General features: G+C 39.4%; 1 protein-coding gene across 1 annotated transcript; it reads left to right on the plus strand.

The window, feature by feature from the left end:
- The first annotated feature begins 19,193 nt into the window (after positions 1 to 19,193).
- Positions 19,194 to 49,508, plus strand: ETNK1 (ethanolamine kinase 1). Its single transcript, XM_068401216.1, has 8 exons — positions 19,194 to 19,451; positions 31,430 to 31,689; positions 32,528 to 32,668; positions 34,265 to 34,407; positions 41,022 to 41,105; positions 42,847 to 43,007; positions 45,530 to 45,603; positions 48,124 to 49,508. The coding sequence occupies exons 1-8, from the start codon at positions 19,296 to 19,298 to the stop codon at positions 48,194 to 48,196; spliced, it is 1,092 nt and encodes a 363-aa protein (XP_068257317.1). The 5' UTR covers positions 19,194 to 19,295; the 3' UTR covers positions 48,197 to 49,508.
- The last annotated feature ends 22,581 nt before the right edge of the window (positions 49,509 to 72,089 follow it).

A 72,089-nucleotide genomic window follows, 5' to 3' on the forward strand; every position in this document is an offset into this window, starting at 1 on the left:
ACAAGTGTGACGTGTTTAAAGAACAGCGTTATCTTGTGGAGCAGGTATTGTTATGTATTAAATGGCATTGTAACCCAACCAAGAATATTGCTAATGACAATATTAAAGACATCTTGTGTGGAACAATGAGTGTCATGAAAATAGGAGCATTTTGTGTGAGGAAGGTGGGAGATTTTACCATCTAAATGCAAAGATCCATGTATCCCTTCTTTTCCAGTTGTTGTGTTATAGGATTTGGGTTTGTGTTTTGTTTTCTGCTTAACTGCTAGCTCAGTGTATGCTTGGATTTCCAACAAAGAGAGACTTCCTTTGTGATAGACATGTGTGTTGAACCCTTAGTTCAGAAATTGATACTCCAAAGAAAAGGTTTTCCCCATAACATCAATCTGCTGACCCATCACTTTAGGGTAGGTTTCAATTATTTTAGTTTACTAGCTGCCTTTGAGATACAGATTAGAAAGTGATGGCCTAGGCTTTCCTCGGGTTGCAACATGACCTGAGCTGTTGTGGGCTTTGTCTTAACCATGGGGAAAAGTGCTTTTTGATTATATTGCATTGAGCTGATTTGAACAAAAATGAATGAAAAAGTTTGGGTTTTTTTAGTTTGTTGAAACACAGCAAAGAGACTTTATATCTGCTTTCGCTTATTAGGATTCACAGAAGATACTGGCTCCATTTCTACTGCAGTTACTGGGGTAAGTAGTCTTGGAAACAGGAGTCTTAGTCAACTTATCAACAAAGAAAACTCTGCAGTGCCAGTTTTTGGTTTCTGGAAAAATCATGGTATTTCTTTGTAAAACTACACATTTCAAAGCAATCTGGCTGAAATCTACAGGACACCAATCCAAAAATATTTTTAATAATGCTCGGAGGGGTCCTATATCCAGAGTGATCTCTCCTCCCCCCTGTAAAGGACCCCTGTATCCTGGGGAGGGAGGGGGGGAAACAACTAACTTCCACTCTGACTATGTGTGGTATGCTGTGTGCCCACTACAAGGATTTAGACGGGGCAAAATCCTGATCACGACCATTTATTATTGCCTGTATGTATTTGATGTGGCCTTGCAGTCCCTAATCTCCCTCATTAGATTAAAAGATACGGAATGAAATTCTGTCTCAGTAAAATCAGTAAAGTGAAACACTCTTGCTGAAGTGATGCGTTTTATTATGGACTCCTGGGGGCAACAAGGCTTCATTACTGAGGTTTCTGATTTACAGTGGAGGAGCTCACTGTAGTTAGCCTGTTTAAACAGAAGATTAAGAGCAGTATTAATGTCTATTACTATTTACATGAACAAATTCCTGGTACCATAAGGGGTCTCTAATATAGCAAGCATGATAAGGAAGGGATGGAAGTCTGAGCAGGACAAATTAAAACTGAAAATATGTTGACGTGACTAATGGAAAAGTGAGTTATCATTGAGCAAGTTATCAAAAATAGGCATTTTTTAATTGCCTGTAATCATAAATCATTGGGAGCACTTAGAATCTGTAGGTCTGTCACCGAGACTGTATTTTTTTCTGACCTATGAGCGAGAACAAAAAAAGACAAGACCCATGGCCTTGCAAAGATGAGCACTGCATGCAGCAAGAAGGTGACTGTGGGCAGGCTCCAGTCTTCCCTGATTGTCACCTCGCTGCTAGGGCAGCTCCCTCCTTCCCTCCCTCCCTGGTCAGACATGCAGAACAGATGGAGAATGAGCCTAAAGACAGCTGCAGAAAGAGGCTGGGAAGGCAGTCAATAAATGGTGGCTAGCTGCTACCTGAGCCAAAAAGTTCATTTTGACTCTCAGTTACTTGGGGAGGATGTTATGGGCTCAGTTTTGCTGACTTGGTATCCTACTTTCCCTAAAGCTGCATTTCTCAATAATGCTTTTTAATCTTGGTGCTGTAACTATTAGGTAAAAATCAGATGATCATAATAAGTGATCTCCCTGATGGCATTAAAGTATGTGATATGAGTAATGGTATACATGGGTGATTTACTTTTGTCCTGAATCTGTTCGAAGTTGTTCCCAGGCTAACAGAACTAAGATGAGCTGACATTGGTGATAGATGATAATATAGTTCATTCTTTTATATGATACAGGAACTGAATACAGAACTTATTTGGACACAGTATCTTGGAATTAATTTTTGAAGTTAAACATTTTCAGGGAATTCAAATACTATACTGGTAATACACCAGATAGTCAGATCCAGATGAATGTGCTAATATCCTACAATATGTGGAAAAAAAAAAAGCTTATCCAATGAAAACTCTTTAATTCTAATGATATTCTAAAATATTATTCCCATGGTGATATAGTGAATTGAAGAAAACCTGGTTGTCCTTTGAGGCAAACAGAAGCCAAGAATTATTCTCAAGGCTTACGTAGAGAGGGTAAAAATAAGGCCCAGTACTCTTAGTCCTAAAATTATATTTCTGAATTGTTTATGTAAACTTGTTTCCCGGATATCAAATGAAAGTATTTCCTTTGAAAATGAAATCTCAACTGTTGATGTTCTTTTGAATGTGACATCTTTCCAACAATCTACTCACGTCAATCTTCTGTTGACTTAAGCAGTTTGGGATTTAGTCCATATCAAACAGTTCATAAGAACAGAGCACCATCAAAATATTCCATTTCTTGCTATTATTGCTGTATGAAGGTCTCAATTTCCATACAGACTTAAAAGAAATTGGATAAAGTAAATATTCACTAACACAGGAATGTACGCAATTACCTACTAAGGGAATCAAACAACTGGATCTGATGTCATGTTCTCAGCTAGTAATTGGATATCATTTATCTTTCTTACAGTTCTGTGAGGGAAGTAACATTGTGTGTGACTTTGTGCGTTTTATGAGCAATGAGTGGCAATGGCATAATTGGGATATCAGTTCACAGAGATTGCAGCAGAATCCTGTGTGCACACACGCTAGCAAAGATATTTAGTTACAAGCAGCACAATAATAGCTATTCAGAGTGCTTCATGTTTACAAACCCCTAGTTAATTAGTCAACACCTAGTTAATAATTTAATTAAATGTAATTGTCAGCAGCAGTATTTATATCATTAGAAGATAATTAGTCCTTCAGTGACACTTTCAGCATTTCTGCCCTTCCTTCTTTTAAGGGTTGAGACAAAGAAATAAATATTTAACTGTGATTGTAATATGTATTAGATTTACGCAGTTATTAAAACAGTTGAATTTTCTGTTGGTGGGTTTGTTTTTTTTTTTCTGTTTAACATTGGTATTTTCTCTTCCTTTTTCCTCTATAAATGTGGTAAATAGATCATTTATTCAGGTCCCATTCCAAAACATGGAAATATTAATGAATGTTTGTATATCAAAACTGCTGTCAGGATCAAAGATGATGATCCTGAAATTTTGAAGCAGGTTAATGCTTATTAAAGCTATGGTCCTTGCAGTTTGTCTCGTCAACAGCTGTGGCACAGGCAGCAAGAGTACATACATAACTGCTCAGCAAGTCAGTCTGTGTCTTGAAGGAGACTATTTTAAGTGTAGTAACTCTGCATAAACTATCTCTAGAGTAGTCTTCAAGATTGTTCACAAGATATGTAAGTTATTTCCTGGTGCATTAAAGAAATTAAATTGGATTACAATCAAAACAATAAATCTTTGTATTCTAAAACGTGAAGTGAATGCAGTTCTTAATAACCATGTGCTGCTTTTGCTTCTTGTGCTCCATTTGGAATAGACATGATGATGCAAGTTAGTAAAGCTATTATGTATAAACAACAAAAACAACTCGCTGAGTTTTGTTTTCAGCAGCGTGTAAAGCCTTACGTTCAGCTTCTTAAAAAAGTGTCTACACTATGATACTCATTTGCTGTCAAAACATCTGACACGGAAGGGTTCATGTTGTTTATTTAGAGTTTAACTCTCATGCATAAGCCAGAGAAGACAGAAGAGGCTCGTGATCTGAATTCTGTCTCATCCCTCTGTATGTGCAAAGCAGAAAAACTAGATTCCCGACTCAGGCTGGCAAGGTTAGAAGCTTAAACTATAAACCAAAAAGTAATATCCTTAGAATTCACTTTCCATCACTATTCAATTTGTTGTGAAAAGTATGTTCTACTGCTGCAGAAAATATCAGTCAGGCTCAGCTTAGCAAAGTGGTCATTACACATCATGTGAATGGGGGAACTCTGATTGCTACGAGATGAAGCACTTCACAAGCTAGATAAAAAAACTCTCCCTCCAGGTGCACAGTGATGGGGAAAAAGATGATCAAATAGAAGAAACTGTTCCCTTCTCATCCAGAGCTCTCAGGGAAGGGGGGTGGGCAGGAAGCCACAACTAGAAGTCCCAAGTTCATTTTATGTTTTCTACTAAGAGTGTGCACTGTGTCTTTCATGGTGTGGCATGGCGAGAGAACGGTGCTGCTGCTGTTACAGGGTTTGGGTCTCTGCGCTAGGGAGCAGCTCTAGGTGGTCTTAATGATAAAATCTTACACTATATATGAAGGCACACTGAAGTCCAAAGTAGAAAAGATCTTCTTATCCATAGCTGATGGGTTATTGAAGCAATCAAGATGATTACTTCTAACAAAGCAAATTTTTTTTTTTTGTTTGTAACAGTTGTATCGTGGTTCCTGTACAGTCCTAAGTCCTCCTGAGGGTCAGAGGGAAGTCTCTGTTCACAGAGAAAGCATAAAAGTTCAAGACCTGCAGGATAAGTGAAGCCCCACAAAGCACACTTTTCAAAAAAATCCATATTTCTATATAGCCCTGGATGCATATAACTACATTATGTAGAGTGAAAAGGAGAGAAGGTGGACGGTCTCAGGACTGACCCATTCCTTATTATTGTGAATTAATCCAGTTCACTCTTGATTACTAGCCATTGAGCAAACACTTTACCACCTTACTTCTTAAATAAAAACTTGCAGAGTAAAAACTCTTGCAGACTAAAACTTGGCTAACTAAAGTAGGATCCTGTCATCTGTGCTTGTTCTCTGAGTACTATCTTAATTCATTCCTGACAGAGTTGTGTTCAATGCTGCGTTTGACCCTGTTAACGGCAATTTATAGAGCTTTTGAAATATGAGGACAGTGTCTTCAAACTGACTTCAAAGTACAAAAATTCTCATTCATCAGGCATATTCTGCCTTTCTCTGCTTTTATGTACAGGAGAATTATGATCATCACCTTGGACTGTCTTGATAGCAGCTGAGGGAGGTACTGCTTTGATTTTATTAGCAATGATGATTATGAACAGCACACCTTGAGAAATATATGCTAAATACATTGCTTGATTATACGTTATAACTCTGTAAAACGACTGAGCATCTTCCAATGCATGAAAGTTAAATCCAGACCTTAATTAGGCAAGCCAGGAGATGGGGTGACAGCAAGGCAGGCAAAGACAATGGCATCACCCACCCAGGTGCAGTCCCACAGCACCCCAACAAGAAGAGCTGAGTGGGTCCAGTGATGGTAACAAGAGTTCAGTTAACAGCCAGGTAATTAGCAGTCAAGTCTATAGTAATGAGGCAGGTTGAAATTCAAGACAAGGCAGCAAGGCGAGGCCGTGATCTACAAGGCTGGATGCAGCCAACCCACCAGAGCTCTCGGGCAAGGATTAAGGAATGCGCAAGGGCAGGACCTGAGCTTACACCCAGCTCCCTGCCCAATGGCAGAAGCTGCAGAGGGCCCAGGTGAGAATTTTCTCACCACGTACCTGTTTTCACAAAAGCTCTACAGCTGTGGCACAGAAGAGCTCATCTTGGACACTGGCAGCTAAAGCCTGGGGAGGGAGGTGGAAGGGTTTGTAGAGGAGGATTATGGAGGAAGGTGGGTACAGACTGGTGAGGATAACTGAACCTGGTGTAATTGTGTTGGCGCCTTCAGTGCCCTGATAAGGGTACACTATAGAAGTTAAGGTAAGTGGGCTGCTAGCTAGCACCAAAGCATTAGGCAGCTAGGAAAATTCTGCTAAAATTAAAAAAAAAATTACGTTTAACACAAAATAAGGAGACACACTGCTGTATTTTTAAGGAGTAACAAAAAATTGCTCTCTACAGTAGTCCAGAGGAGTTTTCATGTACACAAGTATGTGATTGCCATCCCATAAGAGCTGTATCCTACAGCTTGGGCTCTTCGAGTAAGAAAGATCTCTGCTGTCTTACCATTACCAAATGTAAGGACTAAGAACGGACCTGCCTTGGGTAATTTTAACAGTCTGAAAGAGGCAAGGAGAAATAAGAATATTCCAGTACATCCATCCTCATTTTTAGACACGTTCACTAATTTTGTGTCTTAATTTCACACTACTAGTCTTGCAATGTCTCACAATTTACTTTCAATAGTATGAAAACCTACTGGTTTTCCTGATTTTATTGCTGACACTTCTGAACCCTCCACTGAACAAAGGAAAGAAAGATAGATATAATCGGTTTTCAAAAACAAGCCTCCGTGTAATCTTTGCAAAGGTTAACCGATTTAAGAATTTGTTGCAAAGCGTAGCTGTGATCCGTGTGAAGAAAAGGCTTTCAATTTTTGAAGGCCTAATTCTTGCACAGCTTCTGAATCCAAAGGGTTAACTGCTATCACCTGTAGTATCATATTGTATCTCTGTCCTTCCTTTCCAGTGATTTTCCATTTATGCCAGGGATTCTCTAAATGCGTTATGTAAGTTTTAGTGCTTGAAGTCAACAGATTAATCACTTCATCAGCCTTCACTTCATTTTGGAGGATTGTTTTGAAATTAAGACAGATCTAATATTATTTTAACCTTGTTATTGTTTTCATGTGTGGGGCAACAGCTTGCTAGCATTGACCTTCAAGTTTAAAAAAGCATGAACTGTCTCAGATAACATATGAAACATTCTTTGTGATATCTGCTGTGTAAGATCTTGCGTTATAAGAACGCGCACATAGTGCTTGGTTTTGTTTTTTAGGTGTCACTGAGATAAGACAAGGTATGAACTATCAGATGAGTTATACTGCAGATGACCTATTCGAACTAACCTATAGCCACTGATATGGGGTTGGTAGTTGGTGTGGTCAGAGTACTCATAGTGTAAAAGCAGAGTTGGTAGCCTAGGGGGAAACACTGCTGGAAGCGTACTGCTTATTCTCCAGGGGCAGTAAGTCTAATGCATGTGTTATGAAGTGTTTGAGATGCCCACGTATTAGCTGTTTGATCATCATGTACTCTGCTATTCCTCTGAGCCAGGAATTCTTAGCTTAGTGACTTAGACCAGAGCGTGGGTGAGAACTAAAAGGCTGAGGTAAAATCTATTTGGGATTGACACTACCAAGCTAGGGGAACTAATAGAAAAGTGTGAAAAGGATAATGACTCCCCCTGTAATTTTAGACATTTGCCTGTCCTTTCTAATGCACATCTTGCAAGTTTGATTGTTAGATAAGCGTACAAAATTGTGTCCATGGACACTTTTTGTTATCTGCATGCAGCAAAGAAGTAACAGCTCGCTCTTTCAGGTGCAACCTTTGTAGCTGTGATCTTTTCTGGTCTCAAACTGAGGGTTCATTATCAGAGCGTGCTGTTACAGCAGTTACATTTCAAATCTATCTGTGATATTGAATGGCTCCCAGAGGAAAGGGAACCTTCAGCTCATAAACCAGATATGCGTCACAGTTTCATTTTCTGTTCTTGGTGGCTGTATACATTTTTTTTCATGCAGGAACTGAAAAGTACTTTGGTGTGTGGCAAAGTGCAGTCCTCACTCAGAGCTTTGTTAAATGGCGGTACCTAAACTGTGATGAATGAAATCAGGTAGTTGAAGTTGATGCAGATGAGAAGTAATCTGGAAAAAGAATAATTCTGGTTTAGCCACATCAGATAACCACATGGTCAGATACGGAGAAGTACCAAAACTTTTAATTAGGAGTGGGCTGGATGTAAACTGGGTTATGCTTCTGTGCCTAACCCCTTTCATTCCAAATGGCCACAACTGAAAACAGTAGGAGGCTGAATTGAAAGTACAGCGAACTAGCTCTTCTTCTCCACTTCCCTCTCTGATGAGAATAAACACAGGGGAATGTCTGGTATTTCTTAGAGATAATATCCTACCCTCTATTAAGAAGCCCATTACTTTTGATTCAGTATCAAAGAGGAGAGAGTGATCTAGTTTCTTGTGATTTAACTATGCTTGTTGTTTTTTTAAAAATTAAAAGACATTTCTTGTCCTTGTTACTCACATTTGAAGGCTGTTGCAGAACCTTCATGCATGATTAGAAATTTCCAGCTAGAACTCCAGTAGCAGTTTATGCCTATTTTGTGCACACCGATATTGTTTTTCAGCTTAGATGGATCTCTCCCCTTTAGCATACATCTGTCCAGAAACTTCTGTGGTGGGTGGTTCTGTCCACACACAGCGTTTCTTACACTAGATGGACCTAGCCAAGATCCAGACTCCTCTTACAAGATAATGAGGGTCTCCATTTACCTAATCATGTTATTAGCCTTTATCCATACCTCTTTCGTTTTTTAATATACGGGACAAGAATTGTACATGGTACTTCAGATGAGACCTCAACAGTGCTCTGTACTGTAATCCCCCTACTTCTGTACCCCATGTACTGCTGTATTTGTAGGTAGTCCCTGCTGGGACTGTCTTGCCTGATACATCCTAAGATTCCTTTTGCCTTTTGGTCAAGCATATCGTATTTGTGCGACAGGCAAGTTTATAAAAACAGAATAATGCTCTATCAGGGTGCAATTATAAAAAGAGGTATAGAAACTAAAACCTAATCTATGTGTGTTCTACACATGCAGCACCAGTTGATACGCAGCTGAGCTTGTGTACAAAAAAAAACACTGAGAATTATGCAGAGCCCTCTGAGGGCCTGGATTTCCTCAGCAGTCCGTGAAGGGCTGGGGAGCTCATTAAGGGAGCAGAAAGGCTCGGTGGTGGCAGAACTCCCTTTCTCTCAGATCTCGATGCTAAAATACTAACGTGCAGCAGAATCTGTTCTGAATACTCAGTGTAGAAATAGGTTCTAATTCTTATGGAGCACCAAGTTAAGAAATTAAAAATGTACTAAATATGGCTACATTAATGTTTTAACATACTTTTGAATATATATACAATGCAATACATTGTTCTCAGTATGAATTTTTGCTTGTGTGTCTGCGGGCCTTGTGCATTTCCATGGAGGACACCAAAAATAATCTCATGGCAGATTATATCGGTGATCCACTCTTATCAACACTATCCAAGAACCAGAGGCTTTCAAAAATAGGTGAACATACTCTTAATATTCCCTAAAAATATACACAGTGCAATAATAAATAGTTTGGAAGAAAAAAATTCCCTCCTGACTTTTGCCAATTTAATTTATACTCTACAAGAATAAGATTTAATTACTCTTATCTTAATTGTCCTTAGCTTGGTACGTGCAGTAACTACAGGTATTATTATCAGCCATAAAATTATTCAGCCACAGAATTTACCTGAACTGCCCAAAGCACTATTTTCCATATGCCTATCTCAGTTAAAAATGCTTTTCTTTAATTTATTCTAAATTCATTGGACATAAGTTTTATTGGAGTGAATTCCATGTTTTGCTGATAAGGGACATAAAAGTACTGATTAGTTCATGGAAAAGGTTTCCATAGGCTATGTCTATGGAAACAGCTTTTCTTTTTAAATGCCTGTACTGCTTTCCTTCACCTTGTGTCCACATGGAAACACCTTTTGCTCACGTAAAACTGAATTGACTTTGGGTTTTGTAAAATTGGGTCAAAGACATAAGAAGTGCATCTCCACAGCTACTTCTGGGACTGTTTCAGCTGCTTCTTGAACTTTGAGCCTAAGCTTCTCTACCATGCAGTTTTTCTGTAATTTCCTTTTTTCCCCCCCTAAAATTAAGATTCTGTTTCCTGATACAGTATTCAAACAAAACAAACCCTGTACTAATTACATTTCATTTTCTAACCTTTTTCTGATCTTGTTTATGCTTTCAGCAACTGCATCAAAAGTGTGCTTTGTTCTTGTGTTTGTGTTCTGCTCTGTGATCTTTCCCATATGAAATTCAGATTTTGCCAGACTCTTTTGGCCAGGTAAAACCTCTTGTTTGTGAGCTTTTCTTTCTAAGAGAAGCCTTACTCTTTTTATGAAAACATCTAGTGAATTACGAGGATCAGGTTTTAACAGCTAGCTGAGGAAAGAATGCTGAAAAACAGCACAAAGATAAAAAACAGTAAGTTGAAATACACCAGAGAAAAGCAGAAACCCAGAATACTTCTGGAAACAATAAGAGTTTGATTTATAAAGGAGTAAGCAAGGGAGATGTTATTGCAGGAAAAAATATTTTCTGCCAGAGGTTTGGTTTTTGGCATCAACTTTCATGTACACACAGGATGAAGGAGAACTTCTTGGTGTAAGTGTTCCTCCTTGATGGAGGAAAAGTAAATCCCTGCCTGGCAGAAAGTGAACTACAAATAAGCTGTGACCTTAAGTTCATCAAAGGAGTTTTAATGGTGATTTTTTTTTTAAGGGTTCTGGAGTCTCAGACATCTGGGTTTATTCTACTTTCTTCGTCACAGGTCCATGCTTTGTACTGGCTTGTAAGACAGGATCTGGTTGAGGCTGTGGCAGAGCTGGTTTGGGGACACTTGAGGGATCACATAGAAGTTGACCTTGAGCCAATGACTTTGTGCAACTTAGCAAGGCAAAGTAAGACAATGATTTATTGAACTAGCACTGACCGTCACAGAAGAACTATCTCATTAATTCCACTTGTCCACTGCTAAGGATCCTGCAATGGTATTGCAGGTGTTTTTATAAATACATAAATCTGAGCAATTAATCCATGCAATTGTAGGATTGGTTGCTTTACCTTTCAAACATTCCTTCAGTATTTCTGCTTTTATATACTTGTGTTTTTCTGCCAATTAAAGCTTCCTGTTCCCAAAGACAGTGGGAAACAAATACTTTTAAAGATAAGTAAGGAGTTCAATGTTTGTGGTAGAATAAGGTTTTAGAAATGTTTTTGTCATTTACTCATCGTAAAAGGACCAAAGGATGGCTTTTGGCATGGCTCTTAGTGCTACACTTGATTACATGATCAATAACTGTATAGTAATGGCTTCTCACTTCCCACTGTTTCTTTGCAATGTAGGTAGTTGCTGGTGGTGCCAGAAAGATTATTTCTGGTAAAAAAGAGGAGGAAAGATGATTATCAGGAAAACCTGTTTAGAGTGTAAACCACTTCAAGAGAGACTCAAAAAATTTCTGTAGTCCCTTACTTTTTTGCATTACAATATTACTTGTAACAGACATTTAGAAAAGCTGCTGACTGGCTGCTTTGCTTACTCTAAGCATTCCTTTAATTCTGTAGATTAAATAAATACATTGTTGCAAAGCATGAGAAAGTTTTTTTTTTATTATTATTATTTTTACAGAAGAGGGAGTTGGATTAGAAAAAATAATTCCCCTGAGAAGTAACACCTCCAAAATAATCTTGCAATGAAAAAAAAAAAAAAAAAAAAAAAAAAAGACAAAATGAGTGATAATTAACAGAGCTAGCTGACATGCTGTTTTTTAAAAGTTAAAGATGTACGTCAGTTGGAGACAGGATATCAAATATCAGTGAGGAGAGCAGCAGGAAACTTTTTCCACTGAATGAAAGGGATAAAAAGAAGAAAAACAAGTTGCGCCGCTAACAGCTGAGAAGCTCCTGACATACTCGAAGCACAGCCAGTCGTAATGAATACCAGGGAAAACAGTATCTTCTAAACAAAAATGCTGTTCACTTAGAAACTTAAAGTCAACAGAAAAATGTAAATCTTAAAATAACATTGAGGCATCACAGAAATGAAACAAAATGCTGCAGTTGCAACCTGCTTGCAAAAGGTTTTCTGCTGTGGTCTCGGTGAACCTCAGCCCTTAGGGATTGCAGGCAGGGAGGCCCAGCTGACATAGAAATGCAAAATTCCAGTGTGTGAGAAAGGACCAGAGGCATTACCCCCCACCTCTGGTGCTTTGGAGAGAGGGGGTGAAGTCAGAATGAATATTCTTTCCATTTGACAAGTTAGAAGCTTGGGGATTCCAACAAACCAGAAAGTTGTCACATCTTCAAGTGTAAAGACTGCACAGTTGAATATATTATATGAACCAAAATATTTTAAGGGAACGTGGGAAAGAAACAGAATTTAGGAAAGCCGGTAATGATTAAGAATGTGTTTGCTTACACTGCAGTGAGGCTTCTAGTTCTCTTTCAAGGTGTTTTGATAAAACTTAAACTCTGAATTCCACTTGCACTGGGAGCTCCTAGTAAGACATGATGCTCTTGTATTAGCAGCTCTTGTTGCCTTTTTCCCTGATTACCCTCCTGCTTGCTTACTGTTTGTTGTCCAAGCTGGCAGGAGCCAGGGAAGCAATTCTCCCCATCAGTCCTCTCTGCTTCTATGGTTGTTGAGCTCTACAACCCTATGGAGGGGAAGACAGAGACTTTGGCAAAGTTTGGCCCTTTGCTCTTGGTATATTTGCTATCGTTTTATTGTATAGTATTTATTTTTTATCGTGTTATTGTTTCACTTTTCCAATGGGAATAGTTTTATTAACCCTAAACTTGAAATGTAATTTAATTAACGTGCCAAACTCTCCCTTAACAAAAATACAGATGAAGCTGACTAATTCAGTAATTTCCCATGCTTAGCAACAGTTGCAAACAGAGAATTCTGTAAAAGATATTTACAGCCTATGATTAAATATCAGGCTGTTCTGAGCTGTTCTTCTCTTATGCCCACTGTACTTCTCTGGCAAGCCCCCCTAAGATTTCCAGCCTCAGGAGTAAATAAAATCTGTGTGACAAATAATGAAATAAACAATACTGAAAAAAAAAATCTACAGGACTACAAAAGCAGCCTAAGATGGTGACCTACAGCTTGTAGGTTCAAAATGAAAATATGAATCTGCCCCTCTGAAAGTCAGATTTGCCTCTCCCCTACCCCCTTGAGACTGGGTTGTTTTGCTCCAGGCTGGAACCAGGGGGGTGCTGCCAGGCCCTAGGGCGCTCATGGGCTTTAATGGCCCTGCCCAGTCTCCCCAGGACCCCACTTCAGCCCAGCCTGCCCTGCTCCTTGGCTGGGGTGGTGGGATGAGCCCTGCCCTGCCACCCCGGGGGGAGCCCCATAGCCCCCAGTCCCCAGGGCACCTCTGGTCATGCTGCACCCCGAGGGGTGGGTGGAATGTGCACCGTCATGGGGTGAGGGCTGGCAGCAGGGAGGGAGCAGCACTCCACGCTGAACTTTAATCCAAGTTCATGTGACTGTACAGATGTACGTAGCCTGTTTCACTTCATTTGGCTCCTAAAGTAAATGGTGGTTTTCCGGGTGACGGCAATGGAAACTGAATGGACTGCTCAAAGGTCTTCTCCTCTGGCATAACTGACTTTAACCAGGCTGGTATACAACAAAAGAAGACGACCACAAGAAATCAGCTAAAAACAAACAAAAAAACCCCACCCAAAAAACAGTGGAAAAAAAAAACCCAAGCAAAAAGAAGCATGTCTATTATGGAACAAAAAGAAGAGCTCCAGAAAAGGAAAATGACTGCAGAGCCATAGACTAATTTGGGGTGCTGTTGCTTGTTCCTTCGATGCAGTGCAAGTCATTCATTAGGGAGCTACATACTTCCACTCTACTGGCAGGAAAGGACCCAAAGCTTGAGAGCACTACATGAAAAACCAGGGAGGGGGATCAAAAAAGAGGCAAAGTCTGAGCAGGGGATGCTGAACTAGGTTATGATAGTCAATTTTAATCCAGAGAAACTGGGATTATACACCTTTCAGAAGTGAAGGGACCTCTCCCTTCTACCCAGCTGAGAAGTGGCAAATATAGAGGCAAAAACCAAACTAGTTACTTCATCGGCAGCAAGAGAATGGATAAAAGCTTAGCTCAACTATCCCTTCTTTCAGTGAGAAATAATAGTGATTCTTTCCACTCATTCAGTAATTTTCAGTTTCAGGATTCTTTGGGATCAAAAGTCCCAGTGAAATTCTGGAGTCACTCCTTCTCAAGTTATTAAGGGAGGACAGACACAAAGTCTGGTCACATTAACCTTAGTTCTGTAGGATATATACTATAAACAAGGATGGAAGTAAGGCTTAGAGAAAAGATGCACACAGGGGCACCAAAAGAAAGCATCCAGCTTGGAGTCTACTGGGCACGCAGGCCTTGGTACGCAAGCTTGAAGACTTACGGAAAGGATGCGAGGACCAGAGTCATCCTGATTATCTGTCAACTTGATGTAAAGGAATTAGATATAAGCATGAGAAAGCAGCATAATTTCTGCATAATTTCTATGATTTTTTTCAGTCCTTGACTTCTTGAAACTACCGAGAAAGTTGCTGGGAATAGTGTTTTTGTGAGGAAGATACTTATGCCAGTTGAGTAATTTCTTCTCTCATTGACATAGAATCACGACAACTTCCTGCTCTTTCCTTCCCCTTCTCCCTCTCATCTCCCCTCTTTGTCACCCTTCTTTGCCTTTCCTTCTTCTTTATTGTTGATTCAGGTTGAATGTGAATTGGCTGTCATTTATATGTGATAACCATACTCTTCAGTCTCTCAAGATAATTCTGTACACTTTTTTTAATTGTTTTAATTTAGTTCAGCTAACTCACCCCGTGCTTTTTATGCTATAAAATTGATTAGAGATGTCACTGGAGAATACAGAATGGCATTCTGATAGTACCTTAAAAATAGGAAAAAAGTATTCTAGGCTTCTTTTACAAGCTTACATAACATTTAAGTGCACATTTGATATTGTCTTTGTTCACAGAGAATGTTTCAAATTGCTGAGATTTATAACTTTTCTTCATAGGAGGATGTTTGATTAGTCAATAAAATGTTAGAAAAGCTTAAATTTCTAGAAGATATAAAAGCCATTCAACTCCTTCTCTTATATTGCTGCAGGTGAGTGTATTCTTCCATGCAAGGCATCCTAAATCTGCCTAAGTAGACTCTTTCTGCATACTTACACAATATGTGTATTTGTTGCCTTTGAGAAAAACACCAGGATATAGTAAATCATTGGACGCGTATATAGTTCAAGTTTAGTCAAGGATCAGTCAACTTGTAGTTATTCTTCATATTTTAAAATACAGATGTGTCTGTTAAAATAAATGCAGACACTGGCTTTAATTATGATTTTGTACTGCTTTATTTAACCTGTATTTTGGAGTAGTGTAATTAGTACGAAGATTTTATCTTCTTTCCTTATACCCAGTGGCTGTAATGTTTTATAAATAGCCCTAAACAGATGTACAGTTTAGCCCCACCTGCATGGAGACATCGCAGGATTCCTTGCTAAGTTGCTCATTTTGCTTTAGCACCTGCTTAAGCGTAAGCCTGACTTAAGCAGGTTTTGTCAGGTTTTGTCTCTTCACTGAACCGAGATTAATTATCAATGAACTGAGATTAATTAACATGCATGTTTAAGTGTTTTGCTTAGTTTGCTTAGATTTCTGGCAGGACATGTGACCAGGTAACTACTTGCGGCAGTTCAGCCTACAGTTCATGGACTCTGAGCCAGGGACAGCGCAGAGGGAAGATATGTGTGCTTTCATCTGAAGGGGCCTTGGAGGTAGCCAAGCCTATTGGCACAGCTGTCCAGACTTTCACTGGAAACTTCTGAGGTTTCCAGGTGAGACCCTGAAAAGCTGAAAGAGCTGGAAACCACTAAGCTATTTCACATGTAATCACATCTGTTACCACATTACATCATGCACCACTCCCATGTTGGAAAAAATAGGGGTTAGATAGTCAGGAACTAGGTTGTCATATGGAATTTGTCAAATGGGTGTCACTAATTGGTAGCCTAATAGATAAAGAAGCCATGAAACTGCAATGAGCATTGAGGCTTTTACTCTGCTATTGTTACGTAGCTTTCAAAATATACTTGAAAAAGCTATAACCTACTATTCTGCGAAGCAACTTGCACAAGAGAAGGGTTTTTACCATTTCAACAACATACCAAGCAGCATCCATCTTAGAGAAATTTGTAAGCTGTCAAGATTTTTATAAAATAATCTATTTCAAGCTAGTCTTCACCAAGATTAAAATGAAATCTGTTTATAGAGTACAATAAACATGACAGAACTATCAACTTTGTGTGTCGAGAGTTGTTGCAGGTAAATCAATACGGATGCTAGGGCACCAGGCACTTTAAAAATCGAGACAATAAATAAATAAATATAAGAGTTGAATTACAGTTCAACACTGTACAGAGATGTGATTCATCTTGACACAAATAATACATGCTGGATAGTCAACAGAGATGACATTCTTTAAGGCACTGAAGAAAGCCTGCGATCAAAGGACTGCACTGGAAGTCAAAAATTATTTCCAGGCCTGCTGACTGACTGGTCTAATGGCAGGTTTAACTTTCTGATGGCTCTATTTTTGTATTTGTGAGATTAGGACAATAGAAAGTATTTTGAGACTCTCTGCTATGCAAAATGTTATTAAAATTAATTATGGCTAGAAGGGGTACATTTCCCATTTATAGTCACTGAGTTCTTCTGAAGCTATTACTGAATTAGTGGGTTTGGAAAGCAGCCAGGAAAACTGCACCTGGGAAGTTAAAACTGGTTCTGAGCCTCCTGATGCTGCTCTTTCCTTTGTGCCTTTTTTTTTTTTTAAAGAGCTTATAAAGCATCCAGCACTGACCTAAAAGCAAGGTGAAAAATGTAGGAATAAATGAAGTGGCACAACCTGGTTTCTGATTAGCAGAAGAAGGAAAAGAGAATGGCAGAACAGGGAGGATAAGCAGGTCAGACAGGCTGTATGTAGTCAGTACCCACACTGCCTGGTAGAGCACAGGCCTGCGGGACAACTAAAGCACCCTGTTTTCTTCAGTTCCATGTTGTGTACATGTATGGTCAGCCTTAGAATGACTTTAATTTAGTATGGTGTACCTAGAAAAATATCAAGCATTAAGAGAAAACACATTCTCTTTATTCCTGAGCCCTTACTTTGTGTAACATCAGGTCTTCCTAACAACAAATCTACAGCTGACCTGAACACTTTGTAGCCTGTAAGGAGCCCACTAGAGTTCTAATGAGTTTCACAGTTTGTAGGGTACACGTGTCAGGAGGGGGGAAAGAAAAAGGAAAATAAATTTTTCAAAAAGGAGAAAAATACTATTCTTGGAAACTTCAGAAAGAGTCTCAGTCTGCAGAAGATGTTTTCTGGGGTTTGATTTAGACACAGCAAATATTTGCAGGAAACAAAAGGTAAAAAGGAAAGGAAAGGAAACAGGGTGAGTAGCTAGCTATAATTTTTATTGAACTGTTTTAAAACAGGAATTAAGAATTCCCAAGCAAAAAGCATGTGTCTTTATACCATGTCCAAAAGATGAAGGTGCTACTGCCTAAGTGTTCTTGGTTCTTTCATCTATTTGATAAACATTTAGTAGGCAGAAGTTCAGTTCCCTTAATTCCCAAACAATCTAAGCATGATGACTGCTCCAACTTCCCCCCCTTTATGTTTAAAATATACTCACAGCCAACTTCTGGAAATTTAGTCAGACTTTGGTAAATTAGCAAGGCTTCTCAGAGTTAGTAACTGAAAGCTTCTGGTAGGAGTATTATGTTCGGCATTAGCAAGATTGAATCTCTGTTTAGACCAGTTCTTGTTGAAATTAACATACACATGCTGGAGCATTCAACCTTTGATATTTTATTTAAAAAAAAAGTCACTTTGCCCTGAATCAATAAATAAGTCTTAGTTTATCATCTACCAAACTGACTGAGCAGAGGCAGAGGCACCATGTATCACATGTTTGATCAGATAGAGTGACACCATAGAATCATAGAATCGTTTTGGTTGGAAAGGACCTTTAAGATCATCAAGTCTAACCATTAACATAGCACTGCCAGGTCCACCACCAAACCATGTCCCTAAGCACCACGGCTACATGTCTTTTAAATACCTCCAGGGATGGTGACTCCACCACTTCCCTGGGCAGCCTGTTCCAATGCTTGATAACCCTTTCAGCGACGACATTTTTCCTGATATCCAACCTAAACCTCCCCTGGTGCAACTTGAGGCTGTTTCCTCTTGTCCTATTGCCAACACCCACCTCACTACACCCTCCTTTCAGGTAGTTGTAGAGAGCGATAAGGTCTCTCCTGAGCCTCCTTTTCTCCAGACTAAACCACCCCAGTTCTCTCAGCCACTCCTCATAAGACTTGTGCTCTAGACCCTTCACGAGCTTCATTACCCTTCTTTGGACTCGTTCCAGCACCTCAATATCATGCTACTATGGTAATACTAACTTAATAAACTTGCTTTATAACAGAGGAACTTCTTGAGTCTTCAGTGTTTCCTATGTGGGAAGATCACAGAATGTGGCAGGAGGCAGGTATTTGTAGGAATATTAGGGGTAGGATCACAGTATTTCTAAAAAAAGACAGGATCTTTTTTTTTTTTTTCTTGATTGGTAAAATGCTGTGGTATAGTCTGGGCTCTTTTTTTTTTTTTTGGCTGAAAATAACTTCAAGGCAGCAAGGTTTTCAGCATAAATCAGGGAAAAAAAAAAAAAAAGAACATAACTGTTCTGTACTGCTCATGAAAAGGACGATCTTTATGAAGGTGTTTAAATCAGGGCGGGCGCGTAGCATGATCCTGTCTCAGCGCCCCAAGGGATCACAAACGGCATCAGACCACAACTGGCTGAAACTGGAACGCGGAGCAAGGTGGTGAGCGGGTATACACCCTGCAGGGGAGCGGGGGGGACAAAGGCGGGGCGTTACACAGGCTGGCGCAGAAATTAAAGGCAAAAATTAACCGCAGCAGATAACTCAGAGCCTGATTACAATCAGCCATTCGCCCGGTGATTGACTGGGCGGCGCCGCGGCAGCTGCCGGCCGCATTCCTTCACGCACCGCCCGCCCGGCGAGCGGGCGGCGGCTGGCGGGGGCCGCTCTCCCGCACCGGCCGCCTTCACGGCTCCCCCTCCACAGCCGCGAGGAGATTTCATTAATTCCCTGACTGCCTCACGGCCACGGCTGCCTCCGCCGGCGGGCAGGGGGAGGGAGGGAGGCGCGGGAGGGCGCTGAGGGAGAGGGGGCGGCGGGCGGGCAGGTGAGGGGCGCGGGGGGGCGGAGGGCAGGGCGGGGCGCCGCCAGGCGCCGCCAGGCCCCGCCCGCTCTCCCAGGCTGCTCCGCGCCGTAGCCGGGGGGAGGTGGAGCCGCTTTATCGAGAGCCAAAGTGGAAATTTCCCCCTCAGTTGCCGGCTGCGCCGCGGAGGAGACGCTAGCGAGAGCAGTCGGTCCTTGTCGCCCCGTGCCGCGTCCCGCCCGCCGCCATGTCCAACTACATTCACGTCCCGCCCGGCTCCCCGGAGGTGCCCAAGCTGGACATCACTGTCAGCGAGCGGGAGGGGCCCGGCTACCGCCAGGGCGCCCTGCAGCTCCTGCGCCGTCTGCGGCCCCACTGGAGACCCGAGGAGGTGACGCTGCAGGTACGGACGCGTCGCGGGGCCTACGCCCGGGTCCCCGGCGGGGGATGCGGCAGCCCGAGCTTGGGGAGGGGGGGAAGGAAGGAAGGAAGGAAGGAAGGAAGGGGGGAGGGCGGGCGGCCATTGTGAGGGGGAGCTGCCGCCTCGTTTCCTTCCCCTCCCCCTTCCTCCTCGCTCTCCGAACGCAGCCCCCTGCGCTGAGCCCCATTTGCCAGGCAGCCTGGCGGCGGGGCGTGTCGGCGCGGCAGCATCCCCTGCCCCCTCCCGGCCCTCTTCCTTTCCCCGCCGCTCGCTTTCCTCTTCCTCCTTTCGTCCCTTCGCCGCTGAAACTTGGCTCCCCCCGTTAGCGGGAGGGGTGGGGAAGAGCTCTTCCACCCGCTCTCGGATGGCGTCCCCCCCCGCCGTGCCGCACGCACGACGCCCGCTGCCGGCCCGGCGGCCCAAGGCTGCGGTGCCGGTGAGGGAGGGGAAGGGGGGAGCCCCGTGAGGCTCAGCGTCTCCGGGTCCGTGCCGAGCAGGGCGTGTTCGTAAAGCGGTGGGGGACTTCCCGCCTCCCCGGGGCAGAGAAGGGGAAGGGCAGGCGGAGGAAGGGGCGGCTGGCTGCTGCCGCCTTGCGCGGAGGGGGGCGGCCGCCGAGGTAACGGCCGCCGGGACGCGGCGCGGGGCTGGGGCGCTCCCCTGGGCGCTGTGGGCGGTGGAGCCCTCGGCGGGCTCTCCCCACGCCGTCGCGTTTAATAAATAAATACAAATACGTGCCTTGGATTCGCTACGGGGTCTGGATTGGTTTTAGGCTGACGGTATCTCGATAAGTATCGGCCCCGTTAACGTCCTTGCTCGCATCTCTCAGTCCTGACCGCATGCCGAAGTGTCGCCGCTTGGTCTCTGGCATTCTCCGTGTGGGCAGTCACTCGTGTTTATGACGAGTCATCAGCTTGAGGATTGGCTGCTTTTGTGCTTCTAGAATATGCTTAACCTGGCCCTAGGTCTTCAGTCAATTTACCTGGCTAAAATAGCAGTTCAGTTGCAGCCTGTGTTTAGTTGAGCGTTTTATTGTATGCTCTTAAACTGTGTTACTCAGCAGTTATTAATATGTGGAAGTGTCTTATTTTAGTGGAGTTCCTCTGAAGAAAGCTGCTGGCACTTTTGTGTAGAAAACCTGAGCACAGTGAGGTAATAACACATAAATTGACTGAAATTTTCTGAAGTTTCTTGGTAGGAAAAGAAACTTGACACATGCCAGTCCAGGTAGTATGAAAATAAAGCTAATGAGGTTTTCCTAAGTAATTTCTTTGAGGGCTGTAGCTATGAGTTAAGCACAGTCCTAAGATCTTGAGGTGCAATGAAAACGTAATACTAAACAGGGTTGTTAGAGCTCATAGAATATCTCGTTGGAAGGGACCCGTAAGGATCATCGAGTCCAGCTCCTTGCAGGACTGCCTAAAGTTAAACGTGTTTTCATTCTTCTAGTTCTCTGATGAGAGGGTACTTCTCGACAGAATATTTTTCTTTCTTTCATACAGGAATGCTAATAAATGACATGGAAACATTTTCCTGTTAAGGAGGAGTGACTAACCTTTTGGGAAAGTTCTAGTAGGTTTAATGAAAAAAAATGTTGCTTCCTTCCTCTGTTACCCTCTTCAGAAGAAGCAGTTAACAGAATAAAAACCGCCGGTACCATTGGTGTGGAACGGGGACTCATTTGATTGGTCATGCGATAGTAAAGTAATAGACTGTTGTCTGGTTATAGGTTTCTGTCTAAAAATTGTCTGAGTTTTGTTTCAGCCAAGTTACTTTAAGACCAGAACTTTTCAACTTCCTTTTGCTCCTTTTGAACAGCAGAAGAACATCCTATTCATGAAGCTCTTCAGTGGCCCTGTTATTTTTAACTCTTGTGTTTAAACTGCTGTGCGTACATAATAAGCAAGAATGCATGTGGTTTGAAACTAGTTGTATTACCACCATTGCTGCTGCAGTCTGTTACACATGCATCACATACAGTAAGATGCTGAAATGAAAGATGACTATTTTTGTTAAGAGGATGGAGTGAACAGAAGGTCTGCCTTGGAGTCCCTTCATTAGAGGGGGATATATTTAGGAGGGAGATGAAAATGACAATTATGTATTGCATGGAAAATATTCTTGACTAATCTGCAGCAGCATCATCATAGCAAAGTAGACAAAGAACGTTTATAGGTAGAACGAACTGTAGTTCTACTGAAGTAGAACTTCCTCTGTTGAACTCTGCTGTTAGGACCTTGGCTCTTAGTGCTTCTTGGGTCAAAGCAATTAGTTAGAAGTTGAAGAGTCCAGAGTTTGGCTTTAAAAAGTTAAATTTTTGCAAGAGAAGTTAATTACTGTTGAGTGTCAAATTGTTTAATCAGCTGAACAATTTTGAAACAGTATAGTTAGAAAATTTTAATGCTTAATCATCACTTTCTGTAAGTATCTAAAATCATGAATATATTTTAACTTTTTTAAAATTTTTTGCATCATAGCGTAGAATGTAACTGTAGGACAGGATGAAAATAAATCTTTAGTGCTTAAATTACGCTTTTATTGCATTAATTATCAGAAAGTCTATAGAATTCATAAGCATTGCTAATTATTTGCTGAATCACAAGCAGCTCAATTGTAATACATCTCCTCTATCAAGTTGTATGTGAATATTATTACTACAGAAGTGTACAAATATTCAAGTTCTTTTACATTGGTAAGGAGAAACAAAATTTTCCCGTCTAAATGCTGATCTTCATGTAGATACTTTGTGCAGTTGTCATCTGAGAATGTACTAGGAACTGCGTAGAACTGGGTGTTAATATCTTCTAACTCTTAAATTCTTGAGGTTTGCTTTCTCTGTTCTACAGCAATACAAAGCAGTGTAATTAAAATGAATTGTTGTCACTTTTGGTTCTGTAACAGCTGATTTTAGTAATAAAATTGGTTGGAAGGGATCTCTGGAGGTCTGTTTTCCAACCTCCTGCTGAAAAGCTCACTACTTGCTAAATTCAGAAGTTGGCTGTGGAGAATATGAGAAACAGTTTTTTTTAATTTCATAAACAAAAATGCTCTTCAAAACTCAATCAAACCCTGTTCTGAGTTAGTAAGCAGCTTGAATTGTGACAGTGGACATTGCAGTTTTTGTTCTGGACAATTCTTTATTAATGAAGTATAAAAACTTCATTTTTTTAACTCTTTACTGTCTTGAAGAGGTTGTATCACTCTTCCTAATGGAAAAATACAGTCACAGTTTGGAATCTGTTGCCCACCTTAAGAATTTTTTATTTTTCCTCTTTTATGGAGATTCATTTGTGTTAGTGTTTGAAGGAGGATCGGTGTTCGCTTACAGTATGGGAAGGTAACTAACTTAAGGTTAGTTACCACTTCAGGAAGTGCAGATTCAGGATCCTTTTATTCCATGACCTATTCTACATCTTGGAGGTCTGGTCATAATGAAGGATTTGGTAGGTTAGTACATGGTTTCCTCTATGCAGTGTAATGTTATGGTGCAGGAAAAACAATCTGTATTTCTTTCCATTCTGAAGTAATCTTCAACATTGAGAATAAAGGCTGTTTGTTTTTATTGGTGAGAAAGCTTAATATTAAATAGTGGCAATTTACACCATTATTTGGATAGATCAGTGTGATAGCTTATGTGGGAAAAAAATCAGCTGCAAAATCTTGCAGAAATCTAAAATGATAAAAATTATATGCTAGCAAATAGTGTTCTTGTAAAAAATGATCAGTTTTGCAAAGGGGATCAAATTCTTCAGTAAGACACACCCCTCACCCCCTGCCCGAAATCCTGCAAGCTCCTATCATCTCCAGATAAGTGTAATGAAGTTTGTGTTTTTATTCTCCAAAATATTTGGACCTTGCTTGTTTTTTTGGTACTGTGTCTTTGTTGGCGAGATATGTCTTTGCATTTATCAACACTTTGCCTGACTTTACTACTGCAGCATTTTATAATTATTTGCAAATATTTGTTCCTGTGGCTATGAAATGTGAACATACAAGACAGAGCCATGCTTATAAAGAATTGTACTTTCCACCAGCAAAACAGCACCCCCTCCGTTTTTTTATATACCAGGTTAGCTTTTCTCCCTGTCTCTGGTTTTTCTTCCTGGCTTGCGCTCAGTAGCTTTTCTTCAGGCAATATTTTCTGGCTGCTGCTCTAATTTCTTTGCTTGTGTCGATCTTGGTGTTTATAATAAACTATGATTAGGTTCAGATTTCTGAACTAGTTAAAAGATTTCACAGTTCATTTAAACAGACTGAGTGTGGGATTTAAAGCATTGAAATAGTTGAAAGGAATGGAAAATGTTAGTCTCTGGGAAACAAACTAATGTTTTATTTTGTATCTCGGTGTCATTACATTTTTCAAGAGAGATTTTTATTGCTTAGCGGTTTTTAGGACATCGTGCTCTTCAGCAGTTGTGAAAGTAGTTACCACGTAGAGAGGAAGGACTGAGTTCACAGATTAACATCCTGAAGTGCTGATATCTCTGAATGGAGAAGTGATGAGTGAAGGAAAGAATAAGAAAAGTTAGAGTTGCAGAGTGGGCTGCATTGCTGATGTGTTATGGAAAAACTGTAATTTGAGGTGTGCCTTGGACATGTCACAGTAAGTGGGAAACGTAGGCAGTATTAGATGTCATTTGAGGCTGGGTTTGTTTCTCCATTTTTACGAAGCTTCTGATGAAGCCTGAAAATCTCAATGCCTTCTTGAAAAGTGTGGGTTTTTTTGTATCGGTGGGGCAGCAATTGTGCATGTGGTGATGTTTTATGTAATTGATGTTCCACATCACAGTGCATGATGTAATGCAATTGTGCTTGTTATAGATGTATTGATGACTGTGGTTGTAATTACAGAGAATCAATATTTGCTTAGACACAGCTTAGATCTGGCTATGTAATGGCATATAACTTATGCTATAGACTTGTAACATTGGAAAGGAAGGTAGCTATCAAAGATATTTTAGTTCCTGTTTCCCGCCCCCCCCAGCCCTGTTATGTGGCCATTTCGTGTCAAGATCTTCCAGGGGGAGGAGTATCAAATTAATACTTTGAGTTAGAATAAAATCTTAGACTCCTTTTCTATTAGCTTTTTTTTTTATTTATCTGTAAGTGTTTTCATCAGTATCACAAACTCTGTAAAAAGATCTAAAACAATTCACCACTTTAAAAGTCTTAACTAGTTACCTCATGTTGACTGTTTTCAGGTAGGAGAATATTCTTCATAGAATCACAGAATCAACCAGGTTGGAAGAGACCTCTGGGATCATTGAGTCCAACCATTGCCCTGACACCACTATGTCAACTAGACCATGGCACTAAGTGTCATGTCCAGTATTTTCTTAAACACATTCAGAAACAAGATGAAAAATATGTAACTTCTCTTTCGGGTGTTCTTTTGATGTAAACAGAAAAAATCTTCCATCTTGTCATGCATTTAGATTAGAACCAGTCCTTGCAAGGGGTGACATATCTGTAGCATTTTATAATAGAATTCTGCATGTAATTTTAAATGGTATTTATATTGAGAATATGGAGGATGTGGAACTTCAGTTAAGACCTTAAGAAAAAAAAACAAACAAAGCTCTCCCCCAAAAAAAACCCAAACACCATGGGGAAAAAAACCCCCTGAGTTCTTCCTTGAAGCTGCAGGGTTTAGTAGCCAAAAAAATGTTTAGGTTATACTATATAGCATAGGTTGTAATGGTATTGCTTTCTCTGTGCTGCTGTCATGGTGGAGCACCCCAGGAGTTCAGTAGAAAACTGCTAGTTCAGCCTATGGTGCTGTTAACTTACTGGCTCCCTGCTAGCTGTGATACTTTTAACATCAAATGGACTTGTTTGTGATCATCTGACCACCAAAGTCACATAGATGATGGCTTTCATCTGCTGGGTGTAATGATCTACAGGATATGGCTCCAGAGCCTGGAGACCTTTGAGTGATGTTTCTTGTAAGCCCTGCTGAATATATGAGAATATACCTAAGGCATGCATTTTCCAGTAGTTGTACTTTGTCCTTCTTTTATGAATAGCTACAGAAAGAAGAGATGGAGAAATAACTAGCCTTGTTTCAAGAATTTAAATTCTTAAGAGATGTATACTTGTGGATGTGCCTTTGTAGACTATACTTTTCCAGAAAAAATGAAGTTACGTATTACAATACAAACTTGAAGTTTTGTGAGCATTAAAGGAGCATGTATTAAACATTTTCTGGAAATCTTAATGTGCAATTTGGGGTCAGCAGCAGAATTGGGGGGAATCCCTACTTAATTATGCTGAAACTTCACATCACTGTTCTGTTTCTACAGCAGTACAATACTGCTTTCTATATTTCTGCTCCTGTGGATGTAATAACAGTCTAGAAGGAAAAAATCTGCTTGGTTTTACATCTGTTCTGTGAGTGATAGGTGCTTTCTATTTTGCCACGTGACACTTCTATTTCTGCCTGTTCATGCTTGTTACATATGATTGTAATTTTGTTCTCATTCTTTTCATTCTTTTGAACACCTGGAACAATAAGGTCAGATATAAGCTTTTCTTGAACCACCTGCTTATGAGATGGGAACATATCCATCACATGCCCTTTTCAGGAATCTAATAACCTGTTCGTGGCTGATAAGAGCGCTTTCAGGGTAAACTGTCTCAAAGATGCTTCATGTCTTGGCTGAGTTTTCTCTGCTCTTCCTGGACTCGTTTGACCTGTCTTGTTCCTACCGTGTGCTGCTTTCTGAGACTGCATTTGAGTAACTCAAGCTTATCTGTAGCTTTCTCACCTTTGCTCTGCATTTCAGTAAACAGTTTTTGTTTGTTCCCAAAAGCTAGAAAGCCTTGACTTCAAGCTAGATCTCTGACTGGATTGTGAGCTAGTATAAATACCATTTCCAGAAATGTTTTCAGAATTTAGTTTTAGCTTTGTGTTACTTCACCTGAAAGTACTTTTTACAATGCAATTAGTACATACTACAATAAATTTAAGTTTTTGCAGATTACAAGAGTACCAGAATCTTGCTGCTGGATTTTTTGTGTTGCATTGTGTTCTTGACTTCTCTTGGCTCTCTGTATTTTTTGATTTATTTCCAGAATTTTCTACCTGTTATAACATACTGTACCTTCTTCTATCTTCTTCCACATGGCCTTGAGTGTTTACTGATTATATTATCCATGTCATCAGTGTCCATTCTCTGTTTATGCTGCTCACCTGATTCTTTTGTTATAGAACTCCTGTTTTGCTCTGCTGCATCTCAGGTTATGTTTCAGGCAAGGCATTCTAAGCTGATTCTTTAAAAGCTACAGTAAAGGCATTCTGAATAAAAGAATAAAGGGAGTACTACATTCTTTTACTGGTAGAAAACATTAGATGTTTTCTCCCTATGGCATATGGAAATTGTGTACTCTGAATAACGTTATTAAAAAAGTAAGCAAACCCTTCTGCCTTTTTAAGAAGCAAAACCTAAAATGCTCCTGGGTGTGAATAATTACTTATAGCAGCGTGTTACAAATAGATGCTAATAAGAAGTAGAGTTCCTAAATTACAGTTGAGGGAGTCCAATTTCCTTGTTGTAGATTTCTTTTTATTAACACTAATGAGACTTGTTTTAAGGGGATAGTGGACCTGTGCAGTATGACAAAAGCTGTACAGTGGCCAGAAGCTTCTGTTTAACAGCATAAGCAAGTCAAATTCTTACTGTTTCTTCGCATCAGCACTACTTAATGCCTGGATTCTTTTGTAGTATCACTATTTCTGATTACCTTAGAGCCTTGTCTTTTTCATAGTACAGTTTTGTATGGAGAGAAAGGCGAGCTTCATTACAGGATTGTTTTATAAGTAGAAGAAAATGGTAGCACAGGTTCCAGTGATTTGAAATAGTGCTGTTGTATGTTGGGAATTACTGCCTATTTTATTTGGTGCCTTTGCCATTTGATAAAGACAACAGACTTTTTCTTCAGAGGGGGTAGTGAATTTTATACTTACTGGTTTTGATCCTTCTTAGTTCAACAGAACTTTCACTTTTCTTTCGGTGACAGAGCGAGCTTTTTCTAATGCTGTGTTTCAGAAGCTTTCATTTAAGTATGGCAGGCAAGATACTTTTTAACTTGATTGACAACTCAACACAGATCCCTTCTGCAAAGTGCTCTTTAAACTTTTTAATGAGTTAATTCTGGTTTTATGGTAAATGTATGAGAATCAGTACTTCTACATTGATTTGCCATCTTAGAGTGCTGTGTCCTGTTCTGTGCTCCCCAGTATGAGAAAGGTACAGGCTCACCGGAGCAAGTCCAGCAAAGGGCCATGAAGATGACTGAGGGACTGGAGCATCTTTCATATGAGGAGAGGTGGGGACTGTTTGGCCTGGAAAAAAGAGGGCTTGCGGGGATCTTGCCAATACGTATAAATACGTGATGGGAGGGAATGAAGAACAGGGAGCCAGACTCTTCTCAGTGCCCAGTGACAGACAAGGCAATGGGCACAAAATAAAACACATATGAAATTCCATCTGAACACAAGAAAACTTTTTTTTTTTTACCGTGAGGGTGGTAAAACACTGGAACAGGTTGCCAAGACAGGTTGTAAAGTCTCCAGAATTCCTGGAGACATCATTGGACAGAGTCCTGGGCAACTGGCTCTAGTTGGCCCTGCTTGAGCGGGGAGGTTGAACTAGGTGATGACAGGAGGTCCCTTCTGATCTAAATAGTTCTGTGACAATATGCCTACAAGGGGGCAGGTTATGAATTATTATTACATTATAATATAAAGGTGTACTTTGTGATTTACAAGCCATACTTGAAATGCATTTAAGTACTGCCTCTTCAAGTAAGGTAACACTGCTCAAGCACATCATCCTTCTCTTGATATAGCATGTGTGTTGTTGCAACAATATGCTTATGTACACAGAGAAAACTTAAAACATCTATGTAAGTGTCAAGCAAAAGAACAGGATAGTGTTAAGAGTACAGTTTTATTCTTTTTAATGTGAAAACTGCTACTTATGGTGCTAAATAGTATAGTTTTCTTAGTTGCACTGATTAACATTGTAACATTTAGTTGCTAGGAAGACTGTTTAAGACAAGATTCTTCATTACTTGTCTCCTATTCTGAGTTATTAAAATAATAGCTAGTAATAAAATGTGTCCATGAATTGTAAAGTCGTAATTTTGAGTCAGTTAAGGAGGCTTTGTAAGCAGGTTTATTTGAATTTATGGTTCGCCTGCGTAGATGAAAGGTGTATGATTTGCTGAACCTACTTCTGCAAGATTGAGTGTTCGTAACTATTTAAGAAAATGGAGTACCTTTGTGTCCTCTGCTATTCTGCATCTTTCCTCAGGAACTTGAGCTGTTTCTTGTTAGTTGTGATAACTAAAGCTTACCCAGTCCTTTTCTGCATTTATTGATGAGTTTGTTCACCTCATCACATAGGGCTGCTGAGGAGAGCAAGGTGTAATAGCTAAAACACAGCATCTTCCGTGGTGAGAGTCTTGTGTTTTCCTAAATGGTGGAGGCTTGACCCAACTTCAGAATTTTTTCTTTAGGAATTAAAAAAATTGCTCATAATGCTTGATTTCTCTAAACCCCTGGGATTTGGAAATAAGTTGTCTCTTGTGTTTGAATGATACTACTTAAATCTTCAAAATAAAGGCTGCCTCTTGAAGGGGGGGGGGGGAAAGTCAGTTTCTGAATTTTCTTTTGCTTTAAAATAAAACAAAAACACAAAACAAAAAACCCCAAAAAACTCAAAAAACCAAAACCCACAAAGAAAGCCTCACCCAAACTGTCCAAGGTTCTAAGGAATGATGATGCCTGTAGAGAAGTTGCCTGTTGTTGATGTGTATTTTTAATAAAAGTACTTTTTCATTAAACATTAAGGTTTAGTATAAGGTCTGAAGTGCAACAGACTGCTCCACTTGTCAGTATTTTTGTTCTGGGCCTGACTTAGTGCTTGAGGGAGAAGACATGCAGGAGCATGTGTGAATAGACATCAGTAAATAAGGAACTCAAACTGTTGTCGGTGAACACTTAGTATTCTAATTCTGGTAAATAGGCTTCATTTTTAAGCTGATTTCTGACTTCCATTACAATTAGGAATTAAAAAAAAAAAATCCAGCATTTTCAGGTTGTCTTTAAATAAAAGCTACTTGCAGCTTCAAGGACCTGCATAGTTTGAAAAACTTGTAAGAAAGGTGATCAGACTGTATCTCCATTTGTCTCTTGTGCATATGCCAGAAGAGTTAACTAAGTGAGAATTAATGCTGAAAGCACTTACCAAAGAAAGGTGTTAAGTTAAACTTGCAGGATGCCCACCCAAAGGTAAATGGTGTGTGTCTAACTGTGTATGTTAACCAACTTGAAGCTACTTCCTGCTGCTCGCTTGTTTTAATGCAAGGTCCTGAAGGGAGATTTTGCGCTTTGTGTGAGGGTTTATTCTTTTTTAATTTAGTTTTAATTAGGGTTTTGGGGTCAAGACAATGGGAGAAGAGGCATGACTGTAAACACTAAAAAAACCACCAAACTTGAATATGAATGGCAGTTGCGGTGAGAACCTCGAGTTTAAATTGTTTACTTCTCATGTTTAAGACTGCAGGAGACTGTTCCGTAGTTATGAAAACGTTGGTGTTCTTGCTTGTGATGTTGATTGTCACATGAGAATGTTAATGACTTGTCCTTCAGTCACTTACCTAACAACTAGAGTTAATATGGGTAGTGCTCATTCAGCAAGTTCTTAAGCATTCAGTCTGAGCTGATGGGAGTGCAAAGAGTTTGAAAGTGCCAAACATCTGTTTTGTGAGCTGTAAACTGTCCCAGACTGTACAAGGAGATTAAGAACTGCTGTTTTACTCTTCCAGGCATCGAGCAGGATTTCAAATACTTGCAACTGGGTACATGCAGCCCATAACTCAAGATGTAGTCTGCTTGTCAAGTAGCATCTGCCAAGAGTTCAGCCTATATAATGGCTATTTTAGGCCTCATCAAATGTGGAAGAAGCAGCAGTTTAGTGGGTTTTTTTGGTCCACCCCCCCCACCCCCCCTTTTCCATAGCTAGGAACTTATAGTATCCGTACCTCCATCATTATTTGAAAGGCAGTGAGTAGGTTGTCATCAGATGTAAACATAATGCTCAAACAATGCTCTTACTATTTTTGTAGCACGATACTTGCTTCATCTTCAGTATGTTCAGGCATGAGTGACTAGACTGGTCAAAGTCTAGTAAATGCAGGGCTTTAAAAATTATGTTTGTATACATCTTAATGACTTGAAATGCTTTTTTTTTAATCTTCTAAATGGCATGTGCCACTTATGGAGTAAAATGGGACGGTAGTGGGTCTTGTCAGAAGCTTTTAAATTTGGAGTGGTACTTGAGGCTGAAGTAGGATCGTGAACTTTAAGTACTGTCTCAAATTTGTAGAGGAGCCAAAATGACTTTTAAAAGGAGTAGTTTAGAACTCCAGGAATATCTTTTACTAGTTGTGCACTGATCAGCAAGTAGTGCATCAAAATTGTTCTGACTTTCGTGCTGCCTGTGTTCTTGACTGTTTTCTTACTGGTTTAGGATTGCTGCCTTGTTGGGGCTTTGATTTCGGCCATTTTAATCCATCAGTTTCAGAGTGGTTTTGTGGAAACTCATTTTACAGTATTGAGCTTTCAGTTATTGCCTTTTACATATAGTATTTCTGTAGTTCACTGCAGCATGTTTTCACATTGTCCTCTTTTTTTCATGTGTTACTGGGAAAAATCACAGAATCGCAGAATGGTTAAGGGTTGGAAGGGACCTCTGGAGATCATCTAGTCCAACCCCCTGCTAAATCCTTGCAATTTTCTCCATGATTTTCCTGTATCTTTAAGATTTCTTTTGTTAATGCTCCTTCTAGTAAATATTCGTGTTTTGTGAACTAAAGAATAACCCTGCGTTCTTTTCCTGCATGTTGAAAATGCAGATGCAGATCTGAGTTGCTTATGCATTATTTTTATTTTTCAGCTGTTTACTGATGGAATCACCAATAAACTCATTGGCTGCTACGTGGGTGACATAACAGACGATGTGGTTCTAGTTAGGATCTATGGAAATAAAACTGAGCTCTTAGTAGATCGCGATGAGGAAGTGAAGAGTTTCCGTGTGTTGCAGGCTCATGGCTGTGCACCTCAACTATACTGTACTTTCAATAATGGCCTGTGCTACGAGTTCATGCAGGGAGAAGCACTGGATCCAGAGCATGTATGCAATCCAGATATTTTCAGGTAAGCTTTTTATTTTTTTTGTTGTTACTATTTCATTATTCAAGTTCTGTCATGCATTTGTGGTGTTCTGTCAGGCCTAAAGGATCTCAAGCTTAGTTTATAGGCAGGCAGAAAATAAATGTTTTTATAAGCCTGCACTAAGTTGATGTTCACACTCTTGGCAGCTCACTGTCCTCTGTCTTAGTTATGGTATTTCAGTGCTGAACAAATGATCCTTGCTGCCTCCCCAGAAGACTATATACTCATTAGAGGTTTACTTATTGTGAGTATGTAACACTTACATGTTACCATTAGGGCGATCATTTAACATGGTGGAGTTGTAGGGGGCTGGACTTGATTAAAGCAAATACTACTAGCTCTGTTTCTAAGACATTCTTTTTGTGAATAGATTCAAGATTGTCTTCCATCAAGATATAATTTTTAAAATATTAGCAGTGAACAGAAAGTGCTGATGTCTTAAGATTTTAGCTCTTCATGTATGCACTGAAATGTATTTTCCTAACAATGGCAGCTAATTTAAGTTAACTAGTCTAAAGATAAGCAAGTTGAAGAGTAGACTGTAAATACAGGTGAAGTATGCAGTGCTGTAACTGAACTCTACTCTCTCCCACCTCCCCTTCCTTAAGTAGCGCTGCTAATGACCTTTTGAGTCTTTAATGATGCTAACTTATAGCTGTGCTATTATCCTTTAAACCGTCTTTGGATTACCTTGCTGCATTTTTTACAGTTTTTCTGTTAAATCTATTGTAGTTGTCTTCTCTTGTTGCTAGGAAAAATATGATAAAGTCTGTCAGATATATTGCAAATATAGTATTAATTTAAACTTTGTTTTTTTTAGACTCATTGCCAGACAGCTTGCTAAAATCCATACTATTCATGCGCACAATGGATGGATTCCTAAATCTAATCTGTGGCTGAAGATGGGGAAATACTTCTCTCTCATACCCACAGAATTTACAGATGAGGAAGTAAATAAAAGGTAGGTATTTCATTATGTGCTTTCTAGATTTCCCATTCTTTCTGGTTAAGGGGTAGAAGAATGTTTAAAAAAAAAAAAAAGGTTTGGGTTACCATGTAATGTTAAAGTTCATAAAATTTTGAGTTTTGTCATATTCTTGTATACTGAATAGCTATATAAATGTCAAATATAAGGAGAGGCTTTTAATTAAATTTGGTATATATTTTGTATATATGCATACAGTTCTTTGTTTGATTTGACTCTTGATAAATGATGGTAGTTTTCTTTTTTTAAAGGACCAAGGTCAAGTGAAGTACTCCTTCAGGTAGTTGTTTCTCAACAGCTTTTAAGAGGTCAATCAGTCTCCCAAACTGAGACTTATGTTCTGGGGTAAATACTGAAAGTCTATTTCCTGGGGTTGCAGGAGTTCATTGTTTCATTGTCAGCTGCTTGTTGTTCATTCTAACCTGCAACTCTTAGCTGTCCTGTGTTTGTTCAGTTTATAAATTTGTGCAAAATTGGATGGCATAAAAGTAAAGTTAATGAAAGGCTGTTTTGGGTGATGGGATGAGCTCCCAAAGTCTTTTCCAGAGGAGGAAAAGGTATCCGCACAGCTATTTTAGACTTATGCTATCATGAAGTTTCACCTGAGTTTAAGGGTTTAATTACATCTTGTTTTTTTAGCATCCCAGTATATCTCTTGACTTGTAAATCAAACTGGTTTCTTCTTAGGAGCTTAACAAAATACGAAAATATTTCCGAAGGGTTCTTAGCATCAGTCACTGGAAGACTGGGATGAGAGGAACTGCAAAACTAGAGCAATGATTTACGTTAACCTAAAGAAAATTTCTGTGCTGTAAACTAAAGCTTGAGTTGAAGACAATGTTTCTCACAGATTGGAGATCAAACTTTTAAGCTAAAACTGTAATTGAAAGTACTTGTACAATATCATCAAACTTCATATCACTCAATAAGCAGATTTCCAGCGTAAAAACCTTCTTCATAGCACTTCTTTGAAATCACTGATGCCAACTGCCCTTCTTGCTGCATTGTAATTAAAGAATGATCTAGCAAAGTTGTTTGAATTTTTTTCTTCTACAACATAACATTCTTAAGAAAACTGAGAAAATTCGAGTAGTTAATTGAAAGTCTAAAAGAGAAAATGCCTACTTAAGCATATTTACTGTGACTAGAACTAAAAATGAATCCTAATTTCCTCTGTATAGGTACATATAGTACTTACTGTGTATTTGACTTGAAGGAAGTAATGTAATGTGAACAAAAAGTGAGTGAAATTCACACTGTAACACTTAATCTTTATTCCTTTAAAAAATGTGCAGGATTGTGTTCAAGTTCTTCCTGATTTTTGGACTACTGTGATTTTTACAACACAGACAATCTTTAGAGAATTGTTTTCAGGGAGGACAGAGGGAAATAATTGTCATAATTTGACTGCCGTGGTGCCAGGGGCAAGAGTGCTCTAGTTGGGGAGGAGATCTGTTGAATTATTTGAAATAAGAATGTAGAGGAAGGTAACTTCAGTTATTTCATCACAAATGCTTGATATGGAACACACAGTACTAAATATTAACACTTAAACTTCTTATACCTGAAAAGGTTTTTAAGTGACATTCCAAGTCCTCAAGTTCTTCAGGAGGAGATGGCCTGGATGAAGGAAAGACTGTCAAGTTTAGGATCACCAGTGGTACTCTGTCACAATGACCTGTTGTGTAAGAATATTATTTACAACAAGAAACAAGGTGGGTATTGAACTAAACAGTAAATAGTCGCTTAGTTTGTTTATACTGTAATTGCAGTTGCTACATCAGTAGTGGTATTTTGTTGACTTTAATGAGTGAACTCAATTTGAGCTTTTAAGACCCAATGTAGTGGTAGATACCTGTGCAAATATTAAGTTTCTTAATTAGCTAGTTCTCATCTATGTATTACTGTACAGAGGAAGAATGTTGGTGTTCTTTGCTTTATTTTAGTGAATTTGTTAGTCCCTAGCCTGCCTGTATGACTAGGTTTCAAAGTATATAATTGTTCATGTTAATTCTATTCTAGTCATATAAAGCTTTTTGGAGGAAAAAAAAAAATCATGCAAGCATAGAAAATAACGTGAACACATTATCTCCTGTGATGTGTGTTGTTCTGGTTTGTGATTGTGGGAAGACACCTTCATAATGAAGTATCTTAGTGATACTTAAATTGAGTCACAGAATTTAGTAGTATGTCCTGCGTGAGGTACATAGACGTCTTAAAGATTTCTTTTGTAAGTACATACTTTATTTAAACAGTCATAGGCAGTACACATCTTAGCAAAGATTAATTACATTTTTATTATAATAAATTTAACTCATAATTCGTGTTGTTAAGGAATGCCTTAACTAAAACCTATAAAGCTTTTGTGTTCTTTTATTTCTGGATTTTAGTGGTTTGAGGTTTGGTTACTAAATGAATCAATTAAACAGGATATTAAAACAAACAAGGTAAACTTGCAACACTAAAATGGCCGTGGTGCAATAAAAATATACAGCTTTTAACTCCCATTTCAAATATCTGAGCTCAGCTGAGTGCAACAAATTCATCAGGTTAGATCAAGATTTTCTTTTGAAGTGAAGATGGTATGTTCCTTCTGATAGCTTCATATTTGTTTGTGACAGTTGGATGATATGACTGTTTACCTGTAAGCCAAAAGTGTTGAAGTAAATGATTGTGAATGGAACTGTAGTATTCTCCATCAGTCATCATTGGTCTTTGACCTTTTAAGTTTATGTGCCTTAATTTCTAAATAAAAACTAACAAAAACACACTGGAGTTGGCTCTAGTATGAAAACTGGCTGTGTATGTATAACCAGTTTCTGCATCAGATACGCACTGAATGCATGTGAATTGAGAAAATAAAGTCTTTTGGTGGTTTGTATATGTTTCCCTCTGAGTAATATAATTTTCAAGGGAATTACTAGTACTTCTAGTTCTATAGGTATATACATGTATGTATATATACCTGTACAATGCTATTAACAGCAGTTTTAAATTCTAAGAATTCAGTACAAAACTTCAGTGGCTTCATTTAGTTTCAATGGTAGGTTATAGTTCTGCTTAAAAAGGGGGGGAGAAGCATGGAAGATATGCAAAACCAATCAGCTTGTGGTCTTACACACACTGAAGTTTTGATATTGTAGTACCAAAAATAAATCTATTTTTACTGTGTGGGTTTTTTCAGTGCTGAAACTACCTTTAGTTTTACCATTCCATAAAAGGCCCATTGAGTCAAAAGTGATTTTTATAGTCACTTCTCATAGTAGAACCACGCTGCAAAAAAAACCTGGAGGAATTCCTTTAGAAGGCTCACTATCACAGTCAATAGGCTTGAAGTTCCTCTTTTTAAAACAAATGCCATATGCTTTTCTTTTTGTAAACAGAATGGAGGAAAAAACAATGCCAGCAGTGCATCGGTTATGAGCAACCTGCAATAACAAGTGTGTTAAGTGTTTAGTGTTTGGGGATAGGGTGGGAAGGAGGGGGGGTACATAAAGCACTCTGGCTTCAAGCTGGCTGTAAACATCTTGGGGGAGGAAAAAGACTTGGAAATATGAAATACATATATTTATTAAACTTATGTTTGAATGTTGCACAGGTACTGTGTTGTAAAACTTCTGTAGTCTGGGTACAACAGGTACCATTTTCATAGTAACCAAACCTCAATGCCATCCATAGAATATTTGTCTGTTGTTTGAAAGCTGTTTCTTACAGTGTACTTTTTACATAGAAGAAATATCTATCTGTCTTTTAGTACAATCTTAAGGTGAGGAACATGATGTTTAAGAAGTGTAAGCTCAGCTTTTAACTGTAAATAAACGTATTGCTGGAATTCTGTTTAGCAGAGCAAAAGCTTTTATTGGTATACAAATAATTTTGCAAGAGCACAAAATAGAATCTTTAAAGATGTGCTTCATTGGGAATGACATCAAACTGTATGAAGGTAGTTAACAGCTTTGGTGATGCTGTACTCTTACTAAATTTACTCTTTCATCTAGAAAGGCTCCTGACTATCAGAAGAACCTTGGTGATCCTAAGCTGGAACTAAAGGGAGAGAATCGGTCTTCTAGATTAACTACTATTTTTTTTCCTCTCCCCAGTAAAGTTTGAGCAAAGCTGGTGGTGTTTATCTGGCTTTTCAGAAGCTGGCACAAACAAAATAACTGATTTATTGGTTTTAACAACACACTGTATTTATAATTTTGTTTGTGAATGCTTAATTTGCACATTTACTAGGCACAGGGTGGGTGAGTGTATGTCGGTTTTGAGCTACAGACTATGAACACATACTAGGACTCCTGTCCAATACAGCAAGAATGACTGTGGCTTGTCGCAGTGCTTTCCTTTATACTTGTCCTCTGCATTAAATTAATGTTAAATTTTCAGACTTGAAAGAAAAATCATAGTTGTACCACATACCGCTTTTAAGAAGAATCAGTCTCATCCTTAAATTTTGTTTATGAGACTGGAATAGCATGTTGAGCCTAGCTTCATTTAATGGAGTGTCACTCATGTTATTTGAATTTGTTCATGCTGTGACTGAGAGAGCTCTGCCTCTTGCTGTTTTGTTAATGTCTGTCTGCAGTCACTCAGGATATGAAAATTTGCAAGTGTTACTTTAATATAATTACCAGTGTGAACTACTCTTTGAAGGATATAACTCAGAGCTTCACATTGCTCTTAATTACAATTTGGGCATCAAGATAGTCAAAATGTCCTTGATGCTTGGTACTGCTTATTTATAGACCTTGTGTTCTGATGCTCTTAAAGTTTGGTGTTTGTTTTTGTTTTTTTTTCTCCCCCCAAAGTGACCTGGGAGTTTCCAAAAATACCTGATGTTTTAAGAGTATTCAAATACTTGCTATTCAGTGAAGACTAAGTATCAGTATTCTTTTGTCCATATTTGTGTGTGTTCTTTTTGAATGTATTAAAATCACCTGCCAGGAAGTTAAGTGTGTAGGTAGATGGCTAGTTTTATTCTGTTTATTCCCTCTGCCTACCCAATCTTTTCTATGATCTTTGGTAGGAGTCTGTGGGTGCTCAGTGCTTCTGAAGACTGAGGTATGTTTAAGGCTTCTGGTTTTGATCTAAAAACCTATTTTTTTTTTCCAGAGGTATATTGGGTATTTATAGCTGAAATTATTCTTTGGGTGTATGACCCATTTGTGAATTTTCAAGTATGTTCATAGCACAGATCATTGTCTTTACTGAAGCTGTCTTCTAGGGCCTCAGTGGCTCACCTGATGAGCAGGATGGGACGGAACTCAGGATACGTCATTGTGCTGTGGTAACTACAGCTGGGACTTGTACACTGAAAGTGCTTGCCTTATTAAAGCATTAAAAGTGAAGAGCAGCTAGAAAGAGAGATGTCATCACCCTCCTACCTTTCAGTTCCTTGAGGAGATCTAACAGATGTCCTCTTGACTGCTACTCAGTCTATTTAAAAATTGAATTTCTGGTGTACAGAACACAACATATATTCCATTTGGTGTCTTTATGTGTCTTTTTTCATAGATTACATTGCATGTTGTTTACACTAGTAGACCCCTTGATGAAAGGAGTGTGTTTCAACTTGAAACGTCCAATACTCTTGATGTCTCTGTTCCTGTTGATAACAGTAACTTCTCCAGAGAGATGACAGAGCTTAGTTTTAAATCATCTCATGTCAATAAAATACAAATGCACTTAGACTAGTGTCCCTTGTTGGTCTGCCTGCTCCCAGTGAAATCAGTGGGATGTACAAATTCTTTGTACTTATTAAAAACCTCAAAGCAAAAACTACCTGCTTAACTACTAGTGTAAGCCATATCTTTTAGAAGTGGCTTTCCTGTATGAACTGCAGCAAATCTTACAAATAACTGCTAATATTGTGGATATTTAAACAATTAATGCAAAGTTTGTTCTGCTTCTAAAACAAGGCAGCTGAGACATGTATGCATTTATGAAGTGATGAATTTACGGTTTTTGCTTTCTTTCAGTTTCACAGAAAGAACTGTGCATCTTTGTTTTGAGCCTTTCATGCAAAAATTAAACTAAAGGTTGCGTTCCACAGTAGCATAATTTTTCACTTTGAACTTTTGTCTTATCGAATGTGAGTTTGCCAGATTTTCTTCATCTGTGTCAGATTAGGTATGCCACTGTTGCTGCCTTGTGGTGGCGTGCGCCGTGCTGCTTGTTCACTGACTGGAGGTTTATTGCATCACTTATTCACATGCATTTCCCTATGGGAGAGCACCTGGTAACAGCCACATTTGTATCTTGTTACATGCAATTTCTTATTATACATGATATTATTTATATCTGGAAGTAAAATTTAAATGTTAGCTGTACTAAAAAATGCATAATAGCACATAGGTATATTCAAGATGAAATTGCACATGAAAGAAATTTAAAGTATTTCTTATGTTGATATTTTGCAAGTAGACTTTTACCTGCGATGTTTATATTTTATGTGGGGGAGGAAGGAAAACCCTCCGAATACAAGCTATATCAAATGTTTGGGGGTGTGTGTAGGGGGAAGTTCAGGAGGTCAGTTGTGTAGCAGAATATTAACCAGGGTTGGGATGTACCTTTTAACTGGCTTGTAACTTACAGGTGTTTCTTTTTAAAAGTAGTACTAAAGACCCAGTGGGAAATGCAAGCATATACAAGTATATGAATCTGCCAATCAAGCAGTGGCAAGTTAATCTGTGACAATACTATAAGATCTTGGCTGCAGCTGCTGTAAAATTTCTTGTCCCTTCAGAGTTCTAGAGAACCTCAATTTTCCGTTGCCAACAAGATTTTCCTGGGAGGAGCTTGCCACTCTGCAGGCCATTTTCATGTTGGTTTGTCAGAGCCTAAAAGGCTTAACCTCATAACCTTGGTAAGCAATCCTCTCTTTCTGTGGAAGTAAGGGTAAACTCTGACTTGGAGGATTGTGACTAAGTGATTTTTTTTTTGTGTGTGTGTTGTGGGTTTTAACTTCCATTATAAGTGCTTAGACAAGAAGATTTATCAATCTGGAAAACATTAATGTGTTAGTATTTCAAATACGGTAAAGATGAACTGCATAGATACAAAGAACACTTCTAACAAAGTTGTTCTGTGATAACTTGGTCAGGACATTTATCTGGCAAAGCTATCGTATTTAATATGTGCAATATCCATAAATCTTAAGGAGGCAGTCTATTAGACACTTAAAATCCTTAGTCTTAAGAAATACATAACATACTTAACATTATTCTGGATTTACTTTTTTTGTTGACCTGGAGTTCTGGTGGTTAGCATTAGTATCTTGTAAGATGTTTTAAGTCATGCTAAGAAGATTGTTCATTGTAATAGAAGGAATCTGTTTTTATTGAGTAAATATGCAGCTAGTCATCAAAAGAATGGGTGTAGAGAGGGAGAAGGGTGCAACTGTGAAAATCATCCATTTCAGCACAGAGTGGAAAATGTAAGGTTTTACATTTTAATGTTCTAGTGTGAACAGCTCTTAAGTGAACTCATGTCTTCGTTTTCTGATATTTTTATAATTTCACTGATTTCCCTTAAAATGTAAGAGCTCTAGTTTTACCTAATCCGTCTTGTTAATGTCTTGACTGTTTGATGTGGTATAGGCATTGAGCAGGTTCAATGCTGTATTGCCTTGAGTGAAGCATTTTCCCCAGCTACATAATAGGTAAATGTAATTTGGAAACATTTGGACCTGTGTTTGCTGATTTATCAGTCCTTGTTTACACAACAGTACATAGTTTCATAGTTTCGAGGACTTGAGCATTGTCTGATGGTTTCTTGAGACTCGTGTAAGCCAGCTGAAAAGAGTGACAGTTAAGAACAGCCTTACTTTGTAAGTGTAGTTGGAGGAAACAGGAAATACCAACATGTTAAAGGAAATAGCAACATGTTGCAACGTGTTAGTCCACTGTGGTTGCACACTTGTGTGCGAATAAACAGGACTGTTCTTTAAGTCAAGGAAAAATTGATCTGTTATTTCTACATAAAGTTTAAATAAAGGATCCTCTACTACTTTGCTTATTTTGAAGGTGAGGGTTGCCCTCATGTGGTAGAAGTTAAAATTGAAATTCTGCTATTCAGAGTTTAAAAATAGAGAACTGTAAGCTCTAAGTAATTAAGAGCTTTCTTGAATGAGTATACAAGGAAATCTCATATAAAAATAACAGCCTTACCCTGGAATGTCTGAGTGCACAGAACGGGGCACAAATAAGACAGGTGTGTGGTTTGGTTTCGTTTTGTTTTTTTCCCAAAAACTTCAAAGGACACCAAAGGATTAGGGCCGTGACTTCCTTTGATGTGGATTCTGATGTTGCTATTGTTGTGTCTCAAATAGGTGATGTGCAGTTCATAGACTATGAGTACTCTGGATACAACTACCTGGCTTATGACATTGGAAATCACTTCAATGAATTTGCAGGTAAAAATTGGATTTCTGAAGTAAAGGTAAACTGGTTTTATAGAAAAACCTCATTCTTGGACATTCTTGTTTTATTTGTCTGTATATCTAGATACATGTATATACCTGTTCATCTGATGGTATCAAAATGTGTTGATGTCTCATCTTGCAGGCCAGTTAGGCCTTTCCTTTGCAGCTCTGCTAACCCAGAAATGGGAACATCATGTTCTAAGTTTTGGTAGAGTTAGATAAATACAGAACTCAGGGCTTTCACAGTATCCTTCTGTGAAATGGCATAGCAGAGACAGCCCACTGTCATGGAAAACTGCAGATGTATCTTTTACAGCATAGGTGTATACTGAGAATATGCTGTGTGGTTCCACAGTTCCAAATGGCAGGTATATGTGGTTTTTTAGTGGCTTTGAATGTGTGTGCTAAGTACTTGCCCTTGGGTCATGTCCTAAAATGAGAAATAAAGGCTAAGACTATGTGATAGGAAAAAGATGGAATTTTAGGAATAAGGTGTTGGTAGATTCATTCATTAACTAGTTCAGAATTTTTCAGTGAATGCCCATTCCGTTTTTGCTCCATAAGAGAGAAATAACCTTGAGTGTATGCTGTGTTATTTCAGAAGATGGGGCAACAGGAAAAACCTACATAATGATTAGTACAGATGGAAAGCACGGTATGGTGAAAATAGGAGCCTTAATCTACCAGTCATTATTTCATTCACAAACTGAATGTTAAGTCTAGATTAACTAAAAAAAAAAAATCAGTATGTGTACTTGGTAATTTAAATTGTATACGTAGTAATTTAAGTATTTGGAAAGCAAGTTAAATTCTTTACAAAATATATTTGAAAGCTTTTGATTTTTCATCTGGGACTTCTTCTCAGAGTCTGACTACATCTTTAAGGAGCTAAATACAGTAAGAAGACTAAACACAAATACTTTTTTTGGCCTGTGAAGAACAGTTGTGCTTCACCTCTGCTATTCTCTAGCCATCCAGTAAAAATATGATTTTTTTTTTTTTTGAAAGCTAAATTTGAGTGCATCTGACACAGGAAAGAGTTTAGGTGCTAGAGGACTGCACTGTTCATAAAATAAGACTTTAGAATTCCCAGATCCTCTGGGAGTTATAGCTAGTGGGAGTGAACTGTGGTCCAGGTTTGGGACTCCTGGCAGACTCCATATGGCCTGTGACTAAGCATCTCCAGTATAGGAAGAAAAATAGGACAAAAAGAGTGGTTATGGAGAGAAGACTTTTAATTCTACCAATACCCTGTGGAGGAGAGAGGTAGACTTCTAATATGTTTTTCTCAAATATGAGCTTAGTTGGTGACATGTATATGCATCTGGACTCAGCTTTGGATATTGTTGCATACAAATCCCTTTTCCAATGAAACATGTAATATTTGGTATGTTTGGGAGGGCTTTTGTTTTATAATGCAAATACTTTTCCTTGATGATTCTCTCAAAGCCAAACTTGTTGAATCGCAAAATGCAAGTAGAATACGTATGTGGCTGAAAACATATACAGCATAAATTTTTCTGCTATGTTGAATGCTCTGATTCATGTGTGAGAAGTTCTTGCCAACATGTAACTGATGAAGTCAGGTCAAAGTAAAAACAGTGGTGTTTGTCCACATCAACTTGTATGTGTGTGCTGGGGGTGGGGAGGCGGGAAGTAGTCCAATAATGTGATTCTAATGGTCTTTTTAGACACTGTAAGGTTCTAATAGGCATTTTTTTTCTTTTTCTAGGAGTAAATGAGGTAGACTACAGCCTTTATCCTAACAGAAAACTACAGGAACAGTGGCTGAGATCTTACCTTGAGGCCTACAAAGAATATAAAGGATTTGGCACAGAAGTCAGTGAAAAAGAAGTTGAAGTTCTATATGTCCAAGTCAATCAGTTTGCGCTGGTAAATAACAAACACTTGATTAGAATGTATTAAATGCTATAGAGAAGCCTACCTCTCTATGGACAACTGTAATTGCCAGTTTCTTACTCTTGAGTGCTGTGGCATGTAAGGAAAAACTTCCTTAGCCTGGTCTGTGGAAACGTTCTGCTATGTTGTGTGTTAAAAATCCTCTGTAGAATATTCCTAGTGAAAGAGGCAGGGAGCCTTCAGAAAATGAGATGAGCTTTTAGCAAATATTTCTATTGGCTGTTTATTGGTCTGGCAAGTTCCTGAGTTGGCTAGAGCTTATGGTGGGTCTGTGTTGAACTTCTTGTAGTGGTAAGAACACAGAAGAGCAAGGTAGTGCTTCATAAAGACCTATAAATCTTCTGACTTTAAAAGCCTTTTTAAAATAAGATGATAAAATTTTCTTAGAGTAAAACTAGGATACTTGGATTTTTTTAAAAAAACTTTTTTTTTTTTTCTTCAGCTAATTAAGTCTCTCTAGAGTCTTTCAGTACTACCTTACACCTTTCCTTGCCTGCAGTCTTGACAAGCAGGGAGTTACTTTCAGATTTGGTTTTGGTCCTCTTAGTGGTTTAAATTGTAGCAAAGTGCACATGTAGTCTCCACTGGTTCCCCAGAAGTTCTGCCTTTCTGTGGAGTGTGAGGGCTGGCTGTGTGAGTCTGCTCCCTGCTCCTCCTGTATCTTGTGCTTATAAGCTGTGTCCTGTTTGTCAGTCTGTCTTTCGCAGACTTTGGGTGTAAAAGCATCACTCCCTTGTACTTTCCCTTTGAAAGGATTGAGTGTGTTCAGTTTTGATCTGGCTCTGATGCCTTGTCCTTCAGGGAAAAAAAACATGTAAAATGTAATTCATGGAGGTAGAATAAGAAGTCAAATAGGTGTAGCATTGAGTCTTTGAAAGTCCCAATTACGTATAAGCAGTTTGAAGATGCCTTTTTTTTTTTTTCCCCAAGCTTTGTGTGATTTGTGAAGATACTTTACAGGTTCACATTATTTTTGTTAACATTTTCCAACTAGCCCTCATCTTGTTTCGCCTAGAGGATGTGACGGGAGATGTTACAGCAAAAGTGCCTTTTACCCAGTATGTAGAGAACTTTATTTTGATTCCTCCTGAAGAATAACATGCCAACCTATTCATAGAAGGACTAAGGCTAAGAAACCAGTTTAGTGTGGCCTTATTTCAGTCCTCGCACACCTGTTACTGTAATACCTTCAGTTTTCTGGCAAAAGCTAATGGTTGCAGTGAGGAAATACAGTTCACGTTCTAGGAAGATGATTATTAAACAAACCCTTAAAAATACCAGCTTGTTTGCTGTTATTCTTTTAAAATCTCTGTTATCAACTGTTACTGTTAAATTCAGTTGTCTCCTTGATTTAGGAAAGTTAGGTATTCAATTAGGTAGGCTGGTGGTCTTTTTTTAAAATGTATAGCATTGTTTTGTCAGTTTTTAAACTATGGTCATACTAATGTTTAAGAGGGTAGAGTTCTGTTTAGAGAACAGCTCAAGACCTGCTTGTAGACCACACGTGACTCACAAATACTGCCAAACGCTCCTGTGTCAGTTAATGTGGGAAGCTTTGTCAAGAGAAAATACGAACTAAAGTTAATGGATGCTGGTGTAAAATGCTAAACTAGAGGTACAAGAAGGATTCACGTGTACATACAGTAGTTGCTATTTTAAGGTGTTTTCAGGCGTGTATGCATGCATGTGTCTTCTGTGCTTCTGGTAGAGTGTTACATGCAAGTTTCAGGAAGCCATTTAGGTAATCACTGTAAGCAGTTATTTATTGAAGTGTATCACTTGTAACCTGTGTGGTTCAGAAATGTCTTCCACAAGGAAACTATCAAGCTTGTGACTATTAGATGTATTTGTTTATTTGAAGTATACTAACAATCATATCATTAATGTAATCCATAGTTTCAATCTGAAACTGAACATAGGCCTCCAGACTACTTATCTGGAAGTAAGTTTGGAATAGATGAGAAATTTGTGTAAATGCTGATGAGTTAGAGGTTCTCTTACATAACTACAGATCATGTCTCTTTGTCCAAGTCAGTAGTGAAAGTGGGTTGTAGTTATAATGGCCTAAGGGTTGTAATCAAAGATTCAAAAGGAATTTCATATTTGCACTAGAGTTGAATATGTGCAGAATAATATATATTTAATCAGCAGCAATAGAAATGAGGTGGCTGTATTTCTGTGCATTTTTTAACATGGTGTATATAGTTGTATAACAGTCTACTTAATAGATGACCTATTTCATAAATGCAACAGTATTTTTCTTGAAAATGACACATGGAGAGTCAGGAGGCCAGTGGATTTACTCATCTGATTGCCAGTAATTAATTCTATACTACTTGTTTACCAATCTCTTTGCTAAAGAGATATAAAATAACTTTACAAAGAGTGGGTTTTGAGAGTTTCCTTGTAGGTAACTTTTTGTATCGATGTGAGAATGTTTACATGTTGGATTTTATATAATGTTAATCTTTCACTAATAATTTTTCTTCTTTCAGGCTTCCCACTTCTTTTGGGGATTGTGGGCTCTAATTCAAGCCAAATACTCCACCATTGACTTTGATTTTCTAGGGTAAGTGTGCTTGCTACATATAATCATAGAATACTTGAGGCTGGAGTGGACCTGTGGGGCCATCTAGTCCAACATCCTAGCTATCAGAAACTGTGAGGTCTGAGCAACAGACCTGATCTGTGTGGTCACACTATAATTTCTCTTATTTTTTAAGAGAAAACAAGACAGTAAAAGCAGTCTGTGCTTTTTGTTGCTGGAAGTTCTCTAAATTAGTATGTGCCCCTGGGTTAAAACAAATGGTATAACAAGGCAAGGAACATAACTAGAGGAGTGGTTTTGGGCAGTGAGTGTTTTTTGTTGGAGAGACAAAGGCATAAAAGCCAGCTTGGTCAGTGTGCTGTACTATCTGTCACATGCAAGACCTACATTTCCAGCTGCAGTAGTCAAGAAACGGGGCTGTTGTACAAAAGAGCTTGTTTACTTCTTATTGTATGGAGTGTTGATCTTGGAAATTCCTAATCTTTTTTAAGGAGTCTCCATAATGCCAGTGAATGTTAAGTCCTGTTTCCTGAGATGCTGGCCAATGGTGTTCTGTTTCAGGTAGATGTGTGTCTTTGGCATTTTTTTATATGATCTTTCATGGCAACAGGTGGAGCAATTCACAGAATCAGCCAGGTTGGAAGAGACCTCAGGGATCATCGAGTCCAACCATTGCCCTTACACCACCCTGTCACCTAGACCATGGCACTAAGTGCCATGTCCAGTCTTTTCTTAAACACATCCAGAGATGGTGACTCCACCCTGGGCAGCCCATTCCAATGTCTAATAACCCTTTCTGTAAAGAAATTCTTCCTGATGTCCAACCTGAACCTCCCCTGGTGAAGCTTGAGGCTGTGCCCTCTTGTCCTATCGCTAGTTGCCTGGGAGAAGAGGCCAACTCCCACTTCACTACAACCTCCCTTCAGGTAGTTGTAGACTGCAATAAGGTCACCTCGGAGCCTCCTCTTCTCCAGGCTAAACAACCCCAGCTCCCTCAGCCGTTCCTCGTAGGTCAGACCCTCCAGACCCTTCACCAGCTTGGTCGCCCTCCTCTGGACTCGCTCCAACACCTCAACATCTTTCTTGAAGTGCGGGGCCCAGAACTGAACACAGTACTCAAGATGCGGCCTCACCAGTGCCGAGTAGAGAGGGACGATCACTTCCCTAGACCGGCTGGCTACACTGGCCTCCTTGGCCACCTGGGCACACTGCTGGCTCATGTTTAGCTGGCTGTTGATCAGCACCCCCAGGTCTCTTTCCACCGGGCCGCTTTCTAACCACTCTTCCCCCAGCCTGTAGAGCTGCATGGGGTTATTGTGGCCGAAATGTAAGACCCGGCACTTGTTCTTATTGAACCTCATGCCGTTGGTCTCGGCCCATCTATCTAACCTGTCCAAATCCCTCTGTAGGGCCTTCCTACCTTCCAGCAGATCGACACTCCCACCCAGCTTTGTGTCATCTGCAAATTTACTGAGGGTGCACTCAATCCCTACATCTAGATCATCTATAAAGATATTGAACAGCACCGGCCCCAGAACTGAGCCCTGGGGAACACCGCTAGTGACCGGCCGCCAGTTGGACTTTGCCCCATTCACCACCACTCTCTGGGCTCGACCATCCAGCCAGTTTTTAACCCATTTAAGAGTCCACCCATCCAAGCCCCAGGCAGCCAGTTTGTCCAGGAGGATGCTGTGAGAGACAGTGTCGAATGCCTTACTGAAGCCTAGATAGACTACATCCACAGCCCTGCCCTCATCTACTAAGCAGGTCACTTTGTCATAGAAGGAGACCAGGTTGGTCGAGCAGGACCTGCCTTTCATGAATCCATGTTGGCTGGCCCCGATGCCCCGATTGTCCTGCATGTGCCGTGTAATGGCACTCAGGATGATCTGTTCCATCACCTTGCCTGGCACCGAGGTCAGGCTGACAGGCCTATAGTTCATCTCCCCATTGGGAACTGGGCAAGGTGATAAAATTTATCATTTCACTTGGTAAAAGATCCCACTTTAGAATTTTTTGCACTGACTAAGCTAGTCTACTAGGCTTAGTTGTGTCATTTTGTAAATGAGACCAATGTGAATTTTTTCTTGTGACTAATTATTCTCAAGTAGAAGTACTTGTTAGTAACCGCTAGATGGCACAAAAAAACAAGTTAAAGCACGGGTCGTAGAACCCAAAGACTTGTCAGTTTTTAATAAAATGTAATTCTTGCAATGATCAAGATGAGATTTGTCTGGAATTGTAGTTGTCAGTTGTTGGACAGTCTATTAAGGACTATTAAACATGAAAACACCGCCTTTGATAATCCTAGAACAGCATCTGTCTTGCAAACTGTAGCAAGCTGGGAGTGGGTGGTGGTGGTAAGGAAGTACCATAATATGGTTGCTCTGTTCTTAATTTCTTCCTTTGACAGCTGCCAAGGGTCAATGCTGGAAACAGGGTACTGGGGTAGGTGGACTTTTGGCTAGTCCTGCCTGGCGTGTCTGTTTTCATGTAAGGAGTTATCTATTCTTAACTTAAAATCTCTCTCCCTTTGAATAGGTATGCAATTGTTCGGTTTAACCAGTATTTCAAAATGAAGCTGGAGGTCATGACATTAACTCTTCCTGAGTAATGAAGAAGAAGAAACTTACCAAGTGGATAGACAACCCCTGAATCTTTTCTGAGAACATATACTGGAAAAAAGCTAAACATTTGTTGAAGTTCTGTAATGCTCCCTTGGTGGTTCTTGCTTTATAAATAATGCCTCTAAACAGTCCTTCAATGTTAAATTTAATATGAAGAGCATACGTACTGCTGTTGATATAAAACAGATTAGAAACTTGCTAAATCTATAAAAAGTTGTAGAAACGGCAATTTAATCCTTCTTTGTAATTTAACATATGTTGTATGTGAATTATTTATTATAAGTTTAACATGATTCCATTGCTGCTTTCATCAGTTTTTGTAAAAGTTGAGTGCAGACAGTGAAGTTGTTCCAAAGGATTCGTTTAACAACTTATTTTATTGAAGTTGCGTTAACTTATGTTAAGGAAAACATGGTCAGAGAATATTAACCTTTTAGATGTATACAAGCAAAATGAGTGATAATAGACTCGTGAGTTCACCAGTGTGCTGTAACTAGGGAAAAGGGTTAGGATAATCTTTACTTTTTTCTCTCCTTTTTAAAAAAAAGAAAACGGTAGCTTTCTGTATGATGGTACTTTTCTTTGTATAAGAATCAACTGAAATGATAATGTTTTGATTTTTCCTTCTTGATGCGTTAACCCGTAGAAATGTGAAAGTTCTGTCGCCATCAGATTCTTTGAGGATATGTACCATCATAGGGTTAGGTGGACAACATACCATCTCTAACTTCTGTGGGAAAGCTGTTTGTTTATTAAGTGAACTTTTAAAGCAGAAGACCACTATTCCAAATCCTATATTCCTTTTTGAAACTTGATTCTAAATTCGAACACTATTCTGGTGTCTCTATTTGTTGTGCTTCAGCAATATCTAGCGGAATGGACTATTGAACAGAAGATTAGTGAACAGAGATCCTGTTGCACTGGGGAGCAAGACACTTAGGTTTACAGTTTGTGTATTGCTGACATCTTTCTGCTTTGTTGTCTTCTACCCTTGTATTCTAGTCTTAAATGCTTGGTCCTGTAGTTGCAGATTCTGATATGTCTGTGTTGTGGGTTGTTTGGTTTTTTTTTTCTTCTTCTTTTCTTCCTGTGGCAGCAAATTACTTTTCAAAGTCTCCAGTTTGAAGGATAACATGGAAAAGTATATGACTTGAACAATGGGGCTTTGATCATCACACACGTTTTCTTCTTTCTTAAAGCTATTATACCAAGAATGGTCTGGATTACAAAATGTGAATTGAAAAGAAAATGTTTACTTAACAAAACAGTTTGTGTGGAAAAGAGGCTTTAAATCTAAAAAGGGGGACAGGGTGGGAGGGAGGGGAAGAAACCCACAACAAAAATAAAACCCAATAATGCAGTGTGGAGTTGGGTGGGCATGTACTCAACTCTGGTTATACTCTGAAAAACTTTGCACTTTGGTCACATAAGTGCCCACATGTACAAAGTCTCTGTGTGTGCACATACACGTGCAAACACAAACGTACCTGAAGAGTAAATATTATGGGGAGTCTGTTGTACAGAGTCCAGCAAAGATATTTATTCAAAATTGCTTTATAGCACACTGCTCTGTGTGTGTGTATATGCGTGTATATACACACACACGTACACATATGTGCTTTACAAAAGCTTGGATTGATTCAGGACAAAGAAAATTGATGTGAATGAAAAATTTTCACCTTGAAAACCATTTTTAATGGCATTCTGTTATTTAACAAAAGCAAGGTTTGGGATTTTTTTCCTCATTAATATTCATCTCTGAATGTTTCCATTTTTTTTTTATTTCCTTCAGTCAAAACCTTAAAAGCCCTAATAAAAATGGGACAACTGGGATTTTTTGTAACTTGAAAATAGGTAACTGTTTTCATTAACATTTACTAGCTGGAGGCTACTATACTGGACAGATTTTCTTGGTAGCTAAATAGAAACAAATAGCTAAAATAGACATTTATATTTTCCTTTGTAGCAGTTATTAAGGATGTTGCTAGAGCTCATGAAAGCACTGAAGACTTTAACTTTATGTACTTTCTCCCTGTTGACATTATTGACATACGTTGAATAATAGCCTGCTGTCTTGGTAGTCCCTTTAAGTTCAGCAAGATCTGCTTGGAAGTAAGATTGATAAAGACTTTTGAACTCTTACTGCTATTTTCTTCAAGTGGCTTTATTTCTGGCAGTGTTGCTTTGTATTTGTGAAATATTTGAAAAAGGCTGTGAAGTTCACTTGGTCTTGGGAAATCCAACACTTGACAGATCCTAACTTTCCCAACAGTTGGCAAAACACATTCCCTTTTCAGGTACCAGTACTATTTAAGTTTGGAGTTAATGTAGTTTTTTTCAGTAGTATTTTTGTTTGTATAGCTCAAGTAGCAATAACTGTAGGAGTGGAAGCTTGCTTCTGCAGAACCAAAGCTCTTCATGAGTGCAGCTCAATATCATTCTTGTGAAGTTTCACTGAATCCCGTAAAAGCACTTTGAAGCAAATAGCAAATACTGCAAGCTTTTCCTGAGCCACTTCGAAGAAGCACAAGGATTATCACAGTTTATAGTGGTTGACTTTGCAGTTCTGGTAGAGGCTTTCATTTTGCATGTTGAAATTCATTTTACATGCTTAAATGCTGCTTTACATCAGCTTTCTTTCGAGACAAGTGCAGATTAAAACAATTCCTGATAACTTCTGAGAAAATACTATAAAATGTTTTCCAGAATGAAGTGCCAGTTACCTTGAGCCTTGTTCCACATCCATTTGAGCCAGTAGCACTCGGATATTCTCACTTGCTAAGGAATATCTACAAATGTGTTAAGTTTGAAGCAGTAGTTTGCAATAGCATTGCAGATTATAAGGTAGCTTAAAACTGTGAATGCAGGACATTCTGAATGTAAGTTGGGTACTAGAGCACCGAACTAGAGAACATGTACTTGTTTCAATTAATTTATCTCAGTCTCTTTAGACATTTGAAGTAGGACAAAAATGACTGAGCTCTAGAAACATCCTGTAGTATAGTAGTTGTGACTGTGACTTGCCAAGAAGATATTCTGTTGCCTTTATGTTAAGCTAAGGGCATGAATGCCAAAATTAATAATGCTTACTGTAGTTAAACTATATTGTAAATATAAAGAGGATTATTAGTAATGGCATTCTTGCATAAATAGCATCAAGTCAATAGACCATAGTGGCCTGGTTGCTTTTGTAAAGCAGAATAGTGTGAATTTTTTTCTTCTCATTTCTGCAGTCAGATCTGGCTAATCCATGCCTAATTTCTTAGATCACCTAAGCGTTAAAGATCTCTGAATGATAACTAGTCTCTTGCCACATGATCTTAAATTCCTTCATTTACTCTTCTTGATTTGCATTTTAAAATCAAAATTTGAATTAACCAGGTCTGACTGTATATGTATATACAACAGTGTAAATAAACATTTGTAAATTAGTGTGAATTGTACTGTATCTTGCATTTATGGACTTGTGTATTGCATTGTATTCTCTCCTATTTTGTAGAAAATTTGATGTAAAGAAGAAAACTTAACTCTGTGTGCGGACTTCTTTTGTTAAATTGACCTGTAACAGAGCATAATAGTTCTATGTTAAGGTATCCATTTATAGCCTTGGGCATCCAGTGTCTTTTTTTCCTGTTAGCTTTTTTGACATCTTGATCTTGGGAATGATTCTGGGAATAAAGGAATTTATACAATACTAAGATGAAGAGAAAGTCTATTCTGATAATAGGGCAAACTATGTGTCAGAGGTACACGTAGTACCTGTGGTATAGGGAAAGCTGTTAAAATTGTTTACTTAAACTTCCAAAAATTTCCTATACGTTCTTGAGTGCTGGTGACTTCTAAACACAAGCATGTTGAATTGAAGTACTCTTAAAGTATGCGCTTTCATGGTGACAGCAATTGAGTTAGTTGTGATAGAAGTCCTGCAGCTTAAATGTTTTTGGTGGATATAGCGTTATAATAGGATTAGTTACTAACTTGTAAATGCTTATAGTAAATGCCCAAATCACTAAAATAGTTCTGCCAGTCCTTTTCCTCAACACTAGAACTATTGGTAGCCCCTTTAGACTATTTGAAACTTACCTGAGGTATTTTCCTTGTGTGCCATCCCCTCCCCCTCCTCCCTGTGCCCACAACCCTACTTTAGGGGAAGCATGAATATAAAAGCTTCCTTTCCATACTGAATAATCACTGTTTCCTTTTTGACTAAAATTGTGTTCTGTTTTGTCAGTACACGACTTCTCATCAGAATTTTTTTGTGTAGGAAGTCCCTTCTGAAGAGGCCTGTAATCTTGGAAGCATAGATGGAATGAAGCATAGTTTTCCCCAAATGCCCAACTACGTTTCATTACTGTTGCCTTTCACTGTTTTGAACTCTGTAGTACCCTTCAGGCTGGTAGTTTATTCTTGTCACTGCTGTGTTTAGATAGAGTTTGTACATCCTGTCAGTGTTACCTGCACCAGATGAAAGGTACGCATGCTTATCGGCATTGACGCTTTAAGTTACTAGGGTCCTAGGAAGTCAGTTTGTCAAAGAAGTATTAGTCAAGAGGAGGGATGGGCTCAGTAAATATAAGTAAAAAGAAATCATTCACGTGGAAACGCAAGCTTAAGCTTTTGATGTAACAAGGTATTGGATATGCTTATTGCATGGTTTAAGGACAAGCAAATTGTAAAGTTTGTTTGAAAATGAAGTTCAGATTTTTTTAAAGCCTCTGGTAGCTAACAAAATCTCACAAAATATTCTTTTGTTACTCCTACCAAAAGAAATCTTAAAACAGGTTTGGGTAACTTTCTGATTAAATAAAACTTTGTTCTATAACCCAGTGGAATACAGTCTCTTGCTTGGGGTAGTCCTTCTTGCAGTTTGCAGAGGAGGTTGACCACACCTTGCCTGTCTGCGTTTGAGGCAGCTGTCTGTTCTTGATTTGTTGTAATGTTTTTGTACTGTTTACTATGTTCTTGGATGCCTTCTAAGGTGTACTAGATTACTAAACTACTGGAATTAGCTACTGTCTCCTATCATCTCTTCCACCCCAGGCAGGTTGTAATTATAGTGGTAGAACAGAAAGCATTGGATCAAACCTTGAGATAATGCAAGACCAATGGTGAGCAGTCTTGCAGCCAATTCTTTCCCCCTCTCTTTATTACTGTGAGCTGCAAGCTGATTGTTTTCATCAGTTGTGAAAGATAGGAAAAGCCACGACCTTTGGTCTTGTGGAAGGTAGGTGTTCTATTACCCAACCACACAACCCTTAAGAAAGGGACTCTCAGCAGTGAGAAGCCACACAAATCCAGAGTGGGCACATCGGAAGAAGGCAAGCTTTGTGGCTTGTATACCTCTGGAGGGGAAAGGAAAACTGGCAAAATGTTTGCACGTGCCATTTGTATGGAGGTCCTCCATCTAAGTGATGTGGTGAGACACTGGGTAAAGCATTGTTTGATTTTTTTTTTTTAAGTGACTTTTCCAATTGTTCTGATCGGTACAGATGTGATGTGTAAGTTCCTGTGATTAGGAAACCAGTCAACCTGGGGGGAGAGGGAAGGAATGTTCCAAAAGGTTATTTAAAAAAACCAAACCTATGCAGTTGATTAATTTGCAACACAAGTGTGGGGTGGGCTTTTCTGTGTATTTAATAGTATATGTGGTGGTCTGTACCAGATTCTTTAATAAAGGGTTTTATTATTGTGAAATGTCAGAAAACTGACTGGAATGGCCTGGGAGCCCATTACAATCTTAGAACGGGTGGCTGGACTTCACCAGATTAGCTCTTCCTGTAGCCTTCAAAAATTGTTGAGCTGCTGTCTCAGGTTCACCTGTGGTGTGGAACTTCATTCACGGACTTCCCAAATATGTTTGATTTGATGTTTATAGAGAGATGACACAGAGAAAACTTGATGGAAATTAAAAGTTGTATGAACATTGGGAAAGCATGCAAGTTACTTGAAACCTAACAAACTGAAAATAAATGCTGAAATAACTTCAGGTACGGCACCAGCCTATTTTTGTGGTATTGCAACTGCATTTTTTTCTGTTAAGTGTTTTTTCCCCACATAGAGATCCATACAAAACAAGATGAAAGAGACCATGGAAGAGAAACGTGAAAAATGTTGTATACAATGGCATAAAATGCAGTGTGAACTGGAAAAAAGTATATGTTTCTAAGCTTTTGGTAGTAGTACTTCATAAGTGTCATCAAAAAATGGTAGGTGTCAAGTCTTCAGTGTGTGAATTTTGGTTTGTGTTTTTTTTTTTTTGGTAGAAATGTTCCTTTTAAGATTTTTGTATCTCAGATGCAGTCTGTGGTAGTTAATAATGCTGCTTTGTACACAAGTGCTTTGAATAGTCTCCGCACTGAGAATGTATCCAATCTTAAATATAACTTAGTTAGATTCATTGGTTCTGTCTCAAGCCTCTTAATCCAGCTATCTAAAACCCTTTTAATACTTGCAGAAACAGGGCTGTAACATATTAGGGATATATTCCATTTGTGTCATTTTTTTTGTTGCTGCATATTTTTCATGTTCTTTTAAACACGATTCCATTCATGTCCTGTGAATAAAATAAGCTCAATTTGCAAATAAGCTTTTGTCATCTTCCAGCACTCTCATCCCCCCAAAAGTCCCCATGACCCTTGTATGTTGTGGCATTTAGATGCATCATTTATCCATTGGAGCGAATTGTATTTCTTTTGAACTAAATGTTACTGAAGCTATTATAATCAGTGGTAGAAGGCCTTAAATGAAGTAATGTACCTTTCAAAGAGATTTATATTGTGTAAATACTTTCAAACTGCAACAATAAAGTTTGTTTCTAACTGCACTTTTAGCATATATTGTGATGATTTTGCTTTCCCCAGGTTTGAAAGCACTTGATATGGAATACTTAAGTGTTCTTAAAGGCTTTTGACTTGTGTTCAAATGCATACCTCTTTCTGGGATTAATAACCCAGCTAAAAATAAATACTTTGAGCCAGTATTGGGCTTGCACAAAGTTAACTCTTTTAACAGTTCTGCATATAAAGTAGGCTTGGTCATTGACCACTAAAATTTCACATCTGGGAGGCAGGAATTAGATGGAATGTTGCTGTCAGTAGGGATCACTACCATTGAGGAAATGGAGGAAAGCACGCAAAGTCTGGGCTGCTCTGAAGTTTAATTTGTGCACAATAAGGGCTGTGTTAACTACGGAGGACCCATTTTACAGGGTGATTGATCTATGATACTGAAGAAAGGCTCTGCATCCAGTACTAGTGGCACAATGTTAGGTACTTGCTTGGGGTTTAACTGGGATGTTTTGAAACTGCTTTCTCCATCTTGGTTGTGTGCCCTAAAGACAATGATTTCACCAAGGTACAGTTTTACCTGGGCTTGAGTTACCCTATGCAGTTGCCTGCAGTGAATTTATTGAGGAAAACATTTCCTTGGGCTAAAGTCTGTGCTCTGTTATGTGCTTGCTGTCCTTGTCACTGAAAATGGGCATTTCCTGCCTACACTGAAGGCCAAAATTTGGCCTTGTTTGTAGTGGGCTTGATTAAAGCTTTATCAGAGTTTGTGTATCTGTAGTAAGGACAGATGGAACAAGCAAATAAAGGAAAACCTAAAAAAAATTTCTGTTGAGTGCAAAAGTAGAGTAACCTTTGGGCTATGAAAAAGCATTGACCCAACATTGTAGGAGACTGGAGCCCCATGTGTCTTTGCTTAAGTAGGTTTTTGTATATATTTATTCATTTTTAATTTGCCTCCACCTTTTAACTCTGTTTTCTAGATGTGTAATGATCGCAGAGTAATGCTGTATGCGCCCAACTTAGGCGGCCCGAGATTCTCAAACACTGCAAGCATTGCTGACTATTGTTGACCTGAACACATGGTCTATTTCCATTGGGCTTTTTGCTGCTGAAGTACTGTTACTGCTACAGAATGGATGAGTCAAAGAATTATTTTTCAATTTAATAGAAAATGCTCAGACTACGACTGAGTAACTGGGGTTACTCACCCCTGCTGAATTGCAGCTTAGACCCAAGAGGCAGTGTGTCTCTGGCGTCCACTGCCCAAATCCTCAAAACTTTCCACAGGACGAAGTTGTGGCTACTCTTTGTTCACTGTCATAATTGCAGTCAAAAGGAGATCTCCTGTGCTGATGAACTAATCCATTGTAACATGGATCTTTCTTTTCTTCCCCAGGTAAAAATCTTTCATTCACAGCTTGGCCAGAAAATGCAGAGCAAGCTCTTACTGAGCTAGAAGTTGTCTGTGGGAAGTAATGAAGAGGGTTTTTTTTGAGGCCACACCAGAAAATACGGTCGTGAATAGGTTATTTATTTTCCTTAAGATAAAGAGCAAACTACAGACATAAAGTAGGAGGAAAAACAATGGCATGTGTAGTGGACTCCAAAACGTAATTGTTTAAATGTCAACTATATAAAATGTACATTCCTAGGAGTTTCCCTGAGTGAATTCAAAATAGCACGTTTACCCTTAATAGCAATAGAAAGCTGATTTGTGCTATATAGGATGTATATAGGTTTATAGATTAATTAAATAGAAGGCTTTATTCTCATTAGCACTGCAGAGTCAGCCTGTGTGAGAGTGCACTGGAATCTGTTTTATGCACATCAGTGGGGGTGCACTGCTGATGGTGCCCTTTCAGAATCTGCACTTGCTACTGGACAGGTAGAGAAGGCTTTTTTTAAGCCCCATAGTGTGCTTTGATTGCTGACACGTAGCGGCAAAACCACTTCTTTCATCAGGATCTGACTTTGAGATAAAAGTGTAAACCTCTTGTTGCATGCTCTTTTGGAAGCCTTCCTTGAGACTCCAGACTTAAGCTGCTAACAGTGACTTGTTTCCTTCCTATCCCCTTTTAATATTACCTACAATTAATCTGCAGTTCATCCTCATCCCGGTCTCTTGCTGTGCTATTTAGAATAAAGCTGCTTGTCTGTTTTTTAAATTTTTAGGCGTGTGAAAGGAGCGATATATTGAATTGTTCAAATGGTAGCAGTCATGTGAGAGGCCAAAGGTGGTGTCTACTTAAAATGACTTTATGACTGACTGGGGCAAGTCAGAAGCACGGCTCTTAATTGTAGTTAATTTCTGTTGATACCTTTATTCCTCTGTGCCCTGGGAAACGGAGCAGGATGACAGACTCCAGCACTTACCCGTAGGTGGCAATGGAGCTGCAGACTGTGTCTCATTGTTGAAGAAGCTTTTCAAGACAGCTTATTTTTGTAGTACAGCATGTCATACATTGAGTTAAACAGGAAAAAGGGTATTCTTTTATCTCTCAATGAGTTGCAGCCAAGATCTGTAATTGCCTTGCTCTTAATGTTGTGTAACTGTTAGCAAGACTCAAGCCAAGCATTAATGAATTTCATCAGAACTTCATTTTTTAATGAGCATCATTAATTGTTAGTCATGCGTGCTACAACCTACACTTCTCAAAAGTGGGGGTTTGCCAATCGTGTTGCACTATAAAAACAGCAGCATATTTTCCCCAGATTTTATCAGTAAAATAACAAGAAAAGACCATGGAGGGGGTGAGACCAAAAAAACTCATTTATTTGACCTTTTAAATACTTAGGATGCTCTCTGAAAGTTGGTCTGAAGCTTCAGCTTGTGAGCAGCTGCTGCCCCACTTTTCTCTGGGCTGTAGTAATACTGTGAGAGCTCATGTGAGAGCTGCTGGGGACTGAAATGGATCTCACCTAGAAATGGATCTCACCTACAAACTTTAGTTGCTCCAAGCTGCAGTCTTGATCTGGCCTCTTGAGATGGACTCACTGGGTCTCCTCTGGCTCTTGCTACAAAATTTAATTAAGCTGTTAAGGTAAAACTTACTGTCAGGCTTGGAAAAATTATGACTAGTGATCTACTGTCTAGTCTTTACTCCTTTGGATTGTGCAACTGGACGTGTCTAGAAGCTAGAGAAGGAGCATGGGGTTCCTGACTGTCCCGGTGCACTTGTTCAGGTTTAGCAATTCTGGTAACCAGTCAGTGGTGATGTTTTATCTGCACCAAACTGTCTTGCAGCTCATTTGTACTTCCTCTATAATCAAGTGGAGCTGACTAGCACGTAGAGGTGGGTGAATTAGGTTGTTGTGCAGATGTCAGACTGTTAGACCTTTACAAGAAACAAAAGCTTTTCCCTGTTGAGTGTACTAGAGGTGTGTGACTAATTGTAACTCTGGCTCAAATAGTGCAGTCTCTCACTGCAGGTGCTGATTAGTACCAAGATTTCAGAAGCAGGTTAAAACAAACAAAACTAATCAAATTTTGCCTAATAGTACTGCACAATGCTGAAAGATTATTTTCTGTATCTTATGCACTAGATCAAGAAAATGTTTTACCCTAATCTTAACCTACTTGAATACTAACGTTTGTCGTTAAAATGGAGGAGTTGTCTAAGGTAGTGGTATATAGGTAAAAGAAGGGATCTTCATTTGCAGGGATCAGAAAGAAGAGTGTGCCTGTCCAATGAGAGGAGGAGGAGGAGCTAGCACCATGGAGGAGAAAGATGAGGAAAGGATTATGGGGAAAGAATGGAACACAGATGGGAAAAGAGAATGGGGAAAAAAGAGGGATTATTGAAAAAGTGGGGGACTGGAGGGCTGAAAAACGGGGACATGAAATAAAGGGAGCACCCAAGATGAGGAGAAGAAGATATTTAACAGAGTGGCAAGAATAAATCAGAGGTTTGCTGCAAATAAACAGTTTGCATTAGACAAAAAAAATTGAGAGCTCCATATGAAGGTGGTGTAATTGATTTACTTTGTTGTTTCCCTGGCAGATAGTATCAAAAGCAGTAGTAACTTTGGATATTTTTGTTTGAATGTCTAACTGGAGACCCAGCAGTGTTCAGGGCAGCTTGCTACAGTGTCCCAAAACCAGGCCTGCTTGCAAGTTCTGTTTCATGTTTTGGACATGTATTTGTTCATCAGATGTAGAGTTCATTTCATCTGCTTATGATTCTCTAGGCCAAAAAACAGAGGAAAAAACAGAAATGCACGCAGTAGATAATTCTCCAGTGTGGGTGCACATCTAGTACCTGAACTACTTGTTGAATAAAACTCAGTTGCTGCTATTTATGTTGTGCTAACGTGAATCTGAAGATTTGCACCCAACCTTTACCTAGTCTGGCTGATTATGCAAAATTTTGAGAAGGAAAGACAAGGAGTGATCTCATGGGCCACCTCAGACAAAACACCAATATTTGAGATAAGAGTTTCTCTCATTGTTTAGCTGGTTTTGGCTTGAGGTGCACAGTAGCCTTGAAGAATTCCTCATAGCCTATTTTCTGTGGGTAAGATTAGCAAAACCTACTGCAGTTGACTTAATAGGCTGTGAATCAGAAAGACTGGGATTTTAACAAGTTGATGGTTAATACCTATTCTGGTGTGTATGTGCAATGAGGGAGCTGTAAATACTGCCTCTTATTTTATATAACCTGGTCCTCAGCAAGGGAGGCCAGGGAAAACTGGCAATGGGAGATGGCTGAGAAGTTCAGCTTACAAGAAATAATATACAGATTGCATCAATGAAATGGTGAGATGGAGGCTACTGAGATCACTTCTTCATGCAAAGTTTTTTGTAAGTTGTGTCATTCAATATCCTGATTGATGGCTGCTTCGCATGAGAAATACATGCTTGTGTTAGGATATTGCAGGTGGAGAATTACTTCGAGTGGCAAAAATAAGTGATATTTTAAACTGTGACACTAAGTGTCACGGTTTAAAGCTGGGCCGGCTATTAAACCTGTGGCAGACGCTCTCTGTTAACCCTCCCCCCCACCCAAAGGGAAAAGGGAGAGAGACTTACGGGTTGGAAAGTTAAAACAGTTTTAATAAACTATAATAATAATATTGGAATAATCAAATATATACAAATATATACAAAACCAAGATCAAGCTCCCCCGATGTCGGTCATGTCACCACCGGCACTGCAGGGCAGGCTCCGGGAAGGCCCAGGCTGGGCCCAGCGACGGTTGAGAGCTGGATTCAGGGATGCACGGATCGGGATTGGGGGCAGCAGGAAAACGGACAGAGTCCTCCTTGGACACTGGCCAAAGCTCAAGCCGCAGAAGCAGCCTGAAGCAGCAGCAGCACCCAAAACCAGCAGGCGGAAGAGGCAGAAGGCGGCAAGGGGCGAAGGGGCGAGACCCTCGTGATCCCCCCGCTTTATACTGAGAATGACGGGTATGGGATGGAATATCTTCGTTGGTCAGTTTTGGGTCACCTGCCCTGTCTGCTCCTCCCTGCAGGTGCGACCCTCCTTCGGCTCTTCGCTCGTAAGCAGTGAGGAATTCAGCAGTGACCTTGGTTTCTCTAAGACTAAGTACAGCAAGAGCATTTCTGCATAACATCCCTACCGGTGCCTCAGTGATAACTACAAACTTCGAGCGTTATCAATTCTAGAAGCAGACACTGTCTGCAAAACATGCAGTTAGTTTCAGAAAGTGCAGTTACTTAGAAGAGACTTAGCTGAAAGTAAAAATCACTGAAAGGAAAATTGGCCTGGTTTAGGCCAAACCAGGACATTCCACCCCTTATTCCATACCATTCACGTCATACTCAGATCACCACTACCTTTTCATTTTCAAATATATACAGACATCACTAGTTTATGATTCATCTCTATACAAAAGTTCATTAAGTTCATTTAGTTCAGGATTGTGGGTTTCCATCTGGCTAGCAGTCTCTCAGGGCAGGAGACATGGTATCAGTTTTGTCACAGTTCATGCCCACGGGTTGCAGGTTAAAGATGTCAGTCTTGAGGAGGTTACTGGACGCCACTTGCAGCTAGCTCTGGTCTCATCACCACTGTCTTAACCTAATATATTGTTGCTATATTATGTTTCATAATGCTGGTCAAATAAGGTATTACTGTTGCTTCGAATCTTCCTTTGGGCTGTGAACAAATATACACATTAACAGCTGGGTTCGCTAGCAGGAATGTGTGTCTGTCTGAGCAACTGGTTCAGTTTAATACCTTACTCTGCTACTAACCTGTTAACTAACCTGATTTGGGCCAATTTTATTTTCTCCATTTCTCTTTTCCTGCCATATTTTGTGTATTTAGATTTCCAAAGTCCTAGATTTGTCCTAGACGCTGATAAACAATGACTGGAGTCCCTGGTGTCAGAGATACAAACAGCTACTACTATCACAATTGAAAAAAGCAAATTCTTTTCTTTATATATAATTCTTTATAACAGATATAACACACAAAATTAATACAATGTGAACATAATATATCTATAAATATATTAAATATTATTAAACTTATTAATATATAGCATATATATTATTCTGTTTGATGCACTATTACTATGCATTATATATTTTTGTATAATGATGTGTATTATAATAACATGTAATTAAATACATTCATTAAAAATCATCCTACTCAAAAAGCAAAACAATCAAAGGCTTCTAAAACTGAAAAGCGTGATTAGATTTTGAGAGCTGAAAATACCAGAAATTGGTACACAATTTTCTATCATTGTATCAGTTATTAGACTTAGTTGTGAACAACGTACTACTAAAAACATCAGTCCTAACCAGAATCTATCATGTGTACATTAAATGGAGCAAAAAAACCAGCTGGCTGGCAAATATAATTTTCTTGCCATGGGAAATGATCTGAAATTGCAAAATGTTATCTTACTGTCACATTGTTCTGCAAAGAAACACACAGCATAAAATAATTCCATTCCTTCAAGTAATTCAATATTTTATTTAAATATATAATATTCCAGTCATGGATGGCAGATAATATCTCTGAGTTGCACTTCTAACTGTTGACTGTATTTTTTAAATAGAGCAGTAGAAGAACAAACATTATCTATTCTACAAGTGATCTTAGACACCCAAAGCTGTTTTGCTTTTTGCTTTGTGTGTAAATATACACACACAGGGAAAGAGACAGTGTTCTGCTCAAGGTCCTTACAATAGAAATAAAGGTAGAAGAAGGTCATATTCCCATTTTACAAGTAGAGAAGAATATAATAGAAATATAAATTACAAACCTAGCTTCACACAATGAGTTTTGTAGCATGAACAGGAATTAAACACAGATATTAAATTGATCAAGGTTTTCAAATACATTTTTTTTCCTGAGAAAATAGTGCTCGCTGAGAATAAAATGTTTCTACAATTATGTTCTGTTTGCTGAAAATTTCCTGAGATCTTGGCCAATGTATGAGGCACCAAGGAAACTTTGTGCCTGGTTCCCAGGAAGGGAAGCAGGTTGCTCTCTTGCATCTGGGTGGGGTCTCCCTGCCATCAGGGCAGTGATTCTGTATCAGCTCTCTTCATCCTCCCCTAAAATGAAGGTTGAAAACTCAGTCTCGTTAGAGTTAGTAGCAAAATTTTGAAAATTGGAAATGCTTTTGTGAAATGATGTCCAGGAAAGTATTTTAAATCCAAACATCCACCTTCAACAACTGTTGACAACGTTGATGATAAATTAATGATTTTCAGCATAATTTAATATTCACTGACAATTTCCTGGCTATCTTCAGATTATCTACCATGTGAAAATAATTAATGTGTAGATTCACATAGATTTTAAATGTAGTGGAGATTAATAGAATACTTACTCTGATCTTTTCTGTAACTCAGGTCATATAGATTTTTTCCCCCTACTGCTAGGCTGAAGCAAAATAACTTGTGCCTTCAGTAAAACAGCCAATCTTGATTTAAAGAGAGCCTGAAACGGTGGGTTCACTGCTTTGACAGGTGCCATGTTCCTATGGTCAGACTCACCAATAAAAACAGTTGTTTCATTTCTCCTCTGAATGTTTCTGCCTTAAATTCCTTTTTATATTTCTCTGCTTAAAAAAAAAAAATGAGCTTTTAATCTCATTTTTCCCCCATCACCTTTCAGTCTTCTTTCTGACAAGCAAAACAGTAAAGTACAGTAACTCAGCTTATAAATACTTTCCTCATCACACTTTTCCATGCTTACAGTATTACGCTGCTGATACCAGAGCGGGACACCATATTCCACTATTGGTCCCCTCTCAGTATCCAACTTGTTTCTCCCCTGCTTTCATTTACTTCTTAGTTATTTATTGATTAAAACTCATCAATCCCTTCCTGCCAAGGCAGAGTTTGCCATCAGGCAGCAGAGTCAGCACCTTTGCTTGTGGGATCAAGGTCTAGATTTTCCTGATTTGAAATGCGTGATGTTTGAGTCACCAGCCTCCCAAGGCGATCCCCATCACACTACGATGGCCCCGGCCACTCTGCCCAACTCCTTATTACCTAGAAATTTGTCACAAGTGTTTTTATATTCATTTCAGGATCATGGATGGTAATATTAAATAGCACTGGGATGTGAACTGATCCCTTTCACCATATATCTGACGCACAGTAACAATTCACCACTGACAACTATTTTTTGAGATCTGTGAGTTAGCCAGTTTTTAATTAGAGCTCAGTGAAATAATTCTTCTGTAAAAAAGAATTGTTTGTCAAAATCCAAATGTTTTGCAAGAATGTGTCAATTCTGACAAATATTTTTAACAAGAAAAAGTCAAAACATTTCATTTTTACTTTCTTGATTTATTTTAATAATATCAAAACATTTTGTTTTGATATAAGATAAAATTGTTTTGACTTTATCATGTTTTCATTTCATTTTCTTTCTATATTAAACTATCTTTAACATGCTTCATATTAAATATACCACCTAACACATCGTATTTAACATAAGAGAAGCTCAAATGAGATGGATAAACATTATCCAAATGAATTATTGGAAATATGTTGTTTGTTCTAAATCAAATTGGAGGCAATTTTTAATCCATTGCTGATTTTGAAGTCACAAAATTTTGCTCTAATTTGGAAACCTTTTCAGCCCCTCTCCATAGCTCTGAATTTCCTGCTAGGTAAGTTTGCATTCTGGATTCATTTAACATCCAATCTATAAATGATAAGAAGTAACAGTGTTTTAGTAATAATGGTAGTATCATAGGTAGTAGCTCCGCCTACGAAAGTGACCCCATTTTGTCACTTTTTACATAAAAATAAATTTTAAATATATTTTAAAGGTGGTTTTTTTCTTTTAGTTTTAGCTATGCAAGCTAACTTCTTAGAGTTCTTGGTCTGGGAGGGTCATGGTTTTAAGATGTTGGAGCTGGGGCCTCCCACATTAGTACTACAAACCAAGTGTTGCAAAATTGGAGTAATTTCAGTGAAACACAGCAATAAGACTGGGGAGTTCTCTTCGAAATCTCGTGGCAAATGTACGAGCAGCGTGCAGCAAAGGGTAGAGCTGTGCCACTCACAATTTCCCCACGAACGGGAGCCCATCAGCAAAAAGCTATTTGCAGAGAAAAGCGGGGAGACCCCAGTCTTGATGCAGCCCCAAGCGTGCAGCTGGGTGCCTAAGGAAATAGCCTGGGCAGGAGCAACCTGACCACCAAAAGCCCAAAAGTCAACTTTTGGAAGAACTTAATTTTCAGCCAGGGCATTTTCTTGACCCGGCTTATGGTGTGGCCATGGGAGCCAACACATGGGAAGGGCATGGTGTGAGACTGGCATCCAAAATGAGATCAAGCCTATGCTTTTGGGTAGCAGCCCGTAGCTAAGTTGGGCTGTAAGTCTTGGTAGTGGCTGCTGTGCTGCTGCAGCTTTCTGGCTGCTGAAATATGAAATGCTGCAGGGTGGCAAGGGCAGATATCCACACTGCTACCCAGCTGACTGGGGCCTGTTGCAGACCTTTGCCCTGATGGGTAGCTGGGCAATAAGAGAATGATTTGTCCAAGAATGACTTTTCCAAGTTGCCCACAGCTGGGGTGAAAGAGAAGAATTAAAAAGAGATAATAAATTCAATGGCTGGGAAATGGAGTTTGAAAAAAAGGTTGTGAGTGGAAGGAATCACAGTAAAGAAATGAAAGATGGAGGCACCCAGAAAAAGAAAACTGACAGAAAAAAATGTCATTGTCTTCGTTTAGCCTGCAGCAGGGCTAAACAATAACCAATTGTTCTCTTGCCCAATGTCCCTTCCCCGACCGAGGAAGGGAATTGGGAAAAGGAGGAAGACTTGTGAGTTAAAATTTAAACAGATTTAATAAAATAAAGAAACTAATATTGATGGTAATACAAAACACACAAAATTATACTTAGCTACAGAGTGCTGGCAAATCACTCCAGGGGTAGCAATTGTTGAGAAGGAAAAAGAGGGAGGGAAGAAAAGTGCAGAGCAAAAAGAGCCCCACCCCTCCCCAGCAGCTTTCCCTGTTATAGTGAACATGATCTTAATGATATAGAACACACCTGTGGGCCAGCCTGGGTCAGCTGCTCTGGATTTAACTGCTAATGGTCTTGATCACCATGGCTGGCCACAAACTGAAGCAAAATCTAACAGAGACTTGATTCTATAAATTTTATCCCCACGAAACCAGGACAGTCATATATGAAGAAAAGTATAACAAAGTGCTAGTATTTTCCTTTGCATCTGAATAATTAATTTGAGACTTATCATGAAAGCAGGGGAGAGATCTGCAGTGAACCCGACTATCAGGTATGTTTATGTAAGCAAAGGTGCAGCCCTTGGGCTTCTGGGGAGGTGCTTGTGTGGCGAGGGCCACGATGGAGTTGTGTATTATGCTCCTCTTGTGTCCACCTGTCAGAGCTTCCACAGTGTGTCTCCATTTTGAGCATAACAAAACGAAGCTGGTCTGGATGAAACTGGTAGAAATGTTCCAAAAAGGCTGAAGACCTTTCATTTTTACAGGCTTCAAAAATAGATGGTAATTTCTGCGTAGGACATGGGTAGTGAAATTGTGGGCCAAAGATGTCCCTGGCAGAAATTCTCATTGTGATTCACCCCACGATGCTCAGGTCAGGAAGAGGGATGTCGTTTTCAGTGAAAGTCCCGTGGAAAGGAGCAGAGACACACATTTATCTAAGTTGACAATATTCCTGGGAACTACTGAGGCTTATTTTGTAAAATATCTAAATATTTAAAGTAAAGCCTCTGTTTGCATAGTAAATAGCAATAGCTAGAACTAAGCTGATGCTGTCTCGTGGTCCATTTACCCAGGTGTATAGCTATGGCTGGTCCACTGCACACCCATCATGGGCAGGATACAGAAAATACTGAAGTGTCATTGACATCTCTAAGTACCTCACCTATCTAAATATCTGTGTACGTGTCAAAGGAACATATGGAAGTTTTCCAAATCGATAGGGATGCAAAAAAGCTATGGGCTTCCCTTGAGCTGGACATTAGATAGCGTTTATCATTTTGTGGTTCATATATGGGTAAAGCGAGGCACAAAAGGTAGGTGGTTTGCCAAAGCCCACTCCACAGAGGAGTAATTAAAAGACAAATTCTGGCACAATGGGGAGCCCATGGCAAGACTTCGGTTGATGTTAGGCAGCCTGACTCACCTGACATCCCCTTGCAGCCCTCCCTCCTCTTTGGATATCTTCACAGAATCACAGAATCAACCAGGTTGGAAGAGACCTCAGGGATCATCGAGTCCAACCGCTGCCCCTACACCACCCTGTCAACTAGACCATGGCACTAAGTGCCATGTCCAGTCTTTTCTTAAACATATCCAGAGATGGTGACTCCACCACCTCCCTGGGCAGCCCATTCCAATGTCTAATAACCCTTTCTGTAAAGAAATTCTTCCTGATGTCCAACCTGAACCTCCCCTGGCGAAGCTTGAGGCTGTGTCCTCTTGTCCTATCGCTAGTTGCCCGGGAGAAGAGGCCAACTCCCACTTCACTACAACCTCCCTTCAGGTAGGTGTAGACTGCAATAAGGTCACCTCGGAGCCTCCTCTTCTCCAGGCTAAACAACCCCAGCTCCCTCAGCCGTTCCTCGTAGGTCAGACCCTCCAGACCCTTCACCAGCTTGGTCGCCCTCCTCTGGACTCGCTCCAACACCTCAACATCTTTCTTGAAGTGCGGGGCCCAGAACTGAACACAGTACTCAAGATGCGGCCTCACCAATGCCGAGTAGAGAGGGACAATCACTTCCCTAGACCGGCTGGCTACACTATTCCTAATAGAGGCCAGGATGCCATTGGCCTTCTTGGCCACCTGGGCACACTGCTGGCTCATGTTTAGCTGGCTGTCGATCAGCACCCCCAGGTCTCTTTCCACCGGGCCGCTTTCTAACCACTTTTCCCCCAGCCTGTAGAGCTGCATGGGGTTATTGTGGCCGAAGTGTAAGACCCGGCACTTGTTCTTGTTGAACCTCATGCCGTTGGTCTCGGCCCATCTATCTAACCTGTCCAAATCCCTCTGAAGGACCTTCCTACCCTCCAGCAGATCGACACTCCCACCCAGCTTGGTGTCATCTGCAAATTTACTGAGGGTGCACTCAATCCCTACGTCTAGATCATCTATAAAGATATTGAACAGCACTGGCCCCAGAACTGAGCCCTGGGGAACACCGCTAGTGACCGGCCGCCAGTTGGACTTTGCCCCATTCACCACCACTCTCTGGGCTCGGCCATCCAGCCAGTTTTTAACCCATTTAAGAGTCCACCCATCCAAGCCCCAGGCAGCCAGTTTGTCCAGGAGGATGCTGTGGGAGACAGTGTCGAATGCCTTACTGAAGTCTAGATAGACTACATCCGCAGCATCTTCCCTCCTCTTAGAACTAACAGAGAACAATAATTTTTATAATGAAGGGCAGGTCTTCAGCTTGTGTTCAGCCACCAAGCTGCAGGGAAATTGCTGGAGATTGGCAGTCTTTATACCAGCTGAATCTCCAATATCTGTCATTTCAGGCCCAGTGCTCAGGGCTCCTTGCGGCAGCTGGAGACCAGCATTGCTGGTTGGGAGTCTGAGCAGAATAGATGAGCAGAAGCAAAAAATGGGGATTTGCACTGTTCTCCCCATCCCACAACTGGCTCCACTTATAAGTCAGCACTGTATCCTTACCCAAACAACACATCGTATTCTTGTCAGCCAATTTAAAAATAGGCCGTCAGGCACAATCCTGCCTTTTCCTGCAGTTTCTGGCATGAGTATAGGCTCTTCATTTCAACCTCTCTTTCCCCCTGTCTTTTCTCTTTCGCTCCCCTCCTGTCCCTGCTTCAGAGTGGCTGAACATCTGCCCATGCCCAGGCGAATAATCCCATTGTTCAGTCCATGTAGGACAGCAGCATCTGAATCTGAACCCATCCCTGCGCAGCTGGTGCTGGCAGGCAGGCAGCCACCTCACAGCCTCCCTGGCGCAGTCGGTGACACCTCTTCTCCTACTGCTACACAACATTGCAAGGGATGGCTGGAAAAAAAACAGGTTAAGCCTCTTGCAGAATAGCTGACTTTCCACGTAAGGTCCCACCGCTGCAGAAAATCACAGCGAGGAGAGGAAAGGCAGCTCAGTACCTTCCTTTCTGGAGTAAATGACATTTTAAATGACTGAGTGGCGTTAGGAATTGAGTGAAGATTTTGCTCGTGCAGAGGACCTGAAGGCATCTGCTCGCTGATAAATGTGTGAAGGAAATCATCGCTTTTATTGAGCTGCGGTGGAAGAGAACTCACTTTAAAAACAGTCATAAACAAGCTTCAAGTAAAGCCTTTTTGTTCCCAACAACTAGCAGGCAGGTGCCTAAATCCAGTGGGGTGGGGGCAGCTGGGAGCACTGTAACCCCAGCCCAAGGTGGGCATAATATAGAGAGTCAGAAATTATAAAGAGCTAATAGAAAAATGGTCATAAAACTCCTCCCCCACCTTATGGGTCGAAAAACAACTGCTTGGTCAAAATGGAAAATTTGATGAAATGGACATTCTTAAGGGAAATGTCTGTTTTCAATTCTGTATCATGCACAAAGACTTAAATTGGATACTGTTTTCTCAACAAAAAATATTTTCTTAAGAAAGTGCTTTTTTAAAAAAGCAATTTCTTTCCAAAGTACAGCTAAACTTTAAAACTTCTTAATAATAGCCATTTAGTATCCAAGCTGGTGAAATATTTGGCTAAAAAAATTACACATGCTATTTTCAGCTTCAGTGTTTCAGTTTGCACATGTCCAAACCTTTATGGTTTGTGATTTTGGACAAAAGAAGATTTAAGAAAAAGTGTTGAAACAAGATTGTCTTCCCTGTCAACATTTTTCATAAAAAAAAATCTTTTACCACATCTATGCAACTGCAGTCCCCATATAGCAGGAAGCAACATTATACCCAAAAATATACTTTCCTTAATGTACAGTGGTGATGTTACTGGCAATGACTAATCTCACTAGAACTCAAAGTCCTTTCTCCATCTGTAAAACTGAGATGTTACCTCTTTAAGGAGAAATAATCTTAACCCAGGCTACTTTTGAAATACACAGTGTTCCTAAACTCTTCACAGGCTTAGATATTTAGATGTAAAGTGCCATTTTACTTCATTAAGTAACTACTTAATTAAATGAACAAAAACCTCCTTTCCTCATCACTAGATCTTCTGTCTCTTATCCTGAGTCATATTCCGAGTGACAAAAATTTATTGCTTTTTCTCTCATTAACGCTGCAGAGAAATAGTAGCAATGACTGACCTAGATCCTCTTTTGCATGAGGAAGAGCATTTTACTAAACTTTATTCTGTTTCTCTCATGCAAATTCAATAAAGCACATTTTTAATAGGAAACCTAATTTTGCTTGAAGAACCTTTAATTCTAGTGATGCATGAGGAAGATGCTTTGCTTACAGCACTCGGACAGTAAAGAACACTAATAGAACAGGATAAGTAGTTAGATTTTTGATTCAGGTTGAGATAGGTGCCTACATTCTTGATCCTTTGAGTTTAAGATAACATCTTTAGGGCTGGTAGCTGTGCGCGTGAACTTACTGACAAACTCAGAGCCGTTTGTAAATGCACAATACTATTTCTTTGCTTTACGGAAGAGAAATACACTTTCAGTACAAATTATAAAAAAAGCAAAGGTGAAAAACATTTTGCTAAAATGTTCATGTGGGGTACATATGTGGAAAAAGATAAGGTATGGATGTATGAAAGAAGTAGTATACATATACTTTTATGTGTGTATGCTATAGTATGTGTAGTATGGATGTTATGCAAATAAGATGATTAGTCTCTATAAAATCTTCACCACTTATCTTTGGTTATTTTTTGTTTCTCTGGTAGATATTTTATGTCCTGTCTGGAAGATCTGGAAGTATTTTTCTGGCTTGTATTCAGGTTCAATAGAACGTTGACTGAGGGTTTTTCATTCCTTTGATCAAATGAAGTTTGTACCCAGAATTCTCCAGATCTTGGAGTTTTTTAACAAGAAACTCCTATATCTGAAGAGGACACAAGCTCTGCTTTTCAAGCTACATTTTACAGAAATAGATAAAAAGATACCTCACAATATTTCCTGCTTAATTTGTGTCCCATAAAGCAGTGCCTAATGTTAATGAAAAAAAAAATAAGTGAAAGAGAATTTAAAAAAAATCCAACCTAAACGAAATAAGCCACTCAGGTAACAAGAGGTACTGAAGAAATATATCAGAAAAGAAGTGCAAGCAGCAAGACAATATTGACATCCAGAAGCATTACACATATGAAACTCATGTACATTACCCAGTTTGTACTTTATCCTCACTATAACATGAGCACATATATACTATTTTCTTCTTTTACTCAGGAAAAGCATCTAAAGAGGATGCTGTTCTATAGTGAGGTCTTCCCGGGTGGCCGTAATACCATTCAGTTCATTACTCCATCAGAGAAGACCTAACAGGCAGCCTGTGGTGACCACTGTTATCTATCAATCAATTATATTTTTAGAAACAGTGCTTCTGCTGCCTTTAAGCCTGTTGAGCCTGTCCTAGGAGAGCAAAAAAGTGTGAAACAGTAATATAAAATTAATTCTAAACAGAAACTCTGCCAGATGCTCCCTAAGGTCTCTGGGCAGATTAAGAGCCGAATCAGTATTTTCAGATGGACACAGAAGAGAGGAGTTACAAATCAGAGGACATTTTCAGTTTAATCAATGTGAAATGTTGACTACGCCTGTATACAGGACCCTGTGATTGTGTGAGACATGAATACATATGGCGAGCTGGGTGGGCATAGCAGCTTGTTTCAGAAAGAGTGTGCTTACATACGCCAAGGGCTGCACCCAAGAGCTGGGGCTTTTTGGCTTGGGCACAGTGTGTTGTTTGCTGCGTTCCTAACACTGTGCCAACCTCACCTGATTCCAGCAATGCTCGCCAGGTGTAAGAGAGATTGGTAAGCAGCAATTGCAACAAAGGAAATACTAATTTGCTGTACAGTATATCCACCTCTCTTGTTAGCCTCCACTGAATGTGGCTTGTCCACCAGAGAAAATGAGTTTGACATCCTTGAGTGAGAAGACGGGTTGCATCTTCCTGAGGTAGCATTGAAAACCTGGTTTCATCTATAACCCTCTTGTTTCAAATGTCTCTAGCTTTCTCAAACTTTCACCATTTGGACTGGAACTTTCCATGCCAGATCTGCATCAAAAGGTGATGATATATTTTTAAAGATTGTTACAATCAAAGAAAAGAGGAGGTTTTTCTGTTTGTTTGTTTGTTTGTTGTTTTTTTAAGAGAGAGAAGATTACTTTTACTTTTTGAGTGGATAGCTCTGCTCTCCGGAGGAGAACACTGTGTTTTTCCTCCTCTCCATGCAGGCTTTTCTGGAGTTAGGTTTTTCACAGTTGCTCACTGCTAAAGCTGGTTCAATGAGATGATGAGTTCAACGTGCTCTAGGAGAAAACAGGACTAAAACCTGAGGCAGACTGGCTGCCACCCCCAAACTTCTGCAACATTTAGACAGGAATCTTTCTTTCTACCTAATTTAGGATGTGACTCTGAATGTGCTTTTCAAACTAATCTTTCATTCTATTCTGCATATAATCTAATAATGGTTTGTGTCCTGCAGTGGCTTGAACA

The sequence above is a fragment of the Nyctibius grandis genome, chromosome 5, assembly GCF_013368605.1.
Source record: "Nyctibius grandis isolate bNycGra1 chromosome 5, bNycGra1.pri, whole genome shotgun sequence".
NCBI lineage: Eukaryota > Metazoa > Chordata > Aves > Nyctibiiformes > Nyctibiidae > Nyctibius > Nyctibius grandis.

What these genes read in the sequence shown, in the direction of transcription:
- ETNK1 (XM_068401216.1), top strand. Translation starts at nt 19,296, where the DNA reads ATGTCCAACTACATTCACGTCCCGCCCGGCTCCCCGGAGGTGCCCAAG. An exon ending in TGCAATCCAGATATTTTCAG is followed by an intron (nt 31,690 to 32,527) that starts GTAAGCTTTTTA and finishes TGTTTTTTTTAG; the next exon opens with ACTCATTGCCAGACAGCTTG. An exon ending in AAGTCAATCAGTTTGCGCTG is followed by an intron (nt 43,008 to 45,529) that starts GTAAATAACAAA and finishes TTCTTCTTTCAG; the next exon opens with GCTTCCCACTTCTTTTGGGG.